We start from the raw sequence: 71,832 nt of genomic DNA on the forward strand, positions 1-71,832 counted from the left end.
AGTTAATTACAAAAGAAGCAAAGGTATTATTTATCTTTTAACTAATATATGAATAAATTTTTTTTCATCTAAAAAAATTAAATTAAAAATATTACTTTTTTGAGTCAAGTGGTGCATCTAGCAATCATAATAGAATAAGGATAAAATAATGACAAATATTTATAATTTTTTATTAAAATATCTAATGCAATGACAAATGATGGCAGTCATAAGACTACGAATTAATATGGATCTAGTTTCTCTAACGTCTGATAACAGAAAAATAAATATGCTAATATGTTGACTTTTTGTATCCTTAGAAAAGAGAATATTACCTTTATATTAGTTAACCGCAGCTACTTTGTTCTTTTGACCAAAAAAAAATCTTACCATCCACCCTTGCGGCTTATTTGTAAAGCCGTTTCAAACTTCCGATTTCCAAAGGGTCACCAACTGCGTGCTAGAAGTAGTCATCATCAGGAATTTATTGCAGGGGACTTTTCACATTTCGTTATGGCACCGGTATCGATCGAAATTGGCAGCTGGACCACGAATTATGATCGAAGGATGGAGCCCATCTTATGAACTCTAGATGCTTATTATCTAGCTGAAGACCCGCCTGGGGCAATGCCACAATTTAAGTTTCGGTTTGGGAACCCTAATTTATGAGACGCCTCTCACAGGTGAACCAGTAACCACCTTTAAAAAATAACTAAATAAATAAATAAATCATAATAATTTATCATATTTATTTAGTTATAATTGGATCAGATCATAGATAATTAAAGCTACACAATATGAGGAAAAATAATGCTAAAGACCCTTGTTGAAGCCGGTTATTTGAAAAATTATATCCTATCAATATGCACCACATGACTATGTACGTCGCCAATCACAATTATTTATCCTTATTGACTCCATTCATCAAGCATTTATTTCAGTGTATGACTATAAAAATGAGTGGCTGTAATTATTGATGTGCATGACTATATGATTTATATAGTATAGATTATAGAGTATAATTTCTCCAATTAGCAGTATCGAGAGTCCGGACCGTATCATCTGCTCCATTGTGTACTCCATTAAGAGAAATTCTTTCTGCACCGTGGGTGGTGCAGTTCGACACATATCGTTTGTGGTGATTGATCGACGTGCGAGTCCGAGCATCGGTCCCAAAAAAAAAATTTTTTTTTTCTCCAAATCAGTGCGTCGATCGATCACCACGGGCGGCAGTGCAGAAAGAATTTCTCCTCCACTAATGCTCGGTTAGCCGCCCACAGCAAGCGAGCAGAGCGGAGACCGCAATGGGTGATCCATATCAGTACTCGTGGAGAAGTCCCCCACCAATACCTCTAAATTCGCCAGGTATGAGAGAAGTGGGATTCCGCCTTGGTGCCAGCACCGAGAGATTTCGCCAATAAGTTAGCTGGCACCTTTAAACCGTTTGCCGCTTGATGTGGTCCTCTTATGATCCATTATTATGCATCATTTCAAGGCTGTTGAATACTTCTTATGCGAGTAAATCGTCAGCATTTAATGCTGGAAAATGAAACTTGTCAATCGAGGAATAGTGAATGGTGTTGATCTCAGTGGTCCAACATGATATGGAGTTAATAGATTGATTCAGAGAAAATTCAGATAATCTATGGGATGTAGTTCAGGCATGACTCAAATATGGAACTTTTGCCAACAACAATTGGATGCAATGCTGCTTGTTGTCAACTCATTCTTAAGATTGAAATCAGATCAGATCAGATATCAATATATTTATATTTATATTTATTTTATTTTATAAATATAAATATAAATATAAATATTATTTAAATACAAAAATTTATATTCATACTTATTTTAAATAGATATAGATACTGAAATTATGATATAATTAGAGATATAAATAAGATAATTAAATTTTATGACTACGGAACCAAAAATATTACTAAATAGATGATACATCAAGTTAATAATATGTTTATATAATCATATATATTTTTTAAAAATTAATAAAAATTATATAAAATTATATACAATTACAAATATATTCGAATATTTGGATATGAATGAGATAGTTTTCTATTCATATCTATTTTTTATTGATGGATATGAATATAGATACGGATGTTGATCAGATCTTCAAATTATTATCTATATCCAGATTGATTCGGATATGAAAATAAATCCGGATAAATATTATTCATAACTCTTTCGTCCCCGCTCATTCTCCAACTCAACCTGTCACTTGGTGGAACATGTGCTGGAAGTGTGCACTGGACTTAGGATATAGCCCTGGTAGTGTTAGGAGCCACTAGTTAATGATTTTCGAGTTTGTCCCAACCCACTTTACCCACAAAGAAGTGATTCCAACCAGAATCAAACCCCTGTTCCGCTCGGTGGTAGCATGCGACAAGTTATGGACGGGTTTGGCAGTTTGGTAGTTGAATGTGTGCTTGAAAGATCTCTTCATGAAATAGATTTCTGAAAGACTTGTGGTACTTTGTTGTCACCATATAGCTCTTTTCTACGCATAGTTCAGGTCAGGTGGATATGGATTAGTTGTGAACTGTATTATATCTCCTCAATTCCATCGGTTAGTTGTAGGACAACAGCATATAAAATTTTGACCCGTACTCGGTCTTATTTTTGGTATCACCTCTCAACCCATTCCTATCTGCAGGTCTTTGTTGGACCCTAACCTAATCAATTTTGTAAGATTTAATTTCTAATAAAACTAGCCTAACCTATCAAATCCAATTCATATAAGTTTTACCGATCAATTTTAAAATGCTTTAAACAAATAATACTTTAAAAGAATCGATCATTTAAAAAATTCTTATCCAAACTTATGATTTTATCTGACTTAAATTGTTTTGAGCTGAATAATTGAAATCGAGGCAAAATTTTGATCCATACCAGCTCTATTTACAATTGAGGTCAGAAAATTTGATCTACACTCGATCTTAACTAAAAAATATTTCTTGATCCAACCTGATCCAATTAAGATCCGATCAAATTTTCAGATTGGATAGATTTTTGCCGTCTCTATCCTTTCCATCTTCAAAACTCTCTTTCCAATGGAGAGAGGGGGAGAAAGAGAGAGAGAGACTCTTCAAAAAGACCAAAAGTACAGATTCTAGTCAATGTAAAGCAAGTCTACAGCATAAGATGCTTCAAGGTTCCTCATAAGAAAGTTTCCGTTCTTATCTTATGATCATTACAACCTCGCCTATCCAGGTCTAAGAAAATGATGGATAAATGAAATGAGAAAGAGTTTCTGTAGATGCCCATGGTAATCATAACTCGAAGGCCCCATGAGACCCCCCGAGAGGACTCGCATGGAAATGAAGGAAGCGGCCTAAGCTGGTCAAATGTCACATGGATGGGCCCATGGGCGATCCAGTTTTAAATATTAGTTACTCGGCGGCAATTCTTCTCACGCTCCCCACCCTTTTTTTTCCTACCTGTCCCTTTGTCGGACATTGGATCTTTTAACCCTGAGAACAAAATAAACTGCCGACCCTTTAATACTCCATTAAATGGGCAATCTGCAGACATTTGCACTTCAAGATTTATTTGCTATCGTCACCCTGTCCTCTAATAAGACAATGCTAATTCCAAGCCCCCCAAGATCCATGCTACTTAATAGATTTTCTCATTCTGGGTCCGGACATAATCCAAACGCAACATCATTCACACCATAACCATTAACCAAAGCCAAGATCGAAGATGGCCAATTTGTCATCACATAGTTAACCTTAATTCTTACAAGCCTTGAGCTGATTCTCCTATCGAGTTGAGTTTGAATCTAGCGACAAAATTGAAATGTAACCAAATCAATCCTAAAGTAATTTGATGTTGGCTTGTGCCGATCAGATATAGATCTGATCGTAGCTATTCTCAAATCAATCCTAATTTAATCTGCCAGACATTGTTGAAAATGTGACCCCCCAGAGTCGAGACCAAATTGAGCGGACCCAAGCACGACCTGAGTCATAATCGACTCTATTTTTGGAAGATATGACCAACGAGACGACATGGGCACCAGACTGTAGCCCCAGAAATATACAATTGATGAAAAGAATGGGATTCCAAGGCCAGCCACTCGTTTGTAATTAAAGCAACCCCATCATAAAATATTAAACATATCTTGATCTCTCGAGATAGCTATACAATATTAAGTTTGATGGTAGAGTTAGGTATCTAGGCCATCATCCCTCTTGGCTTCATGTTAGAACAAAGAACAAGCACGGGATTGGACTATGACACTAGGACCGCCAACACTTCACATGGCCTCATAAATGGCATTTAATGGGCATATATGGAAGTAACTAACGGGAGGAATTCTGACAAAAAAAAAGTTCTGGAGTTGGAGAACTCCAAAACAAGATATCATTTGGTTGGATACATCAGTCCAAAAACCTGACCTTACTGAAGAGGGTTTACCTTCAAACATGGTAACCTGTCGAGTGACCAGTCCCTGTGATGGTACATCATTGGCCAGATAAAGAAAACGTATTCAGAGCAGCTGTGAAGGTATAGAACCTACATGGATATGGATCGACCCAAGTGTACGGGCCATCGTCCGATGAAAGTTAGGTGGTGGTTGTTGATCTTGCACTGGTCCTGTGATCGTCAATGTTTGAGAACTTTTCAAGAAAATTTGCAGGTGGAAGTGTTAAACAAACACTGTTGACGGTCCCGTTCCACTTGTTTAAATTTTAGTGGTGATTCTTGTAATCTAATCTTCTTAAAAACAAACAAGAAAGCATGTTAGTGGCATTACCTTTTAGATTATTGTTATAATTAGAATAATAGGTAATTACAAAAATGCAGATTCCCATGATAGTTTAATCACGGCAAGTTCAAGACCTCAAGTGGTGCACTAAGAGAAAAAATAATATTACTTTGGGTCATAAGATATTATTCCAAATTGCATGCCGGAATACCTTCAACCCATTAATGGACACGGACAGGGGATGGTTGTCCAAAAACTTTCCCACAGAAAGCATCAACATCGGAGAGATAGATGGTTTTAACTCGACGCTTTTATTGGAATGGGGTTCGTCGAAGTTTCTTACAAACATGAATTTTCCATATTAGGCTAAGATGTGATGTTTAGCGATGAACTCTCCAAACAAATACCGTGCTGCCACAGCATATGCCAGAATTCCCTTTGAAGAGTGCTATGATTGGTTTAGATTTATAATCTTCTATAATATATATATATATATATATATCACGGTGACTCTACATTGAATGCTCACCAAACAAATTACGTACTCCACCAAACGTTATAACATACGGGCGGAAAGGAATCCCAATTGATCAAGCGTGATCAACACCATAATATGATGCAGTTTTTTGAGAGTGAAATAGCTGATGTAACTGACGTGTGTGGCTTACATTATAAGCTACCATTATTGGTTCGTCATTTTTCTAAATTTGAAATAGCAGGATTTAAGGCTATTTCTTGGGATGGCACGTCATCGCTTCCTTTGGATGCCATGATGTGTGTACTAGCTGATAAGCCTTGCAGAAAGAGTTGGGTCCTGTTCACCCAAACTCCGATATACTAAAATACCTTAAACAGTATCGAGGATCTCGGAATCACCGATTCAAATCAGACCACCGGTTATCACGCACCAACGTCATCCACGTGACCTAGAAGGTACATTGTAATTCGTGCGCCTGACTCTTGAGGCTATGCTTTGCCGACCCTTTGAACCCTGTCTACTGTTTGATAACGATGAGCAAAGAAACAGAAGACGCAGAAACAGTGCCAGCTCGATTTGCTCGATTCCCGGAGCCCAAACTCAAAAGAACGCTCTCCCACCAGAGAGCCAGTGGGGTCACCACCGCAGAAGAAGATGAGCCTTTTCCTCCCATTCCATTCCATCCCATCCCATCCCATCACGCGGTATGGCAAAAAAACCAACGAGGTTTCATCCATCCATCCATCCATCCATCCATCATCTCTATCGTCCTGGTGGAGTAGGACCCACACGCCCTTTACCAGAAGAGCCTCACGCTTACCGTTTGCACCACTCCGTCCACTAACGTCCGACCACGTGGCCGTTCACACGAGGCTCTATTATAATTAATACTGTGCACGCCTGCAAATGAGCACATAAGTGGTTGAAGGCTTCCTCCCTCCTTCCTTACCCCCCTTCTTCCATTCTTCATTGCGTCTGCACCAACGCGACCACCACCATCTCTCACACACACACACAGAGAGAGAGAGAGAGAGAGATGGGGAATTGTCAGGCGACAGAGGCGGCAACGGTGGTGATCCAGCATCCGGGAGGGAGGGTGGAGAGGCTGTATTGGCCAACGAGTGCGGAGGAAGTCATGCGAAGCAACCCCGGTCACCACGTGGCCCTCGTCACCCTCTGCCTCTCCAAGGAGCAGCGCGAGGACGGGGGCAGCGTGCGGGTAACTCGCGTGAGGCTCCTCAAGCCCAAGGACATGCTCCTGTTCGGCCAAGTCTATCGCCTCATCACCTCACAAGGTTCTACCACATCCCATCCTCCAACTCCCTTCTAAGTCCATAGCTTTTGATACGTCGAGTGATTCAAGTTTGGTGTGCTTTTATGATTGTCCTTGATCAGAGGTAACGAAGGCTATTCGAGCAAGGAAATATGAGAAGATGAAGAAGACACAGTCCGAGTTGATCAAGAAACAGGAGGAGGAGGAGCAGAGGCAGAAGCAGCTGCAGAGTAGAACAGATGGCCATAAGGAAGTTTTTGATGAGGGAAGACAGCTTGATTCAGAGTGTATAAATCAGGTAAATCCGATTCTGGTTCATGTTGTCGTACGTAAAGGCAAAGCAACCCTCAAAGGTTCAGGTGAAGAAAACAAATAACTATATTTCCACCGTCAACCCATCAGGAGTAAGATACCTTTAAGGATCTGTTTCCATCTAACATAGACCCTTCTAACTAGAATCAAAAAGCCTATGAGAAATGAAGGGAAGGTCAAAGAAGAGAGATTTGATCCAACAAGGTAAGCCTTTGTGGGATCAACAAGGTAAGCCTTTGTGTGTGAGTGAATGAAATGCATCAGTAGAACTATGGAAAAATTCTAGAGTTAATGGTGCTGAGGTTCTGTTCTGAAAACTCTGCATCGCTTTGAATGTCTCAGGGGGCAAAGCTGGAGAGAGAGCGACAGCAGAGCAGCACACAGCCGGCCGGGAGGGCCAGACAGTGGCGTCCTTCATTGAAGAGCATATCTGAAGTTGGAAGCTGATAAAATGTTTAAGCTTCTTATGTTGTTGTTATAATGAAAAGACCAGAATGGATAGACTTTCCGATAGGTAGCCAGTCATGAGATGGTTAGTTCCTGTGGTTGGCGTGCCAGAAGATTCTCCAAGTGCCTCAAAATGAAGAAATTCACATTGGAAGTCATACTACAGGAAAAAGTTACAGCAAAAGGGAAGTCTCTGTAAAGACTTGAATAACGTTTCGTGATGTAATCACTAGAGTATTGGAAATGAAGTTGGGTTTCCCCTCGTACTCCTATGGAAATCATGATACGCAACAATATTATGATACCGTACATACTCTTTTCATCCCTATTAAAAAGCAGACTCGAATTAGTTTTTTTTTTTTTTTTTTTGATGAATTCGGAGGTTGTAAAAGCTGCCGCCTACTAGTTTATATGTATTGTGAAATGTTGCAATTGGGCAATTAAACGGGTAATTTGTAGTCGCAGCACATAGGCAAAGAAAGAACAGTCTTGGCAATGACAAAATAGGTCCCTTTTTTTTTTCTTTTTCTTTTTCTTTGTGTGTGTGTGTGTGCGTGCGTGTGTGTGAAAGAGAGAACAGTTACAGATTTTGAAAACATGTGATTAACTTCTCCTGAGAGATTTACGGTCAGAGGTCAATCAATATCGTAACAATAATTTGGTAAAGTTCACAAGAGAACGGCAAGTTTTTAAGGAAATCATCTAGAATCTACCTCAAATTCTCATTTGGAATGTTGGGAGGTCCAGATGTCCCAGTCCTGGTCTACATAGTTTTGCGCCCACAGCAGAGCTGCCCTTGCTGCCACTGGAGCCCCTGGGAGTTTCTTCTCCTTGAGTGCGAGCAGCATATCCGTGAAAGGCTCCACCAGGAGCGTCCCTGGACCTCCATATTCCTTGTGCAAGAAGTCATTGAATATCTAGAAACCGTGAGCAAAATCAAGCTTGTTAGATTTTGATGGTTTTGTATAAAAGTAATCTAGATCTCGACAGAAGATCCCAACATGAAGAAAATCAAAGACGTTATGAGCTATCATCAAATTAGACAATATGAATGAATCATTAAAATTCTATTCCAGAGAACTTCAACTCCCTTTCAGAGTAACTTCGTTATTCTTAAACAATCTCCCAATAATCCCATTTAGAATAATTTCGTCAGGATTTATGATATTGTTTGAAGAATAATGCATGTCACAATCTAATGATAAATACAACAGATGCTCTAATTCTAGATGCCCAATGAGGCATTTCATAAAGGTCACATCACTTACCACAGTACAACTAAAACCAACAATACAATTCTCAAACATTGCAAATTGCCATGGAGGTGAGAATCTCATGCAATAAATACATAACCCATTTATTATTATATCTCTGATGGAACAAGGTTTTGACTGGGCAACCATGATATTGCTCAAGCTTTGCTAACCTCAAGCTCAACAATGCTTACGCAATGAATTTTTTCTGGTGGCTTATGAAGTGCACTGACAACATATGCTGGGAAGAAACAATCAAATTCTTCGGATATCAACTAAAATTTCTAGATGCATTTTAATCAAAGAATGAACATGTGATTCCTAATATGTTTTTGGATTAAAAAGAAGTCCATTTCAACAAGTCAAAGAATTGGAGAGCTGCGTGTGGTGTATCACATACTCTTGCCATGTGGCAGTTGAGAGAAGCATGTTACTGATGATAGCACAAAACAACGGGGCATGGCAAGGTTCACCTAATTCAAGTCACAATTTCAAATTGCCAAACATCACATGTTACCCAACCAGATGCCTACTTCTTTGGTATCAAATACCATTGGCCTCAGAAGTGCACTAACTGAACATTTATGACAAAACAATCAAAACATCTGCAATGAATATCAACAAACTGGTACTCAGAATTCTCAGAAATTAATCATCTCCACAAACTGCAACTAGGCAACTAGGTCACGCTGCTTTTTTTCCCTTTTTTTTTTGAGAGAGAGAGAGAGACAGAGGAGGAAGTCCCACCCATATTATAATCTCCCAAGTCAAAAATCTTGGGGATGCACCACCCAAAACTTGAACTTGGAACTTTGGTTTTTAAGCAAAGGGGTGTATCTATAAGGACCAATTCACATGTTACACAACACAATGTATAAACCATTTTTATGGGAGCTCTCTGAACTGAATGGTATATGGCTTTAGTTTGCATTATTTTATTCCGACATCATGTAACTGCCTCTTCTTTTTTTTTCGGTTAGAAGGGTGCTGGGGGGATGCATCATGTAACTGACCTCATGGAAATTGAACTCCTGATCTGTCAGCCAGAAGAAGAGTCCTTATTTCAGAAGGAAGCAGAGAAGTAGAATGAAAATCAGCTGAATAATGTAGTTAAGCCAATCTATCAACATGTAACTGCCTTGTTGATCATACCAACATACTGCAAAACGTTGCATTGAGGATTTATGGATCATTGTGGACATATGAATCTACCTTTTTTCTACATCCAACATATGAAACAAATACCATTAGAAATGGCTTTATAATCAGGTGGTCATACTGTGGCGACACAACCACATAGCTTGGCCCTCAGTCATGAGCATATGGAGTAAACTGCAGTGTATAATTGCTTTAGTGGTCCAGACCATGGATCACAATCCAGACTGGTAACCATAAAAGATAATCAAAGAAAGCAAAAGGAACAGGAAGCCCATAAAAACAAATGGGTATGGTACAAGGGGTAAAAGAAAGAGGTCCACATATCATCTGATGAACAATATAAGCAACATGATTTTGAAAAATTAAAATGTATTGACATATATCTCATCTCTGGAAATCTAAGAGTCTCACGGACTAGTTGGTTTTTGTTTCTCTTAGAAAGTTACTTGACACCAGTGCCAATGTTCTAGTGAATTTTCTGAGCCTTTTTCATATTTGTAAAATCTTAAATAATGTGAATGATCTAATAGTACTTTCAGAATAAAAAAGGTTTCACATGCTACATTCAGCATATAACTTGATTCTTTTCAGTAGAAATTAATCTCCAATTGGAAAATAATTACTGTTTGGGATTTTATTATTTTTTATCATAGAACTAGCACTTTGCTCGTATTTCCAAGCAATTATATGTTTCACAGGTCTATTTCTAATGCATAGTTCCGTAATATCAGGATATCACACAGTGTCTAGTGCTTTAATATTCGAGGAACAAAACATTTTTATAGCTGGCAGGCATTTCTGGCCGCTGCTCACACTCATCAAAATAGGGCTGAAATTGGATCGGATCTCACTATATCAATATCCATATTTGTTTTGTTTGATGAATATAGATATGGATATTAATCAGATATAAAACTTCATGTCCATATTTATTTTAAATGAATATGGGTACAAATCGAATACCGGAAGTATAGATATAAACACGGCTATAAGTCGGATGATTAAATTTAATGACCACAGAATCAAAGATATTACTAAATAGATAGTAAATTAAATTAATAGCATGTTAATGTGATTATATATTTTCTTTAAAACTTCCTAAGTGATATGTTAAATTAAATAAGGTTACAAATAGAATTGGATATTTAGATACGGACCGAATAATTGTCTATCCATATTCATATCCATTTTTCTTTAACAGATATGAATACATATATGGATATTAGTCAAATGCTCAAATTTCTATCCATATCCAAATAAATTCGGATATAAAAATGGATCTGGACAGATATTATCCGGTCCACTTTCACCCCTACATCAAAATCTTTCAAGTTGTCATATTTGTAAAAAAAAGAAGCTGAAGCCAAGATAATAAAAGTATTCCAGATGCAAGAGTGGGAAGTTTTGCACATAATTCAAAACTTATAAAGGTGAATTGATACATGCTTCACTGATAAGGAAAAACATTTAAGTACACATAGAAATTATGGGCCCTCAAGTTTACGCAGTCTCTTACTTTTGCTGCAAAGGTGCATATTGATTCATTTCACAAGACATTGAAAAGAATCACAAAAAATCCTAGGAAGTAAAAAACGAGTAGCCCATGCTTCTACTCTGCAGAATCTTTTACTATATGTAAAGTTGAGCGCGTAGGGAGAAGATGCAAATTAACCAGCATATTTTTCGGCATCTACTAACCAAAATGAGTAGAGGGCGGGCCTTGGCACAACAGTAAGGCATCTTTAAAATGTCAACAAATAATTTGCATTCTTCTGAAGGCTTCACTTAACTTATCATACCAAACTCTGAAACTGAAACCCACACTCCTCGTTGCAATAGACTAGTATCAAGACCACCCTTCCAATTTTACCTCCTTGCTGGTCTCCTCATTATCTTCCCCCTTCTAGATTTCTTAACAAACATCAGATTTTCCTTGTTCTTACTCTTAGTTTTAATTGGCGATGGGCACAAGAGTGAATCGCACGTAAGAGCAGGAAATAAAACCCTCAAAAGATTTAGAGGGATAATAGTATAGGTAGGTGCTGCTTTACATATTATGAAGCACATAATATAATAAATATTACCAGTAGGTTATTATACCACACAATGTGAGGATTCAGAAAATGCTTAAGAAATCAATTATGTTTGTTTAACTCAGAGTTGTCGCATTCTTTATATGTTTTATATGACTATGCCCCTAGCTTCTTCTCCTCAAAATCAAACTCGCAACCAATGTCTTTTTTTTTGAGCTTGCTTAACTAAGATTTGGTGCATCTTTACATATTTTATATGACTATGCCCATATACTCTTCCCCTTGAATCAAACTAGCTATCAATGTCTATTTCTTAGTTCTTTGAGCCAAAGCCTAACATATTATATAAATTGTCATTTGCTGCCAGAACAGCTAAAGCTAACCTACTAGACAAAATTTAAAAGAGATTTTTGGGAACATGTGATCTGGCCTTCCATCCTTGCAATGAGAAATATAATCCAAATAATGAATTAAGAAACTAAATATGAATAATGCAACCTAGGAAAGAAGTATTGATGACAATCTTTCTGCAGAACTTGTGCACAAGCTAGTCTTCCACATATCCAACGTGATGAGCTGCTGTACCAGGATGAAGAATCAGTTGTAAAGACCCTAAGGAGGTGCCAGAGATCAAAGATACTGTTGACATCAAAGATTCAGGTATCATGGCTCCAGTCAAAACTTACAATGCTTTGTCAAACAAGACGGAGTTGGCAGCAATGCTCATAACCTAATGTGAAGGATGAGGTTTTAGAATGGGTTAGTGAGTTTGAAGAATAGAAGGTCTATAAGGAAAGACAGAAATAGACACTTAGATCCAAGGGCTGAATCCCATTCTAGAGGGATAATACGACAATGAGATCGTGGCAGATTGTAGCTTGTGGTGAAAGATAAAGAATAATTTTGGGTTTATATTCATACATGGGGAAAAGGGAAATGGTGCAGTTATCATATTCTCGTGGAGGTAGGGAACAGCAAGAGCTATTTATCGTCAAAAAAACCAATTCGTAAGTAAACCATCAAAGGAAATATCTGACTCAGCATCTCTGAACACAAGCTAATCCAATGAAAAAGATATTGACGACTATCAGAAAATGAGAAGGGAACAAGGACTATGATTTTGAGAACATGGGATGGGCTGATTTTGCATAGGTCTATGCATTAGTTCTTCATTTAGCAATCTTTCATGCAGGAGTTCTCCACTTAAGAACTTTAGTTTCCTACTCTCTATAGGAGTTTGAGTGATGATAGGATTCCTGATGAGGAAGCTTGGGCTTCTCTGACTATGGGAAGGTTCCTTTAAGGCCTTCTCATGTCTTTTAATGTTTCCACTTCTATTAAGAATATAATGGTATCAGGAATGCTATTTTTAGGAGGCTTAGGACTTTTCTGATTATGGGAAGCACCTTTTAACTAGAAATATTATTAGGAGAGCGTCTCAGAGTCAATTTGGTGTCTTTCGAAATGAGGCAGTACGAAAATCTAAATTTTGATTCCATTGTAAGTTGTTAGAGTTTCTTTTCTTCCTTCATTTTTGAAGAATCTCTAGGTTAGGAGCATTAGAAAAACCTGAGATACCATTTCTTTATCATAGTCTCAGGTTAGAAATTGAAACTTAGAAGGCAGCTATAATCTACTTAAATCTAAGGCAAGATTATTTTCTCAACATCATATACATATATATATTTCTAAACTAATCAGCTGCTTAGATTCACAAATCAATTAAACATGGACTACGGCAAGAATCAACTACTGTGTGGTCAGAAGTTTAAGGTATTAGCTGGAACTAAACTTCAACATGTTGAACCTCTTTTTAGAGGGAAACCCACGTCTATTTTTTGATCAACCACTCATTATTATGGACCAAATCATCAAAGCTGTGGTTGTCCCTTATCATAACAAGTATTCGTTCATCCCTCGGCAAACAAATCCATTACTCATAATCCTTAATATGCATTTAATTAGCATCTCTTTGAAATATTGGATCTTGCATATCTTGCACTCACGCTAATGAGTATGATTATTTATTAAACGAAGAGTCCTATTTTGCAATTATAGAGGAAACAAATGGAGAAAAATGAAGCCTAGCAACTTTCATGACCTCATAAAAATTTAATGTAAAGTCAATCATTGAGCTACAAAATTTGATAGGGATTTCAGGAGCCAACTTGTTGTTTCCTGACACATGATGATTCTTTCATAAGATGCCACAAAATCCATAACTCTTGGGTATTTCGGAATTTGAATTCCTTTACCTTACAGTCAGCAGTGAAGATCAAGTTTCCTAACATATTTATTGAAACCAATCAGCAATGGCAGATATTTTACAAGAGAAGATGGCTGATGCTAGAAGGCATATCCTGCATATCAGTGCACATTTTAGTAATTTGGAGGTATTAACCAAGGTGAAGGTGCATTATAATGAGTAATGAACAAGGCCTAACAAAAGAAGGGGACTAACAAACGCTTAGCTGCTACTGATAGTGCATGCTAGTTGATGCATAACAACACTATCCCCATGGAAAATTGTCTCATTTTATCGAGTTAGAGTAGGTTTTTTTTTTTTTTTTTTTTTTTTTTTTAGTTTTTGCCATTGACTCAGAATCCCTGACAATATTATTTTAACAACCAATTTCAACAAGTGCAAGTTAACTAAGTGATACTCCATGCTGTTATACTTGAAAAACTGCAACACAAGTTCCATTCTTATCGTAAGGTTACTTGTCAGAAACATCTACAAATCAATATTTTATCTTGTTGAAGGAAAAACAAAAAGAAGATGAAGAGGCAAAAACAATGAGCACCTCACAGCCTATCAATTCCACAAAAGAACAGGTGAAAAAGACTAGATTTTATAACCAAGATCATCTTTTGAAAACAAGCTGGATAGTTCACTAAAAAAACCAAACAAAGAGTCATAAATCTTAGCAGGAATATCATCACTGACCTCAGCGCAGACCTTCACGACCGCATCGATGTCATCGCCAAAAGTCTCCTTGTTCTTCAAAAGTTTCTTCCGAATCTCGCGTTCGAACTTCTGCGTCTCCTGGAAAATTCAAGGAAATGAAACAAGTACCAAAACCCAAATCCAGACAGGAATCCACCGAAAATGGAAGAAAACGAGAATGAGAGCGAATAGGGAGGAACCAGAAAGTAGAATAACTTACGGCAATGGCGAATTCGGGGATCGGATCGGGATACACGTACTGTGGCTGCTGCCATGCCGCTCTCGGGGGATCGATGAAGGTCTCGAGGGAGACAGATTTCGAAGGAGACAAAGGCGTGAAGGGAGCCGAGGAACGGATCAAACGCGAGCGAACGAGAGGAGTAATGGAGGGAAATAGCTGAGGTTTTCGTCTTCTCGAGGGTTTCAGCGAGCAGGCCAGAGAAGACGGGGGAGGGGCACTGATGGAGCGCGAACAGAGGAGGCTCATCTGGGCGTGCTATCGGTGTACTACCGCGGTACTCCCTATGGTTTCCACTTTCCACGTGGGTTCACAAGCGTCACCCTTCTTATTTGGAGCTTCTTGTTTTGGGCTTTTTGTTTGCCGGGCTGTTTGTTTGCCGGGCTTTTTGTTTTGGGCTTTAAATTTAAGGACATCTTTGATTGTCTTCCTTACTTTGATTTTTTTTTCCCTCATTTAAGGACACTTTTAACCTCAGAAACCTGAAAAAAAAGAAAAAGAATGCAGGAAATCATCCTTTAAAGAGGAAAGCAGAATTCTTATTTTGCAGGATTGCATGATCTTGAAGCTCCCTTGCTTCATCAAAATTCTTCCTTCTAATTGCTAATTTTCTTATATCTTTTGGGTTTTTGAAGAATTTGTCCATGAACAAAATAATGGAGCATCCAAACAGGTTACTGGTAAAAATTTTCAACAGGCTATCCTCTTCTCATGGTTGGGTTTTACATCACTTTTAGTATTAGGTTAAAAAAAAAAAGAAAAAGATTATATTGTTGGTGGTGTTCTAGGCTTCTAGCATCTTAGATGGAGTTAAGAACCAATCCTTTTAGCCCCTCTTATCATAAAAAGAATAAGAACCAATCCAAACCATGTTGGATTCAAATCCATATTCTCGTGTCTTTGCACAATTTGGCTTCTGCCAGAAATGGTAAGGTGGTTAAAGAGACTTGCTCATTAAAAGTTTGACCACCAAAAGCATATACGATGTCGTATAACTTCATTATATATGGCTCATGCATATTCTTGCTAAGCCATTCATATATGTCAATGCCCAATCCAATTTAAAACTGGATTCATCCGTGATAGGTTGGAAGTATGGCCCAAGCCCACGCACAAATACTTTTCTTACATTCGTCATTTGACAGGCTTGGGAAACCACAGACTTGTGCCGGCATTTTGGTGGTAGTTAAGGAATATATTAGTTATGGTTCTCCCAACTGAACAGAGGACAAGATGTTTTCAAAGGGCCATTAATTGCAGCTATCATTGAGTAGCTGTGGACACCAAAGCCATTGCAAGCCAATTTATCACTCCCATTGTCCTTCCTACTTTCTGTCAGCATTTTGTGCTGGTTGCCATTGTTTTCATAGGCATTCATTGCAGAATCTTAATAGCCTCACAGCCACATGCCATCTCATGTGCTGTTGCTGGGTGACATAACCTGTCGTCACCACTATTTCACTAGATACTGTTCTTAGTATGCCTTTCTACAACTCTTGGCACATCAAATACAATACAGCAGTAGTACCTCAACATGCAATATTTGTAACAAGAAATACAAGGATGAAAATTTGGATTAAATAGACTGCTCTCTGCTCAAACTTTTCTGTCTTCTTATCAGAATGTTCGATATTCTATATAAAGGGATTGGCTCTGTTGGTCGGTAGATTTTTTACATGCAAGTTTGTAGTTTTCTCAGTGTTTGGTCTCTAGCTGCAACGATCCTTCTATAACAAGCAGTTGATGAACCATGTCCACCCTGTTGTTCTAGACCCACATATTTTTGGGTAAATCAGAAGCCTCATGAATTTTCTCAAGTATGTCAGTGGTTTTATAATGTCATGGTGATATTCCTAAAGCAGAAAGCTGCAATCAAAGTCATTAACTTTAATGATCAATAGCTTTTAACATGGCCAAAGAATCATCTTTACGTTCCAAGATTAGAAGATAAATCCATATGACTTTCTTGAAGCATCCAATGCAACGAACTATCGTATTCATGGAATCGTACTTAATCCTACTTTGGACTTGCCTAATGAAAATCCTGATCTAGGCTACTTTACAATGTCTTTTACCAGCATTCGATAAATCCTCGTGACATTGGAATAAAGTCCAGGGAAAAATGCTTTTGTTGTAGAGCCCATTCTTCACCAACCATGAAGTTATAGGTATCAGCTACTACTTTTCCTCCCTGTCCCGCACAGACATCAAAGTGTCTTCAGCATTTGCATACTATCATGGCAGCGAACAAAGGGAAGAAAAGTCGAACAAAAGTAAGAGATCATGGGTTTCACAAGGAGATGGTGGCTCCAAATGATTGAACAGAAGACTTCTATCTCTCTTCTTTTTATTGGAGAAACGAGCATCGGCTATTTAAAGCTCAGATGATTGGGGATCATGAGATCTACCCTGCTCACTTTAACTCCCATAATCTTCTTTCAATGTATCTTGACGCGCTAGTAAAACATAGAGCATATCGACTTTAAGTGTTCACTGTTCATGCAAATGAAGACAATGAATCATTCGCAGCAATTCTGTAATGCAATATTCTATGCACTTAAGTGGTCAGCAATTTAAATTTTGCCGTCTTATAGGATAGTTAATGAATTTAACTGGATATTGAGATTATGAATTGAGGAACTATAATGGTCTGAGTGATAAGTGAAGCCAACCAAAGATAGTAGGATAAGGCTTGCTGGCTATTGTCATGGTTTGATAGGACGTAAGCTAAGAAGAAGCTAGTGTGCTACCAAGTGATTGGGCAACTTCCTGCTCGCTAGCTAAACAGTGCCCCGGAAGCAGACACCAAGTGCCACAGGGTTTGCAAGAGTATACTGCTTCCTATTCACATAAAAGAACACCATCCATCTCCAAATATTCTGTTATCATGTCAACTTTTGACTACATTATTCAGGGTCCTACAGCGACACCATGAGCTAGATACTTTTCAGAACAAAAAGAGGCACGGCCAAAAGCTGAAGCCCCCCTCTGCCCACTCTTGAGTCATCTTTGGCTAAAAATCCTTTGAGAAAGAGAGGTGGTAAAGAGGGGCATTTGTGGCTCCAGCACTCTTTTCCTTTAGGTGTGGGAGATAAAAAGGGTCTTCGGCTCCTGGGCTTGTTCATAGGATTCCTCATAGAGATGGGAGAGAGTATGAGGAAATAGTGGAAGATAAGAAAGCACACTGCCTCTGTACCTGAAGGAAATAAAGAGGAAAAAGGAAAGCAGCTACATTGGATGCCTCTTTTCTTTTACCCACCCTTGGAGACAGTTTGTGTGGGAGAGAGCCTGTGCATTACAGCACATGCACTCCTAGGATTAAGAGAAACTAGCAGAACCTTCAAATTGGAGGTTCTTTATTGTTAGACTTGTCCTCTTTTTGATTGAATCAAAGGACTTATCCACCATCAAGAACGCATTTATATATTCTTTTTCATTTAAAAGACTTCTTTTGCTTAAGGTACATTTTCAATTGGCCAGCTTCAGATACTGACACATAGGTTTGCTTTTGGAACAATCAATATTCTAAAAGATATTGAAGAGAAATCAATTTTTCATTCCCAACATGTTCTATGAATGAAAATGGTAATCTTCAAACCCAGCTTTTTTGTTTTTTTTTTTTTTTGGTGGGGTGGAGCCATGGAGAAGTGGGGTTTGGCACAGATGCTGAGCTAGTTATTTGTAATAATCATTTTATAATAATTATTATTATTTAAAAAAACAAAAAAAACAGATGATGTGAAGTCAAGTAAACAGAAAGCCTTATATATCTATCTAGTATCAATTATGTACGGTCGATTTTGCCGTTGGCTCCTATCCAAGGTAAGTTTGAAATGACAAACAATGTGAAATCATTTGTAACTGCTTCATTGATAACTCTCTCCTTTTTATGCAGTACTGAACTGGTGTCTTGGACTTACCTTTCCACTGAACCATCAACCTATCTCTCTCTCTCTCTCTCTCTAAAACACACACGTACATGCACGCACACACATGCATACCTAACCATTGACTCATGTCAGAAATGTTAACTATTTTTTTAGCAAACAGTGACTTGGTCACCACCACAGAAATAATGTTAACTATTGAAGCAATCTTTAATGGAAGCAACAGGTCCAAGTATTCAAAAGAAAACTACTTTCATATTAGTTTTAAACAGGCCTTGATTCACAGGAAATGAGATAGAGAGAATACAAAATTAGCAATGCTGAATAAATGCACAAAGAGATTTTAGTATGACACCATGTACAAGTATTCAGAAAAAAGAAAGAAAACAAGTACAAGGAATAGACAAGTGATAAGTCTAGGAGTTACTTAAGAAGCAATTGCATAGCAATTTCAAATGGTAATGGCCTTTTCTCAAGTTTGGCTTTAATCTCCATATTCATATACTTAGTATATAGTTTTTTTTTTTTTCCCCCATTCCTTTTGATGGGAAAGAAAGCGTCAAACTACTCGTTTTTTATGAGTACCAGTAAACAAAATTTCATGCAATTTTTTCGGAGCTGAAGCATTAAGTTTCTGGTAAAAATTTAGTACAATTTCACCTGCAATAAACATTCCTGAGCACCTCTTGGTGATTGTAGTTTGCTTTCATGTAGTTTAGATGAGTGAGAATCTAGGAGGGACAAACTTTACGTTAGAACTATTTAAAAAAAAGTATCAAGACAACATCAAAAAGTTAATTTAACCAAAAACAAAATACAGTACCGAGCGATATTAGTTGTATATGATTGGATTTGAGGATGCATAGTTGATGCTTTTGTTAACTTGAATAGATTGAAGTTTAACAATTGTTTTAAGCAGGACACAGTGGTAGTGATATCCTTAAATTCATCCACTATATATGGTTTTAACCAAAATTTCAAGTGGTTTATTTCAATTTGACCTTACACATGTGATTCAAATTAACAGAACGCTAAGGTTGTAAATTTGGTCAAGCAAGAAAATTAAAAGAAAATGACTTAAATTTATTGGATTAAATATGTTAAAATACATTTGATAAATCTAGTAATATTTACTGCATTGTGCATATTTTGAACACTAACATCACAGTATACCGCGAACCATATAACTTGAACACCAATGTCATGAGCAAAACTTACTATTCTTTTGACCTTCTACGGAGTACAGTTGTCAGCCTTGCTAGGACTTTTATGCTTGTTCTTGTTTGAAGGAAAGTTAGCATACTTAGGAATTGAACCGCGGTATGCTAATATCTTTTGGTTTCCCCTTCATGGCTCAGTGACCACTTCATTCTAGTTCACTTTTTGTAGACCCTAATGCATCATTTGAGTTCACACCTTCATTTGATGCATCTCTTGATAACCTTTTCTATATACCTTGCACCTACATCTTTTTATGTAACAATTCATATAGCCTGCATTCTACAATGACCATATATACCACGATCGCATATGATCCATTTCCTATTGCTACTACATAAAGCAGCACCCTAATTAAGCAACAATAAATGTTCTTCTATCTCAGCCTTGCTACTTAAATAACAAGTAGGATGCACCACGTTGGTGATTATGTAACATAGTAAATGCTAATATTGGAGAACTTCTGCTTAAATTACAATCACGTAATTGTGAATGAGTTCTAATAGGAGTTACCTGAACTTGTTGGAGAGAAAGAAATTCTCAGATATTTCTCAACAAGTGCACCTCCATCGTTGTAGTTGACGAGCAAGCTTTGCATGTTTTCTCTTTTTGATTCATCTTCCATAATTTCAAAATGATCATGGAATTCTCAAGGATCCGAAATAAACTTACAAAGCTGTCTGAATGTTTGAGTGGATGAGGAGCCTTTTAAGAGGAATTGATTTTCACTTATTTTTTTCGACGTTTAAGGTAATGATGTAACTACTTTTTTAGACTCTTTGTAACATTCATTGTATATATATCATTTTTTTCAATAAAGGACAGGTGGCTGCTTTCCCAGCCTCCTTCAACCATTAAAAAAAAAAAAAAATTAACAGGAGTTCTACAGTGAAAAAAGTTTTCACTGCACCATGACTGTTCAATTTTATAGAAAAATTATTGGTTAGACTAGGTCCACCAGCTTAGCAGTGGACCGGTCCAATAGCAAATTAACATGTATGGACAAAAGGGAAAACAAGAAAAAGAAGAAAAAATTAAGCAATACGAGTATGTATGTGCATATTGGCGGTTTGCTATTGAACTGATGCACCACTAAGTTGGTGGATCTAATCTAATCAATAATTTTTCAATTCTATAACATCATAGCTTAAAATATATATATATATACACAGTAAAATATCATATTACTTTAGCATATCTAGAAATACTTTAAGAAAAGTCCAATCTTACATGGTTGTGTCATTTAAAAGTAAAAAGTCCAAGCCACAATTGTTAAATCATCTACACTTCACTCTCCATTTCCTTGAATATAAATTCACTAGGCTACTTAATACCACATCCTGAGATGAAGAGACAAGGTAGATGGTGACTTTGGACCCAATCCTTAAGCAAGCTCTAGCATAATCCATTAATGGACCTTGCTTAGCTAACACCAGAGACTTTTCCAAGAACCAAGCTAACATCATTCAATCCTGACAAGTGCCCTAAAAGCATCCACTAAAGGGGCCCCTAAATCTTAATCAATGCCAATACATCACTGCTTAAGTCACACCAACACAGGAGACATCCTCTCTCTAGCCACTTATAAATGATGTCAAAAGAAAAAACAATTAATAAATGATAATTTACATAGGATGCAGTATTAAAAACATTAGTTATATGCCCCAGCTATAGCAGACAATGCAACATGAGAATTGCACCCTGCCATGTAGTGGGTCCTGCCGGCGGTGGCTGAAATTAGTTAACCAGCGCGGGAAAGATCGGATGAGGTGCTGGGTTCCGTACGGGTCTCCGTGAGCTGTATCCGTTGGACGTATTATAGCGGATCTGATGCCTTGTCCGCTCCATAATTTTTTGTGTGTGTGTGTGTGACCGTATATGGTATTATGGGGGTACAAACAAGGAAGAATTTTTTTAAAAAAAAATTGGTGTTCCTGGACGGATGCGGAACCCCGGCTATTTCTTTTCTCGTTTAAATTAGGTGGGGCTAATCCTAACTTCCTATACGATCTTCATCCCATGATCCATCCCTCGAGATCGAATTGGATTGTCGTTTTGTTCGAGTGGCAAAGATGGTATCATCGGAGCAAGTGCTTAGTGATGCCTTAGCTATTTCTTACTTAAAGATGGATACAAAATCTAATCTATATTTTTTAGTAAGAGTAGGTTCAAATTTAGGCTACTATAGCACCACTGCAGGTTAAGTGTCGCTAGTTAGTCAGGGAGAGTACTGTTGTTCCCTCTAGATGTGTGTGATACTTTTTAAAAATAGATAGCTCTATGTTGGTACTCGCTCCATCCCCGATCATGTAATCCATTCATCTATACCTGTCAAGGTTCCTCCACTCTAATTGTCATTCCTGATTAGATGCATCGACAAGTTTATCGCCATAGGATCTCAAGTACACTCCACTATGGTGTACTAAGAAGGAAGCAAGCTAATAATTAACCGAAAAGAAAAAGAAAAAAAAAAGGAGCTACGGCTAGGTGTGCCACACTTGAATGAATAGATGGCTTCATGTAATGCTTCTTGCTCCATCTCCATTCACATGACTCATTATACCAAGGCTAAACACCCTAGTCACAAGCCAACCAACATGTTACCTACCACAAGATCTTAAGCATACTAATTTAAGATGTACTAAGAAGGAAACAAGCTACATGCCACTTAGGCAGTAGACTAGGATGATATTGCTGTACTAGATGTCTATATTTGCACGTATAAGTTTCCAATGAGTGCTCTTGCTTGCCTTTATGCTAACTGATGAATAAATGGCTTTTATGTTGAGCAAAATGATAAATTTAGATAATAATTGTTGATGTTGGTGGCTCTTCTTGCGCAAGCAAGATTTTAAATAATGAATTATCTCATTATAACAGCCTTTTTCGAAACCCTTACTAATAATAATTCTTATCAAAGAAAAAACCTTACTTACAATTATAATGATTATTATAAGGCTCATTATGTCAAATGGTATTTTAAAATTTTCATATCAAAATAATGGCTATAATAACTATGTTATAACAGGAAATAATGGATGATAGAAAAATAAAGGAATTATCCATTATCTTTTTCCAACCGTATTAGAGGAAATTTTTGAGGTAAAAATATAGAAGTTTTTAAAAATATATTTTATGTTAAAGATACAAGTGAAAATAATAGTCATATTTATATCATAATAAAAATAAGAAAAAATAATGATCATTATTTTTTTTATATTATCTTTCTCCACAACCTGATGAGAGACGGCCAAAACCGGTATAATAGCCATATGTAACGGTCATCATGCCGTAATTTAAAACCATGAGTCCCGACCGCATCCTACAGAGTGTACCACCTACCCTTAGTTGAATCCTATCCAACCATTAAAAATGACATACAAGCAAAGTGATATTCGATAAGCTTTCCATCTTAAGCAGCATCGACCCCACCATGCACAGCCAATGGCGAGTCACCTATCAACCAGCTCTTGACAATGACTCGAATGGAGTGGAGCGTCACTACCTTTATTGCTTGCACCTTATTCAATCCCAAAACCTACCAAATGATGTTTCATGTTATTGAAACAAGACAACATATGTCCCAAATCCAAGTGGTAAAGTAACCAAGGTTGGTAACATCTTTCCTTGGTTACATTCCGACACCATTGTTAAAGGATTTTACTCATAACATTATTGCCAATCTACTCCATTATATATTAACCTTGGACTGTCTCAAGGAAGACTTATTTGAAACAAAAAAATGGAAGCATAAGTCAGTTGTGTTACTTCTTGCAGATTTTAGATTGCGCCCCCCCCACCATATCTCATTTCCAAAGTTCCAGATTTGTTATTGCTGATTCCTATGCATCAACAAAAGCAAATAGTTTACCAAAAAAAAAAAAAAAAAACAAGAGCAAATAAAGAAGACAGTTTAATTATCAACTCAGGTATGAAATTATAAGATTTTTACAGACAAATAGATCCATCAGATTGTTTCATTTATGAGTTTCAGATAATACATGACTCTCAAAGACCTCCAAAGGCCCTAATACAAACAGTTTTAGCCCCAGGCAAAAACCTCTCACAGGTATGCTTAAGCAAACACATGCAGGATACTCATAATCACACCACTACAAAGAATGGGGGAAAAAAATCTATCAAACAAAATTCCAAAAGTAAATATTGATGAAGAGAATAAGGAGGACGATGACCGGTTAAAAGAAATCATGGAACATTTTCAACATGGGAGAGTCTTAGCTTCTTCTCTTTTTTTTTTTTTTTTATGCGTGTGTGTGTTGTTGTTATTATTATTACCTCCCCCGCTTGAATGCCTGCTCTTTTCTCATGGCCCTAAAAAGACCCACGCCACCATCCCCATCTTCCTCTTTTTCTTTCAACAATCAATGCTGCCTTTGATTTCAATGAGCTCCACGTCCTCCACAAACGAGCACATCTCTCTTACTTTCCCCCACACAAAAGAATGGCAGACTCCCCACCCTTGGGAATCTGCAACTCTAGTGCCATCATGGCTTATATAAATAGCTCAGCCCCACAAATGAAAGAACTTAAGAAGAAACAACACCACCACCAACAACAAAAAAAACAAAAAAATTCAACATCCACCAAGCCTAAGTCTTGGACGTAACCAATATACGAATCTAAGCACTCTGTTAAACCAATCGACCAAACTCCTCTGAAAAATACTGAGGAATCTGAAAAACCCAATAAGAAAAGTCGTCCACTAGCTATAATATTGTTAGGGTCCCCCCTCTCTTATCCCTTTCTCTAATTTTTACTTCTTATGAGCCCTCCTTGTCATCACCCACTCACAGGCAATTGTTGTTTAGCTTCCTCCTTTTATTGGGTGGGGAAGAAGGTGAAGAGGAGACTCCCGAGTCCACGCTATGTGGGGTCGTTACTCTGAGCTGCGACAGGATCATTGGAGGCTTTCTCTGCTTGTGATCGATAGCAACTTGTAGCATTAGTTGGTAGCAATTAGCTATCGCCTCCTATAACAACAACAAAAATAAAAACATAGCGCTTACTAAACGAGGCTGATGTCTTAACTTTCCCACAAAAAAAAAAAAAAAAAAAAAAAAGACAAGACCAGTGTCTTCTCTTGGGTTCTCCATAATGGATTATAAATGAACAAAATTTCCTCCTCACCTCAGTCAGTCCAATGCACCATGACACTGCAACTCCAGGACTAACAAAAGCCAAATCCTGTGTCTCACCAGCAGCATAAATTATGGCAGATGCGGCTATCGATGATGGGCAGTGATTCAGGAAGTCAATATCTGTGACACCATATATTTTAGCTCTATGTGGAGTAATCTTTTTTCAGAAAAAAAATATATCAATAATATTTATTAAGTAATAACTATGATTATATAAATTTAAATACTACCATGAATCATTGCTAAAATAATGTGAGTAGCACGTGAAACCAGATATCTTGCATGCGTTCCCATGGGATCAACCTTGTAAGCAAAGAAATCAATAAATGTGAAAGGTGTCACAGATCGAAGCCTCCAATTTAATGCAGTGAGGACAAGAAGCTCCATTCGGCATATTGTTCGAGGCTCGAAGATGAACCTTGGACCCTCAACCTATGGTCAACATAACTTATGACTTCATTAATATATCTTGAGATTAGGAAAGAGTGCATCTTGTTGCAGGTAGGAAATGGTAGAAAGTACCTGAAGGTCTAAAAGGGCTGGAACCAGAGTTTCCTCCATCTTTGCAGCTAGGGAGAGACAAGCCACTGATAAGAGTTGCAAAGCCCATCCATTTGACTGCTGGAAAGATAGAACCATCAAGAAATAACTCATAAATCTCTAATATCATTGATAAAATAAACTTATTGAAAAATTAGATTATTGACAAGATTGTCACAAGTGCAATGCAACAGGAACTCCAAAGTCACATCCACTATGGGTTGGGCTGCTTTCAACTGGCCACTACTTGACAAGTTGCTAGGTTGCATCATGTCTTGACCAACAGAAAAGTACCACATCCCACAATCCAATAAAGTAAGAAGTACCTACCATAAGCCTTCTTGCCATCAAACCTTGCTGATGCTGGAAGCATGTCACATGCATGCAACTGCCCGCATTCATGAACAGTGTATGTATATATATATATATATATATATATATACAAGAACAAAACAAAAGGTGGCCTTAAAATTTATTCCAAATAGTTTAAAAGAAAAAAAATGGAGTCTAAAATTTGTTGACATATAAACCAGCATCATTGATATTTATGATCTTCTGCAAGATAAGAGATCAAAAATTAAAATGGTTGATGGATCTCCACGGAAGCCGTTAATTAGGTGTTTTTTGTACAAATACTTAAAATGTAAGGGTTGTAAAACAAATAAATAGGGAACTATTTATCTATGAAAGAAAACGATTCTAGGGTTTTTATTTAAAGCAAAAGTAATAAACTATGATAACCAACAAAAGAACACCATCTATCCGATTGTGTTCAGATGGAGAAGAATGGATAATGGTAACAGCATCAGCTTACAGGTAATTGGTGAGAGGAGAGGAAACGATCCATGTAGTTAACGGCAAGATACGCCGTTAGTGGATGGAAACGATAGTATTCGTGCACCTGAAATAGTAATCAGAAATTAAACAAAAAAAAAAATCAACGATACACCCTAAAAAATGCCTCAAGATGCTCAAGATAGCAATTCGGGGCAGTAAATTTCTATCATGCGCCGGAGGTGGAGAGGACCTTAAGAATCCAGGCGATGGACTCCTGGCGGGCGAAGGGGTCGAGCGAGCGGGACCGGAACCGGTCCTGGTAGTCGAACCGGGGCGAGTAGTCGGACTCCCCTTCTATGAAGCCGGCGATGGACTCGTCCGAGTCCTCCGCGAACTCGGGCTCGGTGGAGTAACCCGGCAAGTCCTCGGCGAGCGCTCCGGCGTCCTCGCCACATAGGAGATCGCAGAACGAGCCCGAGTCATCCGAGAGGGGTATCGGCATGGTCTCGGATCCGACGCGCCTTCATTTCCTTTCCATCACCGCCGAGCACCAGAACCCGGTCGCTAGTCTCTCAGAGATATAGAGAGAGAGAGGATTGAGATGGAGACGAGATGGTGCGAAGGATATGGTTGGGGGTGGGGTGGAAGGGTTTGAGGAGGAGGGTGGGAGTGAGAGGTCGCAATAGCTTTCAAGGAGGACGTTTATAATAACAAACAATGGAAAGAAGAAGAGGGAGAAAATTGGCTTTGTCTTTCTTTTTGTCTTTTGGTTAACCTTTTATATTATTCTTTGATTTCTATTTCCGCATTAGTTTAGTTGGTTTCTTATTTATTTTCCTCCGTGATTTGCTGCATTTTTTTTATAATAATGTAATTTGCTGTATTTGGAAAAGCACGTATGTATGTTTTTGTTATGCTGGAGGTAAGTACTTTTTTTTTGGTACATCTCTTAAATATGTAGTGCTGGTGGACGTACCAAATCGTTGTAGTACCTCTAATCATAGTTTCATAGTCATCTACTCACGTATAAATATCCGGACTTAGTTGATCCATGCACCAAAGAGCTATAAAAATAGGCTTCACGCACATAAAACTAAATTCGATTAAAAGCAGAATGAGGGTTGGGCACGATTGGTTAGATCAAAATAGCAATCCGATCTATGAATACAGAGAAGATAAGAAGTTGTCCGAACTAATCCAAGGTGGACCCTTGGATATGCAAATCAAAAAAAGGCTTTGGAGAAGAAACAGCATAGAGGAAAAAGAAGGGCGATATAGAATAATTTTATCTGCACACTTGGTGTCTTATGCCCTTGTTTTCTATTAAAGAGAATCCTTATCCTACTACTAAGAATGGATTTTCTACCTCTTAGCTTTTTTTGTTTGGATCGGCCTAAGAATAATTATTAAGATCAACTCTTACACTTGAGAGATGAGCTCGTTGTCTTGTGAGAGATCAATCGGTCATCTTGCGGAAGATCAGCTGATCATCCAGCAGAAAATTAACTCTTCAATCTATGAGTGATCAGTTCATCGATTTACGAGAGATTAATTTTTCAACCTATGAGAGATCAGCTTATTGAGGTTATGATCCTCTAAGATTGGCTTGGGATATGACATGGTTTGAGATCTGCTACATGATAGGTCGGTTCGAAAAGAAAGAGCCCTGGCATGCACGGAAGAAGAGTAGAATAACAATATGGAAGTATAAGATGTGACTTGCGTATTTGAGCTCCCCTGACTCTATTTTTATCGAGGTAAGGGCATGGTTTCATTGTGATTAGATTCCAAGATCAGAGAACGAACTGCAACCATCATTCCTTATTTGAATCCCTTTAATCGAAGCAGTTACTAGTCTTCTTAATCCATGCATAATTCAAATCTATTTGAAATTGGTCTTCCCCAATGCCATATGTGGATCCATGATGGGCAGATTAATTAATTAATTAGGCTGCATAAAATTGGATCATTTGATGTGTTTGTTTTTTTTAAAAGAAATTGCATTCAACCTAGTTCCACAAATTCTCTAATATGTAGGTTATCTGATGTTGAATGAAATTTAGGTTGTTTCCACCCCTCTTCGTCTTCGCATGAAACATTGCGTTCAATTTTACACTTGACCTCAACAAAATTTGGATGGGCTTTTCTGTTTCAAATAAATTTGAATACCATATTGAATGCATCGGGGAAGATGTTCAGTTCGGGACAGCTATCCATATCATGGTGGACAACAATTGTGGATGGTGAGGAACAGAATGAGAACTTTCGTTGCTTTCTTTTTTAACAAAAAAAAAAAGTTTTGTTTGCCCATGGCTGTGATGAAATGATAATAGAGCATATGGATGACTATTAATACATCTTGGATCCGACTATAACCAACGTAACGTAACCTATCAATCAGTCATCTCGGTCAATCAATTTCTGCCATATGGTTACCGAAAGATGCAATTAGAGATCCAAATCTCCCATCATTTGATTATAATTAGCCATAATGATAGAACGGTCTCCATAACTATAGAATATGCATTTCATCGTATCTTCTGGACATACAAGCGATTATCCTTAACAACCTCTCTCATACATCCCAAGGTTCCAATCATGACGCGCTCCAGCCCCTGCCTATATAAGCACTCCTTGGGGGTCCTCAAGTAAGTCTCAGGTTCCACATCTATAAGTCCAATCAAGCCTGAGTAAGTCCACAATGAATAGCGAATGGGATACAATTGAGACTCTTTGAGCTCTTATTTCTTCCTCTTTCTCATAGACACTTTGAAAACAGACCTTGAATCTCTCTCTCTCTCTGTATGTCTTTCATTCAAAACCTCTTCTATTATGCTGAGATGATTTGATTTAAACATATTGGGACAATCGGATTTGCTCTCCCTGATTCTATATTGGCTCCCATATTCGAAATTGGCTCTTTGTTTCATATCTATATAAGAAGAGCCAAGAGATCCCAAGAGGGGAGGTTCTAGAAGAAACTTTCAGAATTCAGCTCTAATGAGAATCATCTGACCGAAGCAGAATCATTATGGTCGAACCAGAGTCATCTGATCAAAGCAGAGTCATCATGGTTGAACTTGAGTCATCATGACTGAAGCAACATCTTCATAGCCGACTGACCATCTTTATATCATGGCCGACTGACCATCTTCATAATCAAACCAGCATCATAATGGCCGACTGTCAACCAACCAACTACAGACTATCCAATGACCGACTGCCAAATATATAATCACGATACTATAGTTATGGATAACAACTACATGCCATGATCATTAGTGGGCATAAATTATCCACTAACTCTATGACTATGATCCGATAATCGAGATAACTACCCCTTAGTATCATAAAAAGTAGGATCATATGCTCGATAGTTACACCCAAGTCACCTATAAAGGAGAGGTAAGAGAATAGTGTTAGTAAGACACTTCTGTACTGATACTTTGTCGATTTTGATATTCTACTTCCTGTTCGATCATTTTTCATTGATTTAAATATCGGAAGATCTCCATCGGACACAACTTCGATCAATGTAGACTTCTTTTGCAAATGCTCTTCACCGACATCAGGCGTTCCAGAAGATTGGCCGCAATAAATTGGCATGCAAGATAGAGAAAAAATAATTATTTTGCTATCAATCATGATAAGAACGAGAGCACAACTCTTCACCAGCTTCGTCAGGTAGTCCTCCCATCAGGAAGACCATCTGCCACCATCAACGGAGCCCAACACCTTGTGTCCGATCATCACGACGGATGCTCAGCAGTTTGTTACTCTAGTGCAGCAAGTTATCTCGCTAACGGAGGTGGTGCACAACCTCCAACAACAACAACAATAATAATAGCAACAGTAGTGACTGGTGTCAAAGGAACTAGTGCCGCACAAAGTACCATCAAGGCACAGTCGCCGTGCATCGTGGTGATCATCTTCTCAGCCCTCTGAACGACGATAGGCTTGGCAGTCTCGTGTTGAGCCTCAACCGTCCTGACACTCCCATCATGCCGGCCACAAAGAGCGATGGTCTCCTTCTTCCTCTCACCATCATAGTACAAAGAAAGGAAAGTGTCCTCGCTCATCACCAAATTCTTCCCCTTCAAATTCTTCTAGGGAAGATTTGACGTCGGAAGTATCCCAACGACGCTGATTCGATGACTATAAATGCAAGCTTAGGAAGTTCAACCATCGACTCGCACAAATCTAAGTGGATGGCTGCGGGTTCTTTGATGACCTTGGCATCCACTTGACGCCACCCTTTACCCGATGTATTTTGGATGAGCCCATTCCAGCTTGTTTCAAGATGCCGCAAATGGAGCCATACAACGGCTCCATCGACTCCATCGACTACCTAGAGAGCTACAAGGCTCTCATGATGATCCAAGATGCGACCGACACCCTCCTCTGTGTGGCCTTCCCGATAATCCTTTGGAAGGCAGTCCGAGCTTGGTACTCGAGACTTAGTCCAAGGAGCATCAGCTCTTTTGATCAACTCAGCTAGCAGTTCGTAGTGTATTTCCACACCAGCAAAAAGTTGCTGCGCACTTCCACAAGCGTCTTTTCGATCAAGCAATGGGAAAGAGAATCATTGAGAGATTACATGGCATATTTCAATACCACCACGTTGGAAGTCACGACCTTAATCAGGATACGGCTATGGCGACCGCTGCCTAAGGACTGCATGGCTCATGCTTCACTTACTCCCTAGACAAGACGACCCCCAAGTCATTTTTCGAGTTCCTCATCCAGGCACAGAAATATATCCGTGTCGAAGAAGCTGCTGCTGCTCAACGCGATGGTGAGGGTAGAGGAGCTTCGAAAAAGAACAAGACTAAGAGAGGTTCGGGTCAAAGACAATTCGATAGGGACCCTTCTCAGCGACAATCGATGTTGAGATCGAAGAGCCCAAACCATAAGTATGACAGCTATACTCCGCTTATAGCTCCTCGATCTCAAATACTCATGAAGATCGAGAAGGAAGAATATGTGAGGAAACCCCCATCGATGCGAGCCCCATCGCATTCTCGCAATGGGAACAGATATCGTCGGTTCCACCACGACCACGGATATGATACCAATGACTGCACTATTTAAAGGATGAAATCGAGAACTTCATCCACAGAGGGTATCTTAGAAAATATATCCAAGGTCGATGGCCTGAAGTTGTTGCGAAGCGACCCGCCCATCGACTGAAAAGACTTTCAATCGATCGATTGCAGGGGTGATCAACATGATCACAAATCGATCGAAAAATTAGGGGGCAAGCATTGAAAAGGAGTCATCCAAGAAACAATGACATGACAATGTAATCTTCTTTTCTTAAGAAGATGCTCGGAGAGTTCAAACCCCCCATGATGATACTGTCGTTGTCTCGGCAATGATAGCTAATTATGATGTATCTACTTCTGAGAACATATCAGCTCGAAACCCTCAACAGGACATCCATCCTTCAAACATAGAATGCTGACAATCTACGTATGTATTATCAATAGATATGTCTTCAATAAATATTTGAAATGACATGTTCGGCTTTCGATATTTTTGTTGAATATTTGATTATCTACAAGCTACTTATTTACCGACTCGACTCTAGTCAGGCGAAACAACATGCCGACTCGATTCTGTTCGGATAGAACAACATGCCGACTCGACTAATCGGATAGAATAATATACCGACTTAACTATGACCGGATGAAACAATATGCCAACTCAACTGTGATCGGAAGAAATAATATGCCGACTCGGCTACAGTCAGATGGAACAATATGCCAACTCAACTCCGATCAATCAGAAAATATTCAATAGTTATCTATAATGAATGATGATCACATTCAAAGAGATAACACAAAGAAAAATTTCTTTCACTACGAACTAAAGGCTACAAAATCGGACTAATGTCTGATAATAAAAAAAAAATTCTTTCATTATTAACTAACATGACCACAGAATCGGAACTCGAAGTCATGGCAAAAGATACGCTGACTCCCATCGTCCAACGTGTCAAACTATTTTGAACTTGAGAGTGGGGGGCAAATGTTGGAACAATTGGATTTGCTCCCTCCGATTCTACATCTGCTTCCATATTCGAGATCAACCCTTTGTTCCATACCTATATAAGAAGAGCCAAGAGATCCTAAGAGGGGAGGCTCTAAAAGAAAAGAAATTTTCAGAATTCGGCTCTTATGAGAGTCATCTAGCCGAAGTAGAGTCATTATGGTCGAACCAAAGTCATCTGACCAAAGCAAAGTCATCATGACTGAGCTTGAATCATCATGGCTAAAGCAACATCTTCAAGACCGATTGACCATCTTCATATCATAGCCGACTGACCATCTTCATAACCAAACTAGCATCATAACGGTTGACTGTCAAATAACCAACTGTCGATTGTCAAACAGCTGACTATCAAATATATAATCACAATACTACAATTGTGGATAATAATTACATGCTACGATCATTAGTGGGCATAAATTACCCACTAACTCTATGATCATGATCCGATAATCGGGATAACTACCTCTTAGTGCCATAAAAAATAGAACCACATACTCGATGGTTACATCCGAATCATCTATAAAGGAAAGATAAGAAAACAGTGTTGGTAAGACACTTCTGGATTGATATTTTGTCATTTTTGATATTTTATTTTTTGTTCGACCACTCTCCACTGACTTAAGCATCGAAAGATCTTCGTCGGATACAACTCCGATCAGAGTGAGCTTCTTTTGTAGGTGCTCTTCACTGGCATCAATCTCTCCAGGGGATTGACTGCAACAAGACATCCAATGATCTCTACTGGAAAACTCCTGGCAAATGAGCTTCCTTTATTTGTGGTGTTTCAGAGTCAATTTGTGTATTGGAGAAAAAATTCAACTATCATTAACTGCATTGAGATCTTCGATCAACCATTTGGATTCCTTCGTCACCTCATTCAGCTCACCATCCAGCTTATCGATCTAGTCAGACCGATCCCCAACGGCGATAACTAAGATGGTTGGAGTTGGCTCCTTTTAGCAATACTTACAACCATTAACAATGCACGGATGATGGAAGAAAACCAAAGAGAGGCTCGATCAGAAAAGAGACCAAAAGGTGCGTTGGATATGGTAAAAGGCTTGACCACGTTTAACTCAGGTACCAAGCAGGAATGGTTGTCCCATTCGAACTTTCAAAGCTAGTTATTCCCGGAATAACTATTCCAAGAAAGAGATTGAATAATTTTATTTGTGGAATAAGGTCATTTTTCTGTCCTTCCTTATAGACAAAAATATTCTCAATCTGAGAGTTATCCTACCCAAGAATACAAAAGATTCAAACTAGAGAGAGAGAGAGTAGGAATTAATATTCCTGTTCCGTCTTCTTATTCCCAAAACAAGTGCAGAGTGTCACACAGGGTGCTGTGGATTCACAAAGGTATTCGGCATTTTGTAATGTTAAATGACCACATCAAAAGTTAGGTTTTAGTGTAGTTAAGTCGTAAGCGTGCGTTGGTTCCAAACTCGCTGTCAAGTCAACTTCAGCTAGTAATGTTTAAGGTCCCTTGGAGATATCAATTGACTAATTTTCCATTTTAATTGACTTTATTAGGCAGCCTCAATGGAAGATATGGCTGTAATCTAGCCGAGTTTGATCAAGCTTTTGTCAAATCAAACTTAAGTGGAGCTCGAGCTAGTTGATTTGTTTGACATCACTAATATTTTCAGGATCTAATAACAATTGTTTCGTGGAGGAAACCTCCTTGCTAGATTTGCATTTTCAACATTGGGAGGACCACACTATGGATCCAAATGGAGAGTTCTTCTATCATTTCCATCAAATGGCACTCAATAAAAACAAAAAAGCGTTGCACTTTTATCTCTGAGATATACAATTAGATGTACTTAATTCTTGAAATTATTTGACATAGCGATATTCTATTGCGTTCAAATTGTATCTTTCATATAAAAAAATTGGCCGATCCTCTTTTGCAACATAAACCATTAAATTGCACTATACATAATTTTTAAAGCATTTTGAACTTTTCATCCATCCATCTGCCTAGATTTTGAAGCGATTATTGCATGCTCCTATGATTGATCCATATAAAGAAAGATGGGTCCTTTTGCATCGAACATACAACTTAGAAAAATTTGATAACGCACCCTGTCTTCTCGTCACTTAAAAAAGATAAATTTATCTAAACAATATTTATTTTAAAAAAAATTATAAAAATAATATTTTTTTTAAAATATTTATCGAAATACTGTCCAAAACAAAGTCATCCTTAAATACTGACTCATCAAAATCCACGCCATGTGAAAGGAAGAGTCAGCAACCAGAGAATCGTCCTATGGTAGAGCCACTCATAGAGTCATTCTAACATAAGGGGACTCTATAAGACAACTTAGGTGCTCATTTGTCCACAATTTGATATTTTTTTTACTTCATGTAAATAAAGTTTTCAAATAATTTTTGACCATAATTTCATATATATAAATTTTTGTAAATATTTTCAAATAAAAGTCTAGTAAGCTCACAATATTGACATGATAAGTGCAACAAATGCTGATAACCTCGATGAAAAATTCTTTACTATTTTCTTTAGAACTATTCGAGATCTTTACTGCCACTAGATGGTCATTATCAAGCTTCTCTTTATATATTACAATATGCCTTATCCAAAGCTAAAAATTTTCATGGAGAAATTTGAGCACTTAACCCAATGAGATATAAATACTCCAATAGAAGTTTAGGCATGTAACTCAATGAGATATATATACTCCGATGTGAAGGAGATAATATTTTTCTTTGGTCAAAAAAGAGGTCAAGGCATATTACAATGTATAAAAGGAAGTTTGATAATGGCCATCTAGTGGCAATAAAGATCTTGAATAATTCTAAAAAAAATAGTAAGAAATTCTTCATCTAGATTATCAGCATTTGTTGCACTTATGTCAATACTGTGAGCTTACTAAATTTTTGTTTGAAAATATTTATAAAAATTTATATATATGAAATCATGATCAGTGGATTTTTGAAAAATTCATATATATGGAGAAAAAAAAATCAAATTATGGAGAAATGAGCACTTAAGTCGTCTTATGGTAGGGCAGTTCTGTGATTGCTGACTCCTCCTTCCACATGGTGTGGATTTTGATGAGTCAACACCATAAGGTGATTTTATTTTGAAAAGTACTCCGATAAATATTTTGAAATAAATATTATTTAGATAAAATTATTTTTAAAAAATAGATGGCAATTTCTTCGGTCCAAAAATTAGTCAGCAACGATCCATACACAAATAAAATTGTTTACGTGTCGGCTGCACATGATTGGGTCGCCCGGTCTGGGTCCAGCACAGCTTCGATTTCAGAAGCCAATGGTGCCCCACGGTCCGGTCCGGTCTCAGTTGCCGACGGCTATAATAAACCACCCCCTATTTGGGTCTTTATGAGCTGGACCCGGCCCAGACCCAATTTGTACAAACTTTATCCATCCCCCGATCCACGAACAGCATCACTCCGGCCAAACCAAGCTAAGTGGCCGAGATATAACAGTCCAAACCCGACATTGACCCGGTCAATGCTGACACGACTGTGCTCGTGGGGCCCAAGCTCGAAACCCGACACGCCATGTTTGTAGCGAAAAATCGCAATCACGTTCGTCCATCAAGGGGATCGAATGTCTAGCGAACGGATCCATTCGAACCGTGGTCCACCGGAATATGGTATTCCCCTGCCAAATTTTGGACTGTTCGTCTCCTCCCATCTTGCAGCATCTAGTGATCTATTTGTTATCTTCCCGCAACGCCGGTGGTCCTGATCAAAGATTAAGTTTTTTTAGCGACGGAGGAGAGGGAAGTGACAAAAGGTCCAACCATAAAGATGTGTTTGGACCAGGGAGGGCGACAGGACTTGCGGTAACTTTGAGATGTGGGCATTTACCGCAGTGAGATCTGGGTTGTGGAAGATGCCGCCAACAGCTGGAGGCCAGCCAGGATTTTTTGAACTCCGGTTTTTAACCCTCAGTCAGACTGGCAGGTGGAGGAGTCTTTCTGTGAGGGTTGCAGTAATTTTTTTCAGAGATGCAGGGGGTTTGGTGTGGTTTAAAAGCCAGTGTCGGGTCTGGTGGGACTTGGGAATTGGGAGAATGGTAAGTATCCGTTCTCGTTGTCATGAATCGAGGTAAAAAAAAAAGTTTGCCACGTCCTTCTCGGCTCTTAACGATGACGCTGGGGGCGTTAGGAGGGGACCGGCGCAGGGAGGGACGTTCGCAAAATGTTTCTTGGCATGGTACAGGGATACGTCGGGCGATGTCAAAGAGGCGAGGAGGTAGCGTTTGGTACAGTGAAATACAAACAAGGAAACAGCGCTGTATAGGAGCATTGTTGCAACGGACAAGAGGTTGGTTGGATCACGGATAGCTCAGTAGTATGTGGTGCCGCCAACATCCAGCCTGAGAGGATTGGATGAGCGGTCCACACAATATCGCAAGATTTAACTGTATACAACATACATTTATACCCAAACAGTAATCATATGATCTTAGGGTTCATTTTATTAAAATTAATTCAATATAAAAAAATAAATTTCATATCAAATTATTATATTTGATATGAAAAATAAAAAGAAATAGTAAAAAAGTTGATGGATCTTATATTTATTTTTTAAAGAAAGAAGGTAAAATAAATATCAGGAGAAATTGATTTTGATAAATTCACGAATGGTGATAATTTATACTTGATAAAAATATCCTCAACAGATCATTTATGTTGAATGAGATATTGATGATAATGAAAATATCAAAAAGGATAAAGCTAAGAAAATAGAGTACATATTATTTTGATATCTTTCTAAATTTATTCAATAAAAAATTTTTATAAAAAAAATTAAGATACATATAATATTATGTAAGGGGCTATACGATTATAGTTATTATATAAAAAATAATTGAAGATGATGCTATTTTGATATTAAAATTTTATTTTATATTGATGGATATATTTATAAATTTGATCATATTTATATATAAAATTATCTCTAATCAAATGCAGTATTTTTTTTTCAGTATCATTTTTTAAAATAATTTTTCAGCAATCAAATGTGATAAAAATTATTTTCCTTCATAATTATTTTTTTAAATAAATATTTTTTAAAAATTATCAAATTATTCCCTAATTTAACGTACCTCAACTAAACGGATCCTTACCGTGGCCGCTTAAAATATGAAATGAGCTATATATCATAAATATGCAGAACTATGACTGTTCTTTTAACTTTAACTTCCCTGTATCTGGGTCAAAGATACATGGCTCATTGCAACTGCTCGGGCGATCTGATCCGAAACCGACTTCTAAAATCATCATCTCAATTGACTGCTTAGAGCAGCAGATTGACCGACGGATCAAGTCAATAGTTTGATCAATTGCTCTATTTGGTAGCAATCATTAGCCAACAAATCTAAACCATATCAACAAATTCGGAGGCCAAAAAATTTCTTATATGATTAACATCATATCTTGTAATGGTAAGCTAGATGCACTAATTTCTACTACAATAAGGATGGAGCTCAACGCGGTTGTGTATTGGCGGCAAAAGAGAACCATCCAGCTGTTTCACTCCAAATTTTTTAAATGATTTTCACAACATCATTATTTCCACCATTAAGTGTCTATTTACCAAGATGGAAAAAATCTTTTGGTGATTGTATCAAAAGATATGCTGGATTGTTGCGTTGTATGATAGGTTTTGATGCTTGTAGTCCAGCTTCGCTTTTTTTGTGCTGAAAGCTTGCCTTTTTTCTTTTTGGCAGCTGGTGATCTTCAGTGTTTTGTTTATCATACATTGTTGCAGTCTTTGAGTTTATTTTGCATGTATATTTTAAGCTGCTAATTGAACTGATTTAAATGACTCAGTCACCAGGTTCTCACCGGATTATGATGAACTAGAGAACTTCTCATGCGATTTATATTTCAAATATTGATATAGATTGATATCTAGTGGTGTTGCCAGATGCGGTTATTTTTTGATGGTATAGTTTATTATGGGCTCTGGTAAATGAATGCAGCCGTGGTAAATGGATAGAGATATATAATTGCCATGCATATGGAGTTGTAAGTGAATCCAGTCTTTGTCATGGCATTCCCATGGAGTATACATGTCTTCAAACTGTCATAGGACGCTTGCCGAAGGAAAAAGTTTAGTTCTGTATGTTTATAACCTTGTCGAGTATTATTTATTTCCATTTGGGGGTTGTACATATCGTAAATTTGTTGCATTCTGTGCTATTTGGTATATGTTACAGGTTTCCAGCTTCCCAGCTTGACTGAGATCAGCGGACGATAGAGCAGTCAAGCATCACATGGAGACTGCAGGTGATTAACATCTGTGGAGCAACATATTTTTCCATACAGTTGTTGGCTTGATTTATTTTATATTTTCAAGTCTGTCTTTCTGGTTAGGGAGGTTTGACCAACAGGTAAGGCTACAAGCATTTGTTGTTGCAGCTTCAGTGGTAACGATGCATTCCATGTTTTTTGGTGATTGATTCGAGTAAAAAATTCCATTCACAAATTATCTTGAAATTGACTTGAGGATTTCCTTTTTTTCCTGGTAATGGAGCATTATTTCTCTTTTTAACTGGAAAATTTTGTTTTACCTAAAGAAGGTTTGAGAACTTGCTCATCGGAATTGGTCAAGTAGGATCAGATTGGCCAAAGCAGGTCCAGTAACGAGCATGAATCAGATTATTTATAACTCAAGACTATCATGACTAAATGGCTGAATTGTTTTAGGAACAACATAACACCCAATCTTATGGAATCACTCTCATCTAAAATCATTGTGCATATTGCAGTTACTTCTGAAGTCATTACATCAGGCTTATAATTTGTTTCCAATGGATACATGACAGAGATCTTAACCAAAAATTGATGCATGACCACTTTTTCTCCTACCACAAGCGTACCACAAGTTCACTGTTCAGGCCTCAATATGGTTTCTCATGTGCTAAGATAATGTTAATCCAATAATTGCTGAAACAATTCTCAAATTGAGTTGGTTGTGCTTTAGATGCAAAAAGTATTGCCCTTGAGCATGCCACACAATCATGGCCTACACTTTTTTTCTTTCCCAACTCCATAAGAGTTTTCCATGGAGGTTGTCGAGTTATTTCAAAATGCTCTAAACATCTGCACATGCCCGTTGAACATTCCTTCTTCCCACCTGCTTGAACTCCAGATCACCTTTAATCAAAATTGTGTTCACTAACCCATTCAGCAGAGATGTCAATTAGCGCCCAAATCAAAAATGCCTTCCCACTCACTCAGCTATTTAATTACAGTCAATAGAAATTTTCGGCAGAATGATCAGATTTTGACCACTATTATTGGACTTACATGTATGGTGATCAACATTTCCATGAGTTTATGAAATGCCATGCTGCTCGTTGACCCTCTCTTCATAGAAAAGCAATTCCCACAACTATGCAAAGTTTCAGCGAGCTCCATTTACTGGATAAGCAGGGCGTTTCAAGGATCTCTATTTGCTGGAACAAGTTTGAGTAGCTTAGCAAGCTCATACGACTTGAAATCTCTCCCATAACATAAGCTTAGATCCAAAGGAGTTTTCCCATCCTACAACATACACAAACAAAGTCTCACATGGTAAACAAACAGCCAGCTGCTTGTCTGATACAAAATTTTGATGCCATTAAATATCTGTCCCCACTTTATAAAAAAATCATTAGCTTTCAGAAGAGTATCAGATAAGAAAGGACAACTTATTTAACAAACTAAACCACAGATTTCTGAGATGAAGTAGAGAAATCATGCACCTGCCTTGTCTAGTATTGGATGCTTACAATGTAGATACATAGAACCAAACAGTTTTTACCAGAATACTGAAAAAATGTCACCTGACGCATGAATAGAGCTGTCATCGAGCTCTTATGGTTTAGACACTTGGAACAAGGATTTAGGCTTGATCAACCCTGACTGCTATGTAACAGCCAATTCTCATACCATTCAGTAGCTTTTGAAGCACTAATGCCGCCTCTTACCAGGCACTTGCATAAAAATTAACAAATATACAGCAGATAATAATGAAGAGTGCTGGTTTTAGGCTATCCATATGATACATAATTTGATCCTATAAAGTTTAAAATGGCAGCTTTAAAACAAAAATAAGGGGGAAAAATGGAAGACTAGTGGCAGGGAGACCCAGGTTCTAGCAAAATTACAGAGCTGACATGGTCCATGGAAGGAATAACTCTGTCCGTTCCTAGATACCTAGGGAGATCAATCACCAAAAGTGCAGCACATAATTTTGATGATACCGCAAGGACCATACAAGATGTCAGGCAAGCATCAAAACAGCAAAGTACACCTATAAAAAATTATATCATGAAAGAATACTATACATATTAACAAATTTGTTTTTGGAACATATTTATAATACCCAAATATATTAATGCCTACTATGTAATCATTTATATATGGGAGCTACGTGTAACACTAATATTAAGTATTGATATGTTTAAATGGAGTCATCACGAAAATGAATCCTTTGTATGGAAATTTTCGTAGTGAATAATAGAATTTAATGATTGATAAGATCCTAGGCATGAATTTGAAAGGTCCACGGATTAAATTGCCAGTAGAGTAATGACCACCCTGTGCTTAATGCCACTGCATTATGATGACCACCTTATGCTTATCTATTGGCTGCCACCTCCTGGTTTCTTTAGTGAGCTGCCTTATCATTAGAGTACCACCTCCTGTTTGTACCACCTGACGCTTGAACTGCCACGGTGCCACCTCATCATTCTTAGGAACAGCCATCTCATGCTAATTCCCTTTAAGCTGCCAAAGCATGCTTGTTGCACCCCATGCTAGAAATTCGGCCACCAAGCTAAACCTGGACTTGGCAGCTCGGTACTGAACTGGAATGGCTAGACACCTCATGCTTAGAAGCCATCTATAAATAGGAGGGTGCTGCTCTTTTTCTACTATTTTGCAACTCTAGAGATCCCAGCCATCTATAGAAAGCAACTAGTGAAGAAAAGAAATACAATAGAGAATAGCAGCAAGTTAGAGGAAAATAAGGAGCTGCAGGGTGAAGCTCTAGAACATACTTCGTAAAATGTCTAGAATTCTTATTTCCAATTAAGTTGAGGTAGCTTATAGATTCTAACTTCAGCAATGTGTTTGGTTGCATGAAAATTCTTACATTGTATATGGATATGCAAATGACAAAAGTTTACATGATTTTCTAATTTTTCCCTAATGATTTGCAGCAAGTGAACTTTGAAAATGTGTTTGAATGTTTAGCAATACTTGTATATATTGTCCTCCAGCTACATAGCATTGATTAGATCTGACATGGTATCCATAAAGTATGTTATGAAATTATATTTTGTTATCAGAAATATTTTCTTATGATGTTTCTTAATATTGAAAATCTCGTATTCTATGAATTCAAGTAAACTTCTGGTCAGTTGGTCAACCCCTAATCAACGGGTATAATAGTTGGTTTCAGTGAACCCCCAACTAGTTGATATAATAACTGGTTATCAATAACCATATTATAATTGGCATCAGTGAACTCTCTTGACCACTGGGTAGTAGCTGGTCTCGGTGAACCCATAGCTAATGGGCCTAATGATCAGTGAATTCTTGACCACTAGATATGAAAGTGAATTTTAGTGAACCCATGACCAACAAGTGTCATAGTTGGTCACTCACAAGTTAGTATTGAAATGATTGGAATAAATGTTTTAAAGTTTTCATCATATTCAAGTATTTTCAACTATCCTCACGCATTAAAGTGTTTCTAAGTGTACCGCAGAATTCCCCAAACAAGTGTTTTCAAAAATCATAAAAAGTCATGAATTTTAATGATACTAATAGTTCAAAAATATTCAAGTGTATCAAAACAAAGCTCCATTAGTAAATGTAGTTATTTGATACCTCTTATGTAAGATATTATGGACAAATTGAGTTTTAATAGGTATGAATTCTTAATGCTTCAATTGTTCTATTTTTCTGATACTATATTGTTCACTATATTTGGCCACACACCGAGCCGTGCAGCTCCCCCGCATGTTTATCATATTTCAGAGTGAAGGACTTGTTAGTTTAGCTTACTAGAAGTTAGAAGTATTTTGGGTGTTCACATCAAAGCCTCATTCAGAAAAAGACTTAATATCATATTAGGGTTGATTACAAGGTAAGGTGTGTGATAGATTAAAATCATACCAGGAGTAAAGAGAGAGTATTGTAATGTATCTACAGTAAAGGATGTAAAATGTGTGTATAATGAACTAGTTTGTATATTACAAGATGATTGAATGAAGTATATCTTGGTTTCGCTTCAAGGTTATGTGTCGCAGAAGTTAACAAATAAATAAATTTGGATAAGATTCAGCTTTGCCTTGTTTGAAAAATGGTCATTGTATAATTACTTAATGTTTCAACTGACAATTTTGTGCTTCTGTGACGGTAAATTGAGAATTCAAGCCATTGCTTCGTCTAGATTGTAGTCAGACTCAGAACTTGGCAGAGCAGGGCTCTGAGTTACAACAAAATTAATTGTACAAAAGCTTATATTATATGATTTATCCTGTAAAAATATCTTCTAGAGGCTCCTAAATTATTGGCACAAAGTTTCTCATCTCATTATGGCTTCAGATTGATAATTGATATTCATGAACACTGATTATGTAATGCACCTTCTGTTATATGAAACAAAGAGTTGTTTCAAGCAGAAAGGTGTATGAAACTATGTCAAGCAAGAAATGTAGAAACATTTAAGCATGAACCTGAACTTGTTCACCTGAGAGCTGGAAAATTGCAACTAACAATTCCAAAACTAAACCAAGCAGACAGACAAATTGCTTTTGGCCATGGACAGCCTTTTGTTTGTGTTAGAAACCAAAGACACACAAGCTGTGTGAAGCAACAGGAAGCAAGATGCTCATGCTTCAGAAACCTGGGCTACTATTACAACTGAAAAATAAGCTACTACTACAACTGAAAAATAGGCCGCTCATGGTGATGTTTTAGTATTATGTACGTTAATTCATAGTCTGGACAACTAAAGAACTTACAAAAGCATTTTAATGCTAGGATCAGTAACAGAATCTAAGCTTTTCAATAGTTACCTTATTTCTTCTTGTCTTATCAGCACCATTTACTAGCAGTACTTTTGCAATATCTCTAGATCTACTTTGTATGGCAACATGCAGTGGTGTCCATCCATCCTGTATAGTGATTGCAAATAAAAAGTAAAAACCTGTGCTCCATACCAGTAGAAGAAGAAATGATGCCAATTCATATGACACACATTATCTGCAACATTTACATCAACTTTATATTTGATAAGTAACTTCACAGTTTGCATTGCACCAACTTGAACTGCATAATGCAATGGCGTGGCACCATCCTATCACAAGGATGACAAACTCAGCAATTTAAATTTCACTGAGAACAATAGCATGTGGAGTTAGAAGTAGAAACCTTTTCTTACCCTATCCCTGATATGAGGATTTGCACCTTTCCGCAGAAGATGGCTAATAACAGCCTCCTTTTTACCAATCACTGCCTTATGAAGAGCAGTAAAACCATCCTGTGCCACCAAACCTACTCAAGCTCCATTGTTATAGATGAGATATATTACATTTTAATTTTTTAGACAGTTCATTTAAGGAATTTGATGCCTACCTTGTCAACAGAATCAATATCAATACCAAGCTCAAGTAGTTTATCCATGAAAGGTATTTGCCCTGACAATGCCAGATTATGAAATGGGTTCCACTTAATCTGTATTAGATTATACAAGTAAGAAGTCAAACAGTTGATATTATCCTAACAAGGAAAACACTGATGAGCTGTATAACGTTATCTTCAGGAAAAAAAATTCATGACAAATGCTAGTTTATGCAACAATATTAAGAAAGAAGACAGCTGTTACATATGAGACCACTAGAATACTGTTTTATTTATGTATTTCCATATATTTTAAGAATAAAAGGCACTTGGTTGGGAAAAAACTTAACAGTCGATATTTTCCTGAGATCAGGAACTTCATTCTCTTGCAAAATAGCCTTTTCTTCTGGTTCTAACAGCATTTCAACTTCTGCAAGAAGTAGGAAATATATGAGTAGCCTACCATGGAAAGGGTAAAGCCAGAGTGGTAAATAACAGCCTCACAGTTCTCCAAGTAAGATCAGTAACTTGTCATAACTATAAAAGTGCCATCTAACTGCACTAGAGACTAATCCATAAATGGGTATACACTCAAAAAAAGTACAAATGACTAATGTCATCTTCCTTCTATGCCATCATGCGTGGTATAAATAATAAAATATGTTTAAGAAACACAGAGAAAGGGATAGGCAAATAAAAAAGGGAAAAAGAGAAAAACATACATGAAAGCCTAAAAGAGAGAAACTATCATTAAGCAAAACAAGAAGCCCACATAAGGTCTGTTTGGACAGTGAATTAGCTTATCCATCTAAAATCTTTCATGTGACTTGGAAGGTGTGAAGAGGAGGAATGATGAAGAACCCAACAGATCCAAGAACCTCATCCTGCAATTCCAAGACATCGAGTGTACTAGAAATGATCCTTAAGGTGGATTCTGGTATTTCTAAAAACTTAGGGCCTGTTTGATATTGCTTTTGTTATCTACTTTTGTTTTCAGAAACCTCAGAAGAAAAACAAACTCCTCCGAGCAACATGTAGGATTAAATCCTTTTGTTTTTGTTTTTCAAATTGTTTGTAAAAACTTTAGAGCTTTTGGTAGCAAAGTTTTGTTGCTTTCAAAAAAGAGTGAAAATGAAAAACAAGGAATAGCAGAAGTTTTGTGCAAATGCTATCTACAACATCAGCCTACATGTGGTGTTCCACTAATTTGAAACAAAACACAAAAACAACAACGATGCCAAAAAGGCTATCAATATTTGTGGTGCTACTTTTGTTGATTCCTCCTGTTGCTCTCTTTCTTCCCTTTCTTTGCTAGATGGAGTGGGAGATATTGATAGGGCGATAAGGAGTTCAAACAAGTCTTCAAGGACAGTAAAATTAACACCCAACAGCCAGTTTGGAAAAAAAAAAATGTTGAAAAACAAATCATTTGGCACAACCAAATGAGAAAACCGCCGGTAAGCTAGAGAGAGTGAGGAAAAAAAAAAAAAAACACGAGAAAACTTTCCACAAGGATTACTGCAAGCATATCACTATAGAAACGCAATGGAGCATAACTGATGGTTGAAAAGTTTCCCAATAAAAGCCCGAGAATTCAAAAGGCGGCAAATATGACGCCAATGGATCCAGTTACGCTTGAAATATATCTACTTGTTTTAATCGAATACAGGCACAACTAACCCAATGCAAATGACATCGTACCTACTATAGCACATCAACTAATTCTAACATGAAACAGTTCAAGATTAGATCATTTTTTCTAACCAAAGCTTAAAATACTTTTGAAAACCGATTCCATTTTGTAAAAAAAAATACGAGTCTAATACTCTTCAATGGATTGGGAAAACACAGCCAAAATTTGGACGAGGAAGGAAGAGAGAGTAGGGTAAAGAACCTTTCACAATCTCTTCCTCGTATTCAGAGGTCGTAGATTGAATAGCGTCATTATCAACATAAGAAGGCTTCGCTTCTCCTTCAACTCCTCGTTCCTCCTCTTCTCGATCCATCTCTTCATAATCGCTTCCGTACCCATCATCTGGGTCCTCCCAGAGACCTTCCGCGTCCCTTTTCGACCGGGCGCCGGAGCTCGATCTCGCCAAATTCACCAGAGAACAAGAAACCCTAGGAACCGGCAGCGGATTTAGCGAGAGAGAAGAAGGATTTAGAGCTCGGAGTGGTTCGCCGCTCCGAAGAGCAACGAAAGGGCGGAGGCGAGGGAGGCGGGGAGAGGATAACGCAGCTCCCGCCAACATCTCCTTCGGTTTTGGGGTTTCCGGACCAGGCGGGGAGAGTCGGGAAGTGGGTTTGGTCCCGCTGCGGTAGGCATCTGATTAACCGTCCCGTGCGCCACCGGTAACTTAACTCCGCCGTTGCTCGCTTTGGACTGTATTTGACATGCAGCCGTAGCCGTTGCCGTAGCCGTACCTGTATTTAGCTATAGCCATGATCTGAACGCTAAATTATAGCTGTAACTGTAGTTATATTTATCTAAATATTTGATAAAAATTAAATAAATTATTATGTACAAAATGACACAAAAGAACAGTTAGTTATTGATTTTGAACTAAAAAATAAGAGATAAATTTAAAATTAAAAAATATATAATTAATTTTTGATTTTGAATTCTTCGATGAAAGAGCTGTCAATAAAAACTAACTTATGGACCATAAGCTATCCTCATCAAATATTAATATTGCTATGCTATAGCTTAAACAAATTAAAGCTATCTCAAAAGCTGCATGCTAGACACAATCTTAATATGTAAATCATGTTTTAATTTTTGGAATGAGAAAGAAACCTTTATTTGAGAAAATAGGATGGCCGGAGACGTTGGCTCAATAATAGAGGTGGCAATTGGATCGGATCCATACAAATTGGATCAAAAAAATTCGATCTATTTATTAAATAGATTAAAAATTTAAATCTGAATCCAATCTGTTTATTAAACAGATAATCCGATCCGATCCATTTGATCCATTTATTAAATAAATTATATTAGATTAAACAAATTAAACAGATCAGATTAAATAGATCAGAAACGGATTAAATAGATCATAAACGGATTAAACAAGTTAAACAGACTAGATTAAATGGGTCAGAAATCGATTAAACAGGTTTAAACAAGTTAAATGAGTTAAATAGATTATTTGACTCAATCCGATCTGAATATTAAATGGATTAAATGGATCAAACATCTAAAATTCAAAACTGATTCAAATATTAAACAGATGAAACGAGCTGATTATTTACGACCCAAACTCACGTGGTATAAACTCAAACTTATTTATGGTAGATCGAACATGAGTCGGATTAGCGGATTGGATTATATTTTACCTGTCTTACTCAATAGAGAACTTATTGAGCTCCTCAAAATAATAATAATAATAATAATAATAATAATAATAATAATAATAATAATAATAATAATAATAATAATAATAATAATAATAAGATTAAAATTATAAATAATTAAAAATAAAAAAATTATTTTTTGATATGTTTGGTTATCAAAAAGAAAATAAAATATTAAAAGAGAGCAAGGATTGAGTTTGCTGAATTAATTTTTTTTTAAATTAAAATAAAAATAAAATTTTCTCTAATCAAACGACTGAAATTAAAATACTTATTCTCATTTAGGCATTCTCATTCCAAAGTCTATCTCCTCCAACTAAAATTTCAAGCTTAAATAACTACTAGGTTAATCTGGACTCTAAAATGTATGAATAATAATATAATATTTTTTAAAAAATATATAAAAAAATAAGATTTATTTGATATATATATAAATATATATAGAGAGAGATTGAGAGATAGCTCAGATGGCTGAAATTAAAATACTCATTCTCATTTAGTCATTCCCATTCCATAGTCTATCTCCTCCGACTAAAATTTCAAGCTTAAATAACTACTAGATTAATCTTGACTCTAAAATATATGAATAATAATATAATATTTTTTAAAAGTTATACAAAAAAATAAAATTTATTTTATATATATATATATATATATATATATATATATATATATATATATATATATAGTATATCAAGTGAGAAGAGTGACTTAATGTGAAATGTGAAAGGACATAATAATAATAATAATAATCCATGTATCCATATCAACGATTTAGATAGGTACCGCGCTTGCATGCATTAAATTTTTTTTAAAAAAAATGGATAAATCTTGAAAGTATTTGGACAGTTTGGATAACCGCATTTTCATCCGAACCACTGATGTGGATCTAAAGATTATTATTATGTCCTCTCATCTCTCACATTAAACTACTCCTCTCACTGAAAATACTTTCTACATATATATTGTTGTGGTTCTAATAATGTGAAGGGCACCAATAATCCCACATCAGTTGTGAGGTCGAGCTCTTGTCCGCAATAATGGCGTGTCAGATAATGGTCGAGATCCGCCTCGATTCTTTAGGACTGAGGTCCATCTCGACTGACTGTGGGATTTTTGGGACTGTACACATCGGAGTTCTCCTTGACTAAGGGGTTCTGTTGTGGTTCTAATAATATGAAAGGTACCAATGGTCCTACATCGGAGGAGAAAAAAATTTTTCTCACATGAGGCGTAGGGCAAAATCGTTAGATCAATGAGTCAGAACAGATAATATCTCATGTGACGAATCAAATTTTTGTTTGTAATATATATATATATATATATATATATATATATATATATATATATATATATATAATCAATCGATGTAATTGATATTCAAAAAATTTACAGGATTTGTAGTGATTTTTCACTTGCCATTTTTCGCGCTACTAAGAAGTAAAACTAAATATCGGAACTAGATTACGCAATTCGAATTAGTTGATTAGATTTTGTAATAAACTGACAATCAGTTGGATCATCCAAGCTAAGCTTACGCGGGCTATATTCGAGTCGGCTCAGCTTTAGCTCGTCCTCGTCATCCGTGGCTCCTCTCTCATCACGCGTGCAGCGCCCTGCGGAAATAAAAGCGGCAGCAAGTCGGAGGGTGACCGTAACCTGCGGGGACGAAAGGGAAGCGGCAACGCGCGTCGGTCGAATCATTTCCATTACCTTTACCTTGGAAACCAACGGAGGACGCATTCTCTGTCTCTCTGTTTCAAAGAGAAGCCGTGAGATGTTCGGAGGGAGATGATTCGAAGGGGCCTTACGCGTTGCCTCTGGACACCAACAGCAGCAGCGAGAAGAGCGCCGTATCCTCGCTTGTCGTCGCCTCCCATATCTGGCGTCCGCTTTGCCTCTCCGTCCTCCGCCGAGTTTTCGGGCGAGGACTGCGTCTACGGCGAGCCTCTTCCTCCTCCTCCTCCTCCTCCTCCCAAGGCCGCCTCGATCCCCACCCTTCTCCAGCCGCGGGTCGTCATCTACGATGGCGTCTGCCATCTCTGCCACCGAGGTTGCGCCTCTATTTGTATCTCCGAAGTCGCCTCTTTTTAAAAAAAAAAAAGAAAAAAAAAGTCTTTTGATATAAAAATCGTTATGGATGATATGGGTGTTGCTCTAAATCTGTTCGTCGATAGGATTCTTTCTTTGGTATTTGATGTTCTTGCTGGATTAAAACCCTATTCCAGGCTCTACTCAATGCATGTGGTTTGGGATTTCTCTCTCATGGTCATTAACCGGGATTATCTAATGCAATTTATACTAAAAACCAAAATGCTTGATACGCGTCCGGCGAATTGCATTCAACTATTTTCTTAATTAAATTTATCTGTTTTTTTGTCTTTCTTGGTCGGACCAAGTTTGTTATAGTTTGGTTGGTTCAGATACCAGGGCAGATTGAGAATTGCAGTTTGTTTGTGAGTCGCTATTTCTTCGATCATCTCTCTATGGTTGATTTGTTACCACTTTGTTTGACGTGCACCTTGTCTAATGAGTGGGTCACTGTAATTTGGTGTGATTTCCTTCATTGCTTGGTGCATATTTTAGAAGTGAATGTTTCTGTAGAAAGAATGCCTTGAAAGTATTATTTGTTATGTACCTGACAATTTATCATCTAGTATTCAAACTCTCTACTTGTCAATCATGTCTCATTTTACATGAGGGTTATGGATCGTTTTTATTATTTCTAGGTGCATCAACAAACTTACCCCTGATATTACAATTTTCTCCATTATGAGAGTTACTTGAAGACATATTCTGCTCAAAAATTAGTATAAGCATCCATTATTTTGCTGATAATTCGATGTTCCATGCTTATAGAAATTTACTCCCTTGGAGTTCTTGCTTAGGAACAAGCATTCCTCGGCTTGAGGATCTGCATCTGTTATTGTTATGGTGATCAGCTCCACATCCTCTTTCATCAAGATATGATTCAAAAACGGAATTGAGGTACTAGCAAATCTAACATTGGAACTTGGTCTGTAGCAAGATAACCGATGATCTTAAGAGCAACTGATTCTTAGTTAGGAAGACTACTATTGTTGTGCTAATCATGCTGAAATCCACCCATCAAATGGATATTCAAGGTTAAATGTATCAATTAGAGAAGTAAGTGGTACGGGGGCACAAAAGTTGGATATATAAAAAGGGTTACAGATCAATTTCTAAATCACTGGTGTTAAAAGTTTTAACTTGAAATACTCATTCATGGGTTCGATTCAAAAAGATACAGGCATGTATACATGTACATGAAGGTAAGGGAATTGTTTTACGTTCATGGGATTGCATCATAAGATCTTGGTCATGAAAGATCAGGCACTACAAAGATTGCTATAAGGAACACCAGATAGTTTATACTATGGGCAAATCTGTTCATGTATGTGTTTCACAATGATGATTCTTCGACTAAAGAAGTGCTGACAAAATTATCTTGATCATCGTCTTGAATATCACCTGTAGGAACCTTCTGGAAATGATGCTTCAAACATGTAAATGTTTCTCTTTAAAGGAGGTTTCAAGACTTCTGTTTTGCCTCATGCTATTTTTTGCTTACATCGTTTCATTTAACTGTCTCAAAAATTCTAGATTTCTACCAAGTGTTTTTTTCCTAAGTTATGGGTTTGAACTTTTAAACTATTTGTTTACTTTTTTTGTTTCATAAAAAGTCAAACCTGATATCAGTACTGCAGGAGTAAAGTGGTTGATCAAGGTTGACAAATATGAAAAAATTAAGTTTTGCTGTCTCCAGTCCAAGGCTGCTGAACCATACTTGAGGTTATGTGGGGTCGATCGTGAAGATGTACTTCGACGTTTTCTATTCATTGAAGGGCCTGGAGCATATTATGAAGGTTCCACAGGTTAGCACATTCAACATCATTGAAATAACAAAATTAATCATCATTGGATTTATTTATTTATTTATTTTTTTAAAATCTACCTTAGGAAGGGTGCTAGTAAGCTAATCTTCTGTCCCCTAGGATTTTGATATTTCCTTGAATGCATATGCATTTAATAAAATGAAAAACCATTCATACATTTACTAAAAACTCCGTTTGGCTTTGTGTGATCCATCAAATAGTACTTGTAATTTAAGTTTTTATTTATTCATATGGTAAAAAAAAAAAAAAAATCAGTTTGTGCATGTGAAAGAACAAAGCTGAAGCACTTATTAAAAAACAAATCACATATAATTCCTAGGAACATCAAATGAAATTAAGGAACATGGCTAAAAGCATATTCAGAAATATCTATTTATTGTTATAATAATTTCAAACTTCACTATAGATGCCATTATATATATAGTGAGCCGGTATTCTTAACATGATTTGACCTCAAACCCAAATTTTGGACCTATGTGTTGGCTATGGTACATAGCATTTTGTCAAGGCACTGTTTGGTTGTGGAATACCGTTATCCTAGAAAAATGGAAAAGGAGGAAATGGTTGAGGAATGGTGAAGGATAACTCAACTTTACCCTTTTAGAAGCATTTTTTTTCCCAATTCAGTGGGATAAGTTAGTAAAAAGTTTTTTTTTTTTTTCAAAGTCCCAAATGAGAACGCCCTTGAATCTAGGGAACTTGTGGTGTTTGGTGTGGTAAAGTGGAATTAGCTTGAAAAAGATTTTTTTTCCCCCCAGGTAAGGCCACTTTATCCCACAGACAAATAGGGCCTAAAAGTGCTTAGATATTGCGCGCGCACGCGCGCGCGTGTGTGTGTGTGTGAGAGAGAGAGAGAGAGAGATGTTAAAGGAATGTGTTTCTCTGCACACCATGCAGCATCTGTGGGCCTGATATCAGGTGGCCACCTTTTAAGGGTAATGACCAGTTAATGTATTTCTCTGATAAAGATCATATGTGAACTTTGTATGAATTGCCCAAGTACTATGAGGTCCAATATCATATAATGGTATAAAATAAGCATGAATGTCCGATGGTATGATGTTAGTACGTTTATCAGTAAGGTTGATTTCTTTGAATATGACATTCATTTTACTCTTCCTTCTGGGATATATGAGATATTCATATCAAATTCTAACCGCCTCTCATTTCCATCCATTGACACAACAACCTTGCAAACTTGAGTCACATGCACACACCAACAGATACAGGGCACCCACACAGACAGCCTGGCATGCACTTGGTTGTGGTAAGGCCTCCATAAAACCAGTGAAAATTAACTATGGACATTTCGAATTGAAGGCTTGTGCTTTTGGTAATGATCTAGAATATCTAAAATACAGACACATGCAAACTGCCAAAATAATGCTAATCAGAGTCAGTGGACTCACTTTTGACTTGGAATTGGGAGAAGCGCTAAAAATGCTGAAACCAAAACAAAGCTTGACTTTTTCAAGCCTTAAGTTGGAGTCTGCAACCACATCTATTTAAGGGATATCACAACTCTTTTAATTGGTGTTGTGTGGTGCCTTGAAATTGTCTGATAGGAGAAATCAGTTTCTCCTTTGATGCTTTATGGTACTTGTGTCCACTGCTTCCCCTCCTTGAAGTGAAAGATCTTCAGGCACTATTGCCTACTTATGTATGAGGTTTCATGGCAGACAGCCGGGCATCCAAGGACCTCCTATATTTATTCATATGATGTTCAGCAGATTAAAAGTTTCTTGCAGCAAATATGAGATAACATTTATGCTATTATTTTCTGTCAGCTTTTTTTTCCTAATGTAACTACAACTGACTTTTACATTGGATGAGATGCAGCTGCGCTGAAAGTAGCATCATACTTGCCATTTCCTTACTCAGTGCTAAGCTCCTTGCTGATCATCCCTGCCCCACTAAGAGATGCAATCTATGACTATGTTGCAAAACGTCGCTATGATTGGTTCGGGAAGGAGGAAGAGTGCATCGTCATGCAGGATAAAGAGCTTCTTGAACGTTTTATTGATCGGGATGAGATGCTAGGAGGTGGGGATGACAGGAGTTTCTTTTGACTCAACTAATTTTCAGTTTTGACTTTGGAGTATCTTCACAATCCTCATTGATCAACATCCATTTGGATGAGAGATGATTCGCTGACCTAGTAGTCAATTTCCTTTGCTGCCGCACGTGTGGGCAGTGCTTTGGACAAATCTCTTGGAATCTGTTGACAAACCTGTGTCCATGCCAGGTTCTTAGCACCCCCTCTTGACTGGCAGAAATACATGCTCAACATGCATGCTGTGTTTTTTTCCATAGAATTAAATGTTAGCACTTTCATTGATTATATAGTATTTGTCCAGAACTGTAGAGTGATGTTCTTATTTAGCATGCAACAGAATCCTGTTCGCATAGGGAACTTTTGCTGAGCAGCTACCCAAAGCCTAGAGGGGAGACTCCTGGTTCTCTTGCTGAAATAAAATCATACTACGGTTTTTATATCTTGTGACAGGTCAAAATTTGTGACATATTATGTTGAAATGGAGAGTCTGAAACAATATAAACAAAAGTCAGATGTCCTTACTCGGTTTTTCCAGCCAACAACATCATGCAATTTCAGGAGGAAGTAAACGTTATTTTGTGATAATGGTTTCTGTCCTTTGTTGCAATGCCATAAAGTGATTTTGGCAGGTGTAGACCTTATGGATTGATGAAATATGCTTTTAAGAATTGCTGTAGCTAAGCTTTCAAGAATTGCTGTATCTTTGATGTCTCACTTTTCTGGCTCCAGCGGCCAAAAAGGAGAAGAATTGAGTAGATTTTGTTAAGATAACAAGTTGATGTCTGAGTGCAAGAGCTTTCCCTCTGAAATGAAAGCATTTGACACGAGGAACTATCTTTTGAGCAATGTTTTTATTGTGAAGTCAGGCACTCTTCATGGATGGAAAGGAGTGCACCTCTATGCTCTGCAGTCATTTCCCAGCTATGTTCCTAAAATACATGACATCAACTCTGATAAGAACATTCCAAAATATGTGCTGGCGGTCTTCTTGGAAGAGCAATATTTGTCAAAACCATCACTGCATCAGCTAGTTAGCTTGGTTCAAGTTCATTTTTTGGTCAATTTATTCATATTTATTCATATGATCTACTATCTGAATTTACATATAGAAGTTTGAACTAACAAGTTTGGATTTACTTTCTTGCATCAAAAAAAAAAAAAGTTTTGGATTTACTTTAGTGCGTCATATACTTAAAAACCTTTTATATGGAATTCCCTATTCATCTATTTTTGAGCACCACACTCTAGTCAAATTAGGTTCGCATTGTACAAATCAGGTAACTCTGGTCAAAACCACTCAGATGAAAGAATCTGCCTAATTATATTTACACTCCACCTGTTGTCCCATGTCCTGTTCATGGAAGGTGGTAAGGTTTCTGTTCAAAGATGGGCATGATCCAACTGGTTTCATTTGAGTGGGAAGCCCTGAAGAAATCAATGGCCGGAAAGCTAGAGAACAACAGTTTTAAAAACAAACATGTTTCCAATAGCCAATCAGGATTCATAATTCTTTGCCCACCACCAGTCAGCATGCGTCAACCAAGATGACACCACATCCATCAGCGAAGCCTAACAGGACAACTGGAAAACGTTCCCTAGAACCTGCCTCTTTACCATCTAATCCAGTTACGTATCTGATTCACCACAGTGGATGCTATATAGCTTAAATATTTGATTCATTGTAGTGAAAGCCTCGCAGGAGTTCATGTTACATTCTCAGCTGGAAATGGCAAATCTTCTCTATATCCCAGCGCGAACATGGTCGATGTCAAACCTATTATTTTGGTTTACTTAAGAGTCACTATCTCCTGCAATTTGCTTTTGAGCCCAGATGACTCCAGTACATGCGGAATGAGGTGCCCCTGTAAGTCCTTTTTCTCTAATGGTATCAGCCATGACCATGAAGGGAATAACCAAGAGATCCCCGGCCACCATATGTAGAAGAAGTTGCTCAAGATGTGCAAGTTTCAGCAGCGACAGAATGCCTCTGAAACATGATCAGATAAGTCAACTATTTTACTAAAAACGCTAACTTGTAAATTTACTTCCCTTTTTTTTTTTTTTTCCAATCATTGTCTCTGAAAGTAAGCCTCCTGCTACTTAATCCTTTGCTGACCATCAACCAGTCTCCAGACGCTATGACATAGGCATCATAAGGTGTTTAACCATCACTCAAACATGGACAACTAGGGCTACTGGAAATCCAACTAGAATTGTTCACTGGAGAACCATGTAATGAAGCAATTTTTCCAACAAACTTTCCAGGTTTGCATATCTGTGGTATAAAAGTTTGCAGATGCAATGATTCTTATTGCACGAGCTGGTGTACATATAATCAAAAGATGGTGAAAATCAACATTCTTGAATTGTAATAGCTGTACACATGTATACGGCAGGTTCAGGGTTCTCACACAGATTCCTGTCATGAGGTTCCAGCCAAGGAAAATCAAGCATATCAAACACTTCCTTTTCTGTTCTACAATTCAAGCTTGTGCTTGAATGGATCCCCTACAGAGGAGGGGGAACATGGTCCAGTATACAAAAGCTCACAGTATGCAATTTCTTTTTTGAGGGAGAAAGCAATAGATTTAACCATTTCCCAGCAGCTCCCGGAGTAGCTTTGGATTCTGCTAATAATCTCAACCTGCATCCAGTATGGTAATCAGATGTGTTTTCCTTGATCATATGTAGTTACCAATCTACAGACAAATAGAGGGAAAACAGGAAGCACATTGACATTTTTCGACGTGTTTATGTCTCTTATGTGACCAAAAAAGGTTAATTTGACCGGTAATAGAATATATGACTATATTGACCACAGATCGAACAGCAAAATACCAATCAAATAACAAGTTAGGCATAAAGATTAATGGATTGCTCTTGTGTATGCATATATGTAAATAGGCATTTAATTCTTTTTCTTTTTTTTTCATATTCAAAAGATTTACAAGTCAATACATAGTTCCATACACTAGTATATCAGTTTTGTACCAGCATCAGTATTTAAGAACCTTTATCTCCTGCATAAGATAAATTCAACAAGGATTAGCTTCATTAAGAATTGCAGCATATAGAAACATGCTGCCTATTTAGCACATTATTTCCAATCCATGCAATCAATCCAAAGGCATAATTATTCCTTGGGTATAACTTCCAGCATAGGAGCATCTCCAATTTTTAGAATCAGCTTGTAAATACCATCAGGCAGTTCAGAATATGGAAGAGAAAATGTAAGGACAGCAACCATGCAGGGATTAATTTGAGAAATTTCATTTTCTGGATTTGTAGAGAGTTGATAGTAATGTGATTTTCGAAAATCGCATTTCATTTATCTTAATATATACACCTCTACAGACATATCCAAAGCTTTCACCTCATTAGAGTTTTGTGGTTCCAAATGGTAATAGATGAAACCAGACACAACAAACTATGGATATTAACAACTTGCAATGTTTCAATTTCAACAATTAGATATTAAAATTAACATATATACCTACAGCCTGGAGACTAATATTCAAATATAAGTAATTTAATATCAGATGCTGTCTATACCATCCCTAAGCTTGATTCCATCAGTGTGATGTTATGCTACTGTATTACGCTGATTCATCTCTTCAATTGGCTAAATGGATTAACTTTTGTTGTTTCCTTATTGAAGAGCAGAGCTGATTTTGATTACCACTTTCACAAGTGGCTTTAATACTCTCTCTGTCTCCCTTGTAGGGAGCATTGGAGGCTTGAAACAGTGTCTTCCCTCAAGATAAACTGAAATTTTATTTCAGGAGGATTAAAGAGCTTGAAAATGGAAGGAAATTAATGCTTGATCTTCTATACTTAAGAAGCTCAATTTGGACTTAAAAAGGCTAAAAATGCAAATCCACTAGAGGAGGGGGTGGTTTTGAGAGTGGTAAAAAAAAATGCCCAATATATGCACTTGAAAATCCTAGAACTCAAGACATTAGCAATACATAATAGAATGCGTGCATATGAAACATATATACCCTCAAATACAAGGGCATAATTGCATATAACCAAGGACTCTATTTCAATATCATGTAGAGGCATCGATGATTGCAATGGTTTCAGGATATGGATGCAACATAATACAGACATGTTGATATGGAAAATTTTCAAAAATGGGATACAGATATGCCAAAGACATGGCAAAGAATAATTACTACATATGGAACTATTTTATATATGAAAAATATTAATTTTTCTTAGTTTATTAGAACTTTATTGTTCCAATCTCTCTCTCTCTCTCTCGCACGCGCGCCCTCAGTTAATGCAACTATGAACAGGGCCAGAGGGGGTTTTGCTTACCTTTCTAGATCACGGATCAAGATCCTGAACCTATCCAAACTTACCCCATGAGTGGACAACCTCCAAAGTATTTGGAACATGTCTGAAAAGTATTTTGATAATACCTAACACTGAAATGGGGACCTGAGATGGCCCACGGCCACTGAGGTCAGGTCAAGCTTTAGGCTCATTAGTCTATAATTTTGGATTGTTTCATGGCTTAGGATCGGCCCAAAGCCTAGTTTGGACAAACCCTAGCTGGGACAAAGCTGAACTTGAAGTTCAATTTATCCATTTTGAACCAATGGTTAGGCTCACTTGCTGATTAGTAAAATCCAAACTGCCCACCCTCCCCATCTCCAAAGGCAAATTCTGCATTCTCCCATTCCTTACCCACTCCCCTTCTGCCTCTTCCCTCCTAGATAGGCATCCTACATTCCCATCAGTCACCCCTCGATCCAGTACAAGCACCCCACCGGCCACCACCCATCCCTCACCATCCGCTCTTTAGGAGGATGCCATAACGAGGGTGAGAGACTAAAGAAACAATGGATATATGTGCCTTATAGATGCTATAATGAGTGCATTATAGATGAATAAGAAGCTAAAGAAATATATTAGCAAAATGAATGCACAAAATTAAGCAATAATAAATTACACAGATGCTACAATGAGTGAAAAGGTAATATCCATATGATTTGAGTTTTTGGTATGCATAGCAGTCATGAATTTGAAGCTCCCAATCCTCCAAGAACTTGTCAAAGTGATATAAATATGGTTTCTGTTTAATGTTTTGGGTTATTGCCGTTATACAGCTACTAGCATCAGGATGAGTCCTGAAATTAATAACCATAATAGAAAAATGAAACAAAAGCGGGCCCTTGGGTATTATGATTAGGTAAAAAAATCAAGACGATGGTTAGATTTAAATTATATAAGTACATAAAAATACAAAGAACATTCTAACTTTCAAAACAAAGTTTGTCCCTAGAGATTTCAGTCATTAAAATATTAGTGATGAGCATATGGAAATATTTTTCGTGCCTTGATGAAATAAATTTGGCGCAGGCGATCTCTTTTTATTTTTCTTTCCTCACTCGGCTGAGGTTTGTTCAGCTTACCGCCTGATCTCCCAAAGTGTGCTGTCCGTGTGCGCAGTGCGCACGAAAATAAGTCGAGTTTTGCGGTTTGAGTCACGACAATGGTGTGGGCGATCCCCAGTCTTTAACTTGGAATCTCCTCCTCCATCTCCCACGCCCACCAAGAACCGACCGCTGGCCCAAAAAAGCCCGAGCAAAACCATCAGGCTTCAGCCATGTCCTCCGAGGCTCGTCATCAGCTCCACGTCTTCTTCTTCCCCTACCCAGCTCCCGGCCACATGCTTCCCCTTGCCCATATCGCTGCCCTCTTTGCGGGCCGCGGCATCCGCGCCACCTTCGTCACCACCCCCGCCAACGCCCCTCTCCTCCACCCCGCCCTCGCCCACCAACCCGTCCACATCCTCCTCCTCCCTTTCCCCTCCGCGGAGGTCGGCCTCCCACCGGGCTGCGAGAACACCGCCTCCCTCCCCCACCCTCGCACCCGTCACCAAGGCGCCATCAACGAAGCCGCCGCCCTCCTCCACGATCCCCTCGCCGCTCTCATCCGCACCCACCGCCCCGACTGTCTCATCTCCGACTACGTCTGCGACTGGACCGCCGACCTCGCCCGCTCTCTCGGCATCCCAAGGCTGGTCTTCAGCCCCACTTCCCTCTTCTCCACCGCCGTATGGGACGCCGTCCTCTCCCACGGGGCCCACCGCTACGACCGCGACAACGCCGCTGCCTTCATCGTCGAGGCCGGCCTCCCGCACCGCGTCGAACTGACACCGGCCGAGCTCCCCCTGGCCTTCGCGTATCCGGCAGAACTCAACGCCATAAAAGAATCCGAAAACAGTAGCGATGGCACCATTTACAATAGCTTCTACGAGTTGGAGCCCCGGTACGTTGATTGCTTGAAGAAATGCCGGGCCACAAAAGTGTGGTGCATCGGGCCGGTGGCTTTAGCTAGCCGGGGAGCAGGGAACGATCTTGATAGTAAGCAAGGAGAGCTGATCAAGAAATGGCTCAATTCCAAGACGCCCGGCACGGTCGTATATGTTTGTTTGGGAAGCGAGTTTGTATTCAAAGCGGAGCAGCTCCGAGAGATGGCGTTGGGGTTGGAGGCGTCGGGCCACCCGTTCGTGTGGGTGGTGAGAAGCGACGAGGCCGAGACGGAGTGGATGCCGGAGGGGTTGGAGGAGAGGATAAGGGAGAGGGGTTTGATAATAAGAGGATGGGCGCCTCAATTGATGATATTGAACCATCCGGCGGTTGGAGGGTTCGTGACGCACTGCGGGTGGAATTCGACGCTGGAGGCGGTGAGCGCGGGGGTACCGATGGGCGCGTGGCCGCTCGAGTGGGAGCAGTTCTTCAACGAGAGGCTGCTGGTGGAGGTGCTGGGGATCGCAGTGCGGGTTCTGGATGGGGTGGGGCAGCGAACGGCAGGGGAGGAGAAGGAGGTGGTGAAGTGGGAGAGGGTCAGGGGCGTGGTGGAGAGGGTGATGGGTGGAAATGTGGGAGAGACGAGGAGGAGGGCGAGGGAGTTTGGGGTGATGGCGAGAGCGGCGGTGGAGGAGGGTGGGTCGTCGTATGGGGAGCTGAGCCGCTTGATCGAAGAACTTGAAGACTTGGCAGCGCAGAAGAGGGAGGGCCGAGAGGAAGGACGTTGATGGGGCAGTAAATTCTAATTCTACATTAAAGATTATTTGAAAAAAATAATCAAAATATTATATTATCTTAGTTAACGACCTCACGGTCCTGCAACGTATGTACGATAATATACCAAGACAGAGAATGACGTCGGCATGTTAGTCTTCTTCTTAATTAATATAACAAAAATTATTTATTTAAATAATTTAATTTTTAATTTATTTATTAGATTGATGTAACGTAAAACATCATTTTGAATGACGTCTTATCATAATCACGCCATCCCATATTTTTTTACATAAACGATATCAAAAAAAATAAAAATAAAAATAAAAAATATTCATTTTAAAAAATACTCATTCACGTGTCTATCATCGATACTGCTTAAAACATATCTGCAGTAATTTTAACATTCATTTTAAAAATATACAGCTGAAAAAAGCAGTATGGCAAGTAAGAAGCACTCATCAAGTTTGCAAGTTCAACTTTATCATGGGTAGGATCAGAACAGTGAATGAAAAAGTTTGAAGCTGGTTGTCTGAAATAGAAAAGGAGAAGTGGACGTTGGCACATGATGATGGCCTGCGCTATGGTGTCTTAACTACAAATTTGTCGGAGGTTTTTAACAGTATTTTACAAGGAGTTAGAAATATGCCAATTACAACTTGTGTTCAAATGACATTTTATCGTCTTGTGAAATACTTCAATACGAGACATGCCCAAGCCTTGAGATATGTAAAGGAGAATCCAAATAATCTTTTTACTCCTCATGTTGCAATTAAGATTGCTGAAGATCAAGTTAAAGCTAACCAGCACCGAGTAACAGTATTCAACCTTCAAAGAGATATATATAAAGTGCTTACGAGGAGAGCAAGGGCAGGATTACGAGATGGAGAAAATTTTCATACTGTTACTTTAGCTGAAAGAAAATATTTTTGTGAAAAGTGGAGCATGTACAAATATCCATGTTCACATATTTTAACTGTGTGTCAAAAAATTACTGTACATTTTAGTGATTTTGTGGATGATGCATATACAATTACAGCATATATGAATGTTTGAAGTAGTGACTTTAATTCATTACCACATGAAGATTATTGGATGCATACACGTATGTTCAAATGTATTCCTGATCATCATCATTTGAGACCCAAACAAAAAGGTAGACCAAAGTCAACAAGACTACGAAATGAGATGGATGATAGGCAAATAAGAAGTAAGAACCACTGTGGTATTTGTAAGAAACAGGGTCATGACCGCTGTTGCTGTCCTAGGATCTTCAACATACTTCAACTTCAAACAGTGGAAGAAATTAAAGGCTCCGAAGATGTATTTTCGTCATTGTTTTACGTATTTCTGTGAGATTTATTTGAATATACGTGTTTAATATTCTGAGATGAACTGAATTTTGTGTTTAAGTTGTATTGTGTGACAATATTGTGTTTAAAATATATTTCTTATAAAATAAATGACCATCATATCATATTTTTTATTTTTTAATACACTTGTAATAATATCATTATTTTAGATTCATTAGCGTATTATGGCTTACGATCTGCGATATTCTGATCCTCGAGACAGCAGTATTCTTATATTGCAGGAGCACCATCGATCACAGACTATTTTAAATGACGGCATAAACATTCCAATCCTATTTACTATTTAATTTTTTTTTTGAAAAGTCATATACATTATCTAATTATTATATTTTATTACAGGAGTCCAGACACCTTCGTCTACGACGATCCGATGCTGACTTCTGGAGGACAGAGGATATCCCACATAGAGTGCTGGATTATTTACGATATCTTGAATTTTATGGAGTATATCAGATTGGTCGTATACAGATGGATGTTGGTCTTATTACTGCTTTGCTTGAGAGATGACATCCAGAGACACACACATTTCATCTTTCATTTGGTGAGACGACCATCACTTTATAGAATGTCAGCATCCTTACTGGACTACCAGTTGATGGTGATCTAGTTATCGAAGTTGATCCCACGCTTACCATTCCGGAGTGGCAGACTTTGTACTTGCGATTGCTAGGATTTGAGCCCGACGCATATTTTTTTGATCATTCACGACTCAGGATTGAGTGTTTGGATGATCGTTATCGACATTTTCATATTATGGATGATGCATCAAAGGAGATGGTGCAGCAGTATGTTAGGGGTCAGGTGCTGCGATTGTTAGGTGGTATCCTGTTACCCGATACTTCATCGAATAAGATGAAGTTGATGTTTTTGCCATTATTAGAGGATTTAGACTTCGCTCGTAGACTCAATTGGGGCAGTACAGTACTAGCTTGCATGTACAGAGCTATGTGTCGGGATTCTTATGCTGATCAGAGTAAGATTGGTGGTTATCTTATATTATTACAGGTATGTGAATTAAAAATTTTTATTTTTAATATTCAATTATATTTCAAACATTGGATATATCATGTATGATTTTTTTAAAATTTATAGATTTGGGTATGGGAGCGTATGCCGACTATCAGTCCATTACGACGGCAGTTGCTCGAGATGCCATCAGAGCAGCATGATCTTGATGTTCCATTCAGACTGGATGGACCATTGGAATATAGGTATAAAAATATTACTTTTTTTATTTGAAACTTACTGTTTTAAATTCGATAAAATTTATTTAATATGAGTAGATTATGAAACAGATGGAACGTTGCATTCAACGTTCATCACGTATCGACGAGAGTGGCACGGGTTTATAGGTGCCAGTTGGATACATTAGTTGATATATATAGACGGATAAATTCTGAATTTTTTACAAATATCATTTTACAGTATTCGTAATCTATTAAAATTTTAGCTTACTAATTTTTTTTATTTTAACTCTATCAATTTTTGTGGGAGCCATATATAGATGAGATATTGGCTATATTACCGCAGATGTGTACAGTTGGACATGACATATGGACTGCTAGGATGCCACTTATTTATTTTGATATGGTAGAGTGGTATATTTTCGATCATGTTCTGCAGCAGTTTGGTCAGATTCAGGGTATCCCAGAGTAGTTTGATATCGGTCAGGGATTTCATCGTATTGATCAATGAAGGAGAGCTCGTATTGACTAGCGTATCAGACGTGCAGAGTACATTGATATTTGAGATGCACGTCGAGATCACATTGTTTATGGTGATCCCATTTTGAGAGGTCGTCCATATACCGATGACTACATGGTTTGATTTTTTAGCATTACAGTGCGAGTCATTGGACAGCCTCGGTATGCAGTTTCCGGATACGAGGGCAAGAGTTCTGCTGTGCATCTTTTGGTAAGACTATGAAAATTAATTTATATTGTTTGTGTTATATTTTTATTTTATATTTTACAGTATATTGACTATTTTATTTTTATTTTGTAGACTGATTCTATGTCGGATCTTGTGTTGGACGCTCGTCGTGCTTTATCTACGACTGATGAGGACGAACGGATTCGAATACTGCGTGAGATAGAGAGAATAAGTTCTAAAATATTGATGGTGATTGGTATTGATCCATATAGCTGTGCGTCTTGGTATAGAGCAGCCGATGCGCCAGATATGAGATATACGCAATCACCATATGTTCCACATATGCCATCACCGCATATTCCGCAGATGTCATCACTAGATGCTGCACAGATGCCACCATCTTTTGATCCATAGATGGCAGCACCTTCTTCTTCCTACATCTCCCAGATGACATCACCGGGTACTAATTGGCCACATAAGTATGATACTTTCTTTTCAGGCCCATCCGTGTATCCAAATGAGAGGGTTGAGCAGATCGCTCAGTCCGTAGATGATCCGACAGCATCCGTTATTCCTGAGCAGCATGACCAGCAGACCTCCTCTACTGATATAGGAGAGGAGCCATCACAGCAGGAGCAGGAGCAGCCGTTGAGGACCTTCCTGAGAAGGTCCAAGCGACCACGGGCACCACGACGTCCTTGTGGGACTTAGTCTTTTTTAGATTTGTACTTAGTATTTTTGAAACTTTTATTGTACTATTTTTTATATGCTTGATATTTTTATTCTATTTAATATTATTAATTATTAATTTTATTTTATATTATTTAATTTCAAGTGATCGGATATTATGCTCTGTGGATATGGTTATACATACTCTAATATGTCTCACAACATTAGGAGAGAAAAAATTTTGCTAAAAGGACTATAAAAATTATAATGTAAATAATAATAATATATCGAATAATTTAATTATGAGATGAATCGGACCGTACTGCTATATCTCAATCTGGTACGGGCACAAACAACTACGTACAGTATGGTATGAAAAAAAATTTTGAATTAAAATTTTTATTTTTTTCTCATTTTTTTGATATTTTTCTTTCTTTATGATATTTTTTATTTTTTTAACCCCCACATTTTTTTGGGATATTTTTTTAAAAAAATTAATTTTAAATAAAAAAATAATTTGAATTTATGTTTTTTATTTGAGTTAACATTTGAATTTTTATTTTTTTAAATTAAAAATTATAATTTTTATTTTTTTCTCATTTTTTAAATATTTTTCTCTTTTATGGCACTTTTTTTTATTTTTTATTTTTTCGACATATTTTTTTTAAAAAATTAATTTGAAATGGAAAAAGTAATTTGAAATGATGGTTTTTATTTGAATTAAAATTAAATTTTCTATTTTTTTAAATTCAAAATTATAATTTTTATTTGACCCTCATTTTTCCTCATTTTTTCTTTTTTATGGTATTTTTTAAGATTTTTTTAGATATTTTTTAAAAAATTAATTTTTAATGGACAACATAATTTAAAATTATCTTTTTTATTTGAATTAAAATTAAAATTTTTATTCTTTAAAATTCATTCAAAATTATAATTTTTATTTTTTTCTATTTTTTTTCTTCTTTTATGATATTTTTTTAAAAAATTAATTTGAAAAGGAGATTGTAATTTGAAATGATGATTTTTATTTAAATTAAAATTAAAATTTTTATTTTTTTAAATTTTAAAATTATAATTTTTATTTCTTTTTGATTCTTTTTTTATGGTATTTTTAAGTTTTTTTTACACTATTTTTTTCAGATATTTTTTTAAAAAGATAATTTGAAATGGAGATACTAATTTTAAATGATATTTTTTATTTTTATCAAAATTAAAATTTTTATTTTTTTATAAATTTAATTTTTTCCATTTTTTCCATTTTTTTATTTTTTTGAGGGGAAAAAATAAAAAATATCAAATAATATGGTGTTTTTAAAAATGCCATATTAATTGGTATTTTTATTTTTAATTTATTTTTTTGGCATCGTCTACGTGGAAAATAGAGAGTGACGTGGCGATGATAAAACGCCATTCAAAAGGGTATTTTACCGATTTTGCATCAATCTGGTAAATAACTTAAAAACTAGATTATTTAGATAAATATTTTTTTTATATTAATTAAAAAAAAGACTCAAGTACTAATGGAGCAATCCCACGTAGGACACGTTACATGCTGACGAGTACTTACATTGTTCGGCATCTCGCTTGACGGCGGCACAGCCTGAAAAAATTGCATAACAATGGTATAACGTTTTTGTTACCGAGAACTAGAGTAAAATTTTTGTTTCTATTTTAAAGTTAATTTTTTTTTATTTAAAATAAAAATTATTTTTTATTTAAAATTTAAATTAAAAAGTGCTATCCAAATATATTAAAATTATCTAATTATTTTTTTGATATTTAAATGAGTGCAAATTCTTTTCTCCTTCACTCTGATCACCCAACATCCATCGCACGCTCTCCGAACTTCCAACGTGATCGCGTGCCTCACTACTTCACCACTCGTCTCCGACCGTTGATCCCCTCAAGTTGGTCCACTCTCTTTCATCCTTATCATCTAACACGATCCCCTCTTATTGTTGATCTCCCCATCGATTGCCGCCTCCCTCTATCTTATTGATCCTTCGTCAGTTGCCGCCTCCTTCGATCATGCAGAAGGAGCATATTCTTCGCTCTCTCGTTGGTGCTTCTGCCTCCCTTTATTATGCCAGAGTAATGTCCACGCTCGGAGGCAGGTGCAAGAAATCCCAACCGATAAGCATTTCCCCCCCAATTGAAACCCTAAAAATGGTTTGATTCAATTTTTTGTTGTTTATGATTGAATAAGAAATAATTCAAATTGCATGCTCAATGATGCCTAATTGATACAAGTGAAAGGCAATTTATACTTCGTTGTGCATTATTTGTACACCGATATGCATATTTAGTACTTTCATATGATTTCAGGGCTTAAGATCCTTAAATAAAAAAAGAGAGTTATCTTTTCTACAAAATATTTTCTTATATATTACGTGTAATGCTAAGACCTCCACTGCATTGTGCTACAGATTCAAACTAAACGTAAGATGGCTGAGTTATATACCGGGAGGTTGGAGAGTAGATGCTCTCCAAATTCATTGTATAGAATGCTGAATGCTAAAGAGAAAGAGAAGAAGAGTATAAAGAAGTCAACCTCGAATGCACAAATGGAGCTTCTACAGAAGACACCATTTGCACACTTTCTTGATATCCCAGAGTTGTCTATCAGCCCAAATTGGTTACATGTGCTCATCAAGCAGTTCGATGAGCAAAGAGGTATATTTATTGTCGGCGACAGCTTAGAGCTGAAGCTTAAAAAAGATAAGCTCGCCGTAATGCTTGGCCTCCCTCTCACCGGCCTACCAGTAGAACTTGACGAGGAGGGGGCACCCCTGAAAGGCAAAACATATAATGAATTGCTTGGTGGTTCTCGAGATGGGGGGCATAGAAATAATCTTGAGAAATTATTAAAATTTTATGTTGGCTCTAAAAGAGAGAAAGAGGTGAAAGCTTTTGTTTCTGTCTTCGTGTTGGCTGTGTTGAACATGATACTTTTCTCCTTGTCTATAAAAGGAATGCCAAGATTTATAACCAATATGTTGACCATGTTGACAAGTTGGGTGAGTTCGACAGGGGGACGACTGTTTATACATTTTTTTATGGAGAACATAATATCCAGTCATTGAGCAATACATGATTGGAAAAACAATGCGAAGCCATCGTCTGGTTACTTAAATGATTGTGCTATCGGTTTGTTGGTAAGTATCAAGTGCAATTATACTATATTAATTTTATATTTTATAGTAAATAACTTTGTAGTAACAATAAACTTGCTAATATCTTTTATTATTATTTGATGCTGGCTTGGTTTCTAAAGAGGGTTCCCTCCATCTTGACATCCTTAGGTGATAAGGCAGTAAGGCCCTGTCTCTTCAAGTAAAAGGTGAAATGGTTAAAATATATTAATAAGATTGAAGAGAAGATCAGTAGGATTATCACTGATAAGATAATATTGTCATATGTTATTTCGTACTGAACATCTCTGATATCATACTACCTTGTGATATAATAATACTGTTTTATTGATACTTTATACTTTCATCAGATCATAAAGTATCAGCTTGCCCCCTTCGAGCACAAGTACCTCAGTGAAACATCTATTGGTGCAAATATTTTTCAGGTGTATGCTGATAGGACAGCTATTATTGAGAGGGAGGAAAGAAAAAAGAAACAAATAGATGTTGTCGGCACATCTTATAGTGTGGATTTTCAGAGTCTTGTGCAGAGGGTCGAGATGCTTGAACCAAGCAATAAAAAAAAAGATGATGAGATCTTGACCTTGAAAGCAAAGATCAAGTCATTGAAGAGAAATTGCAGAAAATTTTGCCGCATTTTGAAAAAAAAATAATCGTGGAGTGATATTTTATGGTTTTGACTCATCTGACTCTGGGTCTGAATCATATGCATCCTCATTTGATAGTGAAGATGACGATGATGCCAAATCTAAGAAAAAAGTTGAGGAAGAAGAGGAAGAGGAAGAAGAAGAAGAAGAAGTAGGAGGAGGAGGAGGAGGGACAAAGGACAATGAGAAGAACGAGGGACAAGAAGAAAAAGAGGAGGCAAAGAAGGGAAAGAAAAAGGAGGAAGAAGAAGAGGAGGAGGAGGGGGAAGATGAGAGCAAGAATGATGATCATAACCTTGGTGGAAGTTATGGGGGTAATGAGGATGTCAACACTAAGGAGAAAAACAAAGATGGAGGGCCTTCTTCAATTGTCAAGAGGTTGAAGGAGAGGGTGGATAAGAAGTCGATATTAATCAAGATGGTGAAAGACTATCTGCTTGGCAGCAAGTACAAAAAGAGACGCAAGAATCCTACAACAACCATTGATGCTCCTAATGATAAGATAAATATTTGTCAATATATTTTCTGATACTGCCTCTAATAGTTTTATATGTTTCTGATTCCATCATCTGATACTTTTTTATACCATATTGATACTGCTTTATAGTCATTTCATACTTTCTTTTAGCTACTTGATACATTTTAGTACTAAGTGATACTTCCTTAGTTCTAGTTTTTCTGATATTGCTATGGTAGTTTTCTGATACTTTTTTGGTAGTACATTGATACTATTTTGTATTTATTTGATACTTTAATTAAATTATTTGATACTTTTTAAGTGCCAACTGATACTTCGTTGTATACAAAATATTACCGTAATAGATGCTGGCATGGCTCAAGATAGTAGGCATGAGCGTATGGTTGCAAGGTTTTATACCAATGATAGGTATATTTGAAATTATATTTTTCTTTAGTACTTGTAAGAAAATTATCATTATTTTAAGGGACCTTATTTAGAAGGAGGATACCACATATGGTTCTATATATGTTGAAGATTTGAGCCTATGCAAATTATTATCTTCAGAAGTAATATGTAATGATGTAAGTTAAATTATATTATAGGATAATAATATTGTAAAGTTTTTTTTTTAAAGTTTGTGAATTTTATTTGTATGAATGAACAGATAATCAATTGTTGGATGCGTATAATAGAAACTATGCCCAACGAAGAAAGCTCCAATAGACAATGCAACATCTCCTACCTACGTATGGAGTCTACGGTATGAATTATCTGTATTTTTTATTCTCAGTGTCACATCTAAGCTTTGTAAAATAATATTGAGCTACTAACATATTTTTTTTTCTAATTATTGGCAGCATGAGATGTTAAATCATTTCTGAAAACTAGGTGAACATCCAGATAAAAGTGCTATGGAAAAAATCATAGGGGGGATGGCAAACACCATGCATTTATCTTTTAATCATATTTTTTCTTATATACTTATCACATGTCACTACATAATGCTTTCACTCAACACCGCTGATAAGTGGCACTGGCACCTTTTGGTATTTGATACCATGCGTGAAAAATTTTTGCATCATGACTCTATAAAAAGTTCAGTAGCAAAAAGAACTGTCGAAACTATTGTAAGTATAAAATCTCAATTCCATTAATCACTCTTTGATGTTTATGGCAATTCTGATAAGTGGCACTGGCACCTTTTGATGTTTATGGCAATTCGCTGGTCGGGTTGCTCTTGTTCGCTTATTTTATAGTGCTTGTATCATTTTATCCCACAAGATATCTCAAACCATATTGATACTAATGGGAGTTGGTTGGTTTTTTTTTGCTCTATCGCTCTGTTCATGGTAATTCACTGGTTCGATACTAACGAATATAAAATGGTTTGACATAGACGAGCTTCTTCGAGCTATGGTTGAAACATTATCGGGATATTATGCTTGAAGACTACTCTGTGGAACACATATCAAATTGTCGGGATCAAGACGGAGATGTTGATTATGGGGTCCATGTTTGTCTATCGGTTGAGTCCTTCTCCAGGAGTAGTGAGAAATTTTGGACAGCGGCGAAGACTTGCAGCATGGACTGGTACAGGACTCATATGACACACCATATTCTGATGGATCATAGAAGCACTCAAAGGGACGGCATTGAGAAATACATAGCTGAGCGATATAAGGATTAAGCATTATTTTATTGTCAAACATTTTGGACATTTGATGTATGGACATTATTTTGGACATGTTTAATTACTGTGATGCTACTTTAAGTTACAATACTATAATATGTTCTTTTGGATATGTGATACTATCACAGGATTTGATTTTTGATGAACTTGAGAAAGTTATCATCTTCCATACCAATGTAGTATTATTTTAGTATTGTGCGGTACTATTTTACCATTGTAAAGTATTTATTTATTATATTAAAGTATTATTTTATACCCATGCGGTATTGTGGGGAGCATACCATACTTTCGTATAACAGTGCTTTGTTCTCTCAAAGTCAATGTAAGCCTTGCACAACAGCTCTGGCATGTCTAATGTAGATTGAGCAATCACAAATTCAAATATTGCTCGAACACGCTCTATCTCACTTTTTAATTTTTTCAATTCAGCATACTTATTCAAAGCATAATAAAGTATTGCTTAATAATATTAAAATATTATTTAATACCAGTGTAGTATTGTGGCAAGCATACCATACTTCCATATAACAATATTTTGTTCGATCAAGTAACCTCTCATAGAGGTGCTTTATTCTCTCGTATTCACCGTCTATATCTCGCAATCAATGTAAGCCTTACATAACAGCTCTGGCATGTCTAATGTAGGTTGAGCAATCATAAGTTCAAATATTACTCGAGCACACTCTATCTCACTTAATGATCTTTTCAATTCAATATACTTGTTCAAAGCATAATAAAGTATTACTTAATAATATTAAAGTATTAGTTTAGCATAATAAAATATTGTTTAATAATATAAAAATATTATTTAATATCAATGCGGTATTGTGACGAGCATACCATACTTTTATACAACAATGATGTATTCGGAGCCCCCCACCCACCTTTTCATCTTCCATACACTAAAAGAAAAGTAAATTTTTATGATGAATTTATTTACAATGAAAATATTTTTATCGTAAATAATTATATTAACGATAAAAAATAATTTTCATCACTAATAATTAAATATTTATAATGTAAATAATTTTTTATCATAAATAGTTTAATTTTTATGATGAAAAAAATATCATCATAAATACAAGTTATTTACAACAAAAATAATCATCATAAATAATAAAATATTTATTTTAATTTAATATTTTCAAATATTCATGATGAATATATTTTTATCGTAAATAATATCAGTATGTGCGATGAATATTGATTTTTTATCATAAATATTAATTATTTATGATAAAAAAATTTTATCATGAATATTTAAAAAAATAAAAATTTTAAAAATTATAGAATATTTATGATGAAAAAATTATGTCACAAATATGGGAGTATTGATGATGAAATGATATTTTCGTCACAACTAGCAAATTATTTATGATAAAAAATTTTCATCGCTAATAAATAAAAAAATTTAAATATATTAAAAATTTAAAAATCATAGGTTATTAGTGATAAAAATATTACATCACAAATATGGAGTATTGATGATAAAAC

The 71,832-nt window shown here is 37.0% G+C and overlaps 6 protein-coding genes across 13 annotated transcripts; 3 read left to right on the plus strand and 3 right to left on the minus strand.

Moving 5' to 3' along the window:
- The first annotated feature begins 6,098 nt into the window (after window positions 1-6,098).
- On the plus strand, window positions 6,099-7,487 carry LOC105050302 (uncharacterized). Of its 2 annotated transcripts, none has more exons than XR_012143419.1 (3): window positions 6,099-6,484; window positions 6,585-7,002; window positions 7,117-7,487. XR_012143419.1 is itself a non-coding variant. In XM_010930263.3 (3 exons), exons 1-3 carry the CDS (start codon window positions 6,226-6,228, stop codon window positions 7,219-7,221), a joined length of 540 nt encoding a protein of 179 aa, XP_010928565.1. In that variant the 5' UTR covers window positions 6,101-6,225; the 3' UTR covers window positions 7,222-7,487. The 2 variants fall into 2 exon arrangements, 1 of the variants encoding a protein (XP_010928565.1); XM_010930263.3 differs by having other exon boundaries at window positions 6,101-6,484; window positions 6,585-6,760.
- A 321-nt stretch (window positions 7,488-7,808) lies between these two features.
- Window positions 7,809-15,155, minus strand: LOC105050301 (protein PLASTID REDOX INSENSITIVE 2, chloroplastic). Its single transcript, XM_010930262.4, has 3 exons — window positions 14,833-15,155; window positions 14,613-14,711; window positions 7,809-8,138 (listed from the first exon to the last, which is right to left on the minus strand). The coding sequence occupies exons 1-3, from the start codon at window positions 15,097-15,099 to the stop codon at window positions 7,944-7,946; spliced, it is 561 nt and encodes a 186-aa protein (XP_010928564.1). The 5' UTR covers window positions 15,100-15,155; the 3' UTR covers window positions 7,809-7,943.
- Window positions 15,156-23,916: 8,761 nt separating this feature from the next.
- Window positions 23,917-27,113, minus strand: LOC105050300 (cyclin-D2-1). Of its 2 annotated transcripts, none has more exons than XM_010930261.4 (6): window positions 26,682-27,113; window positions 26,469-26,555; window positions 25,637-25,732; window positions 25,345-25,546; window positions 25,104-25,234; window positions 23,917-24,946 (listed from the first exon to the last, which is right to left on the minus strand). In XM_010930261.4, the coding sequence occupies exons 1-6, from the start codon at window positions 26,931-26,933 to the stop codon at window positions 24,764-24,766; spliced, it is 951 nt and encodes a 316-aa protein (XP_010928563.1). In that variant the 5' UTR covers window positions 26,934-27,113; the 3' UTR covers window positions 23,917-24,763. The 2 variants fall into 2 exon arrangements, with proteins under 2 accessions (XP_010928563.1, XP_010928562.1); XM_010930260.4 differs by having other exon boundaries at window positions 25,637-25,735.
- Window positions 27,114-39,223: 12,110 nt separating this feature from the next.
- Window positions 39,224-46,448, minus strand: LOC105050299 (ankyrin repeat domain-containing protein EMB506, chloroplastic). Of its 6 annotated transcripts, none has more exons than XR_012143413.1 (8): window positions 46,009-46,446; window positions 44,465-44,544; window positions 44,130-44,228; window positions 43,936-44,034; window positions 43,753-43,851; window positions 43,571-43,669; window positions 39,807-40,043; window positions 39,224-39,633 (listed from the first exon to the last, which is right to left on the minus strand). XR_012143413.1 is itself a non-coding variant. In XM_019852100.3 (7 exons), exons 1-7 carry the CDS (start codon window positions 46,364-46,366, stop codon window positions 39,939-39,941), a joined length of 921 nt encoding a protein of 306 aa, XP_019707659.1. In that variant the 5' UTR covers window positions 46,367-46,448; the 3' UTR covers window positions 39,224-39,938. The 6 variants fall into 6 exon arrangements, 3 of the variants coding, with proteins under 3 accessions (XP_019707659.1, XP_010928560.1, XP_019707660.1); XR_833013.4 differs by having other exon boundaries at window positions 39,224-39,653; XR_833012.4 differs by having other exon boundaries at window positions 39,224-39,674.
- A 2,649-nt stretch (window positions 46,449-49,097) lies between these two features.
- LOC105050298 (uncharacterized) lies at window positions 49,098-53,877 on the plus strand. The gene is made up of 3 exons (XM_010930257.3): window positions 49,098-49,518; window positions 51,194-51,361; window positions 53,222-53,877. The coding sequence occupies exons 1-3, from the start codon at window positions 49,257-49,259 to the stop codon at window positions 53,449-53,451; spliced, it is 660 nt and encodes a 219-aa protein (XP_010928559.1). The 5' UTR covers window positions 49,098-49,256; the 3' UTR covers window positions 53,452-53,877.
- A 4,907-nt stretch (window positions 53,878-58,784) lies between these two features.
- On the plus strand, window positions 58,785-60,720 carry LOC105050297 (probable UDP-glucosyl transferase 73B6). Its single transcript, XM_010930256.4, has one exon. It carries the CDS (start codon window positions 59,056-59,058, stop codon window positions 60,487-60,489), a length of 1,434 nt encoding a protein of 477 aa, XP_010928558.1. The 5' UTR covers window positions 58,785-59,055; the 3' UTR covers window positions 60,490-60,720.
- Window positions 60,721-71,832: the final 11,112 nt, after the last annotated feature.

Source organism: Elaeis guineensis, chromosome 8 (genome assembly GCF_000442705.2).
Source record: "Elaeis guineensis isolate ETL-2024a chromosome 8, EG11, whole genome shotgun sequence".
NCBI lineage: Eukaryota > Viridiplantae > Streptophyta > Magnoliopsida > Arecales > Arecaceae > Elaeis > Elaeis guineensis.

Bases quoted from the DNA above. Each gene is read 5' to 3' on its own strand.
- LOC105050302 (XM_010930263.3), top strand. From the start codon at position 6,226: ATGGGGAATTGTCAGGCGACAGAGGCGGCAACGGTGGTGATCCAGCAT. The intron at 6,485-6,584 runs GTTCTACCACAT...GTCCTTGATCAG, and splicing joins TCGCCTCATCACCTCACAAG to AGGTAACGAAGGCTATTCGA. The intron at 6,761-7,116 runs GTAAATCCGATT...TGAATGTCTCAG, and splicing joins ATTCAGAGTGTATAAATCAG to GGGGCAAAGCTGGAGAGAGA.
- LOC105050301 (XM_010930262.4), bottom strand. From the start codon at position 15,099: ATGAGCCTCCTCTGTTCGCGCTCCATCAGTGCCCCTCCCCCGTCTTCT. The intron at 14,712-14,832 runs GTAAGTTATTCT...TGAATTTTCCAG, and splicing joins TCCCCGAATTCGCCATTGCC to GAGACGCAGAAGTTCGAACG. The intron at 8,139-14,612 runs GTCAGTGATGAT...CACGGTTTCTAG, and splicing joins TCGTGAAGGTCTGCGCTGAG to ATATTCAATGACTTCTTGCA.
- LOC105050300 (XM_010930260.4), bottom strand. From the start codon at position 26,933: ATGCCGATACCCCTCTCGGATGACTCGGGCTCGTTCTGCGATCTCCTA. The intron at 26,556-26,681 runs GTCCTCTCCACC...TTACTATTTCAG, and splicing joins CCATCGCCTGGATTCTTAAG to GTGCACGAATACTATCGTTT. The intron at 25,736-26,468 runs GTAAGCTGATGC...CTATCTTTCCAG, and splicing joins TCTCCTCTCACCAATTACCT to CAGTCAAATGGATGGGCTTT.
- LOC105050299 (XM_010930258.4), bottom strand. From the start codon at position 46,366: ATGTTGGCGGGAGCTGCGTTATCCTCTCCCCGCCTCCCTCGCCTCCGC. The intron at 44,545-46,008 runs GTTCTTTACCCT...TACTTCTTGCAG, and splicing joins CGAGGAAGAGATTGTGAAAG to AAGTTGAAATGCTGTTAGAA. The intron at 43,852-43,935 runs GTAAGAAAAGGT...TCCTTGTGATAG, and splicing joins ATCCTCATATCAGGGATAGG to GATGGTGCCACGCCATTGCA.
- LOC105050298 (XM_010930257.3), top strand. From the start codon at position 49,257: ATGATTCGAAGGGGCCTTACGCGTTGCCTCTGGACACCAACAGCAGCA. The intron at 49,519-51,193 runs GTTGCGCCTCTA...TCAGTACTGCAG, and splicing joins CTGCCATCTCTGCCACCGAG to GAGTAAAGTGGTTGATCAAG. The intron at 51,362-53,221 runs GTTAGCACATTC...GATGAGATGCAG, and splicing joins ATATTATGAAGGTTCCACAG to CTGCGCTGAAAGTAGCATCA.
- LOC105050297 (XM_010930256.4), top strand. From the start codon at position 59,056: ATGTCCTCCGAGGCTCGTCATCAGCTCCACGTCTTCTTCTTCCCCTAC.